The sequence below is a fragment of the Carassius auratus genome, unplaced genomic scaffold (genome assembly GCF_003368295.1).
Source record: "Carassius auratus strain Wakin unplaced genomic scaffold, ASM336829v1 scaf_tig00017499, whole genome shotgun sequence".
Classification (NCBI taxonomy): Eukaryota; Metazoa; Chordata; class Actinopteri; order Cypriniformes; family Cyprinidae; genus Carassius; species Carassius auratus.
In genome coordinates, this window is record NW_020524791.1 from 920 (window position 1) to 73,008 (window position 72,089).

General features: G+C 38.9%; 3 protein-coding genes across 12 annotated transcripts; all 3 read left to right on the forward strand.

The window, feature by feature from the left end:
- The first annotated feature begins 5,266 nt into the window (after positions 1 to 5,266).
- Positions 5,267 to 44,449, forward strand: LOC113075702 (uncharacterized). 3 transcript variants are annotated; one of them, XM_026248383.1, is made up of 4 exons: positions 5,267 to 5,422; positions 5,526 to 5,867; positions 43,706 to 43,759; positions 43,953 to 44,449. In XM_026248383.1, exons 1-4 carry the CDS (start codon positions 5,362 to 5,364, stop codon positions 44,123 to 44,125), a joined length of 630 nt encoding a protein of 209 aa, XP_026104168.1. In that variant the 5' UTR covers positions 5,267 to 5,361; the 3' UTR covers positions 44,126 to 44,449. The 3 variants fall into 3 exon arrangements, 2 of the variants coding, with proteins under 2 accessions (XP_026104168.1, XP_026104169.1); XM_026248384.1 differs by lacking the exons at positions 5,267 to 5,422; positions 5,526 to 5,867 and adding exons at positions 42,755 to 42,927; positions 43,031 to 43,372; XR_003281020.1 differs by lacking the exons at positions 43,706 to 43,759; positions 43,953 to 44,449 and adding an exon at positions 6,223 to 7,453 and having other exon boundaries at positions 5,271 to 5,422.
- Positions 44,450 to 50,159: 5,710 nt separating this feature from the next.
- Positions 50,160 to 54,928, forward strand: LOC113075703 (uncharacterized). Of its 4 annotated transcripts, none has more exons than XM_026248386.1 (4): positions 50,160 to 50,605; positions 50,698 to 51,030; positions 51,449 to 51,517; positions 54,753 to 54,928. In XM_026248386.1, the coding sequence occupies exons 1-4, from the start codon at positions 50,545 to 50,547 to the stop codon at positions 54,917 to 54,919; spliced, it is 630 nt and encodes a 209-aa protein (XP_026104171.1). In that variant the 5' UTR covers positions 50,160 to 50,544; the 3' UTR covers positions 54,920 to 54,928. The 4 variants fall into 4 exon arrangements, with proteins under 4 accessions (XP_026104171.1, XP_026104172.1, XP_026104173.1 ...); XM_026248387.1 differs by having other exon boundaries at positions 50,163 to 50,605; positions 50,666 to 51,030; XM_026248388.1 differs by having other exon boundaries at positions 50,163 to 50,605; positions 50,672 to 51,030.
- Positions 54,929 to 69,753: 14,825 nt separating this feature from the next.
- Positions 69,754 to 72,037, forward strand: LOC113075713 (uncharacterized). 5 transcript variants are annotated; one of them, XM_026248405.1, is made up of 7 exons: positions 69,754 to 69,838; positions 70,132 to 70,283; positions 70,668 to 70,708; positions 70,942 to 71,229; positions 71,337 to 71,609; positions 71,727 to 71,771; positions 71,871 to 72,037. In XM_026248405.1, exons 4-7 carry the CDS (start codon positions 70,962 to 70,964, stop codon positions 71,969 to 71,971), a joined length of 687 nt encoding a protein of 228 aa, XP_026104190.1. In that variant the 5' UTR covers positions 69,754 to 69,838; positions 70,132 to 70,283; positions 70,668 to 70,708; positions 70,942 to 70,961; the 3' UTR covers positions 71,972 to 72,037. The 5 variants fall into 5 exon arrangements, with proteins under 5 accessions (XP_026104190.1, XP_026104189.1, XP_026104191.1 ...); XM_026248404.1 differs by having other exon boundaries at positions 69,766 to 69,838; positions 70,028 to 70,283; XM_026248406.1 differs by having other exon boundaries at positions 69,768 to 69,838; positions 70,039 to 70,283.
- The last annotated feature ends 52 nt before the right edge of the window (positions 72,038 to 72,089 follow it).

Sequence of the window (72,089 nt, forward strand, 5' to 3'; positions counted from 1 at the left end):
GGCAACCTGGACTTTGAGGGTGGAGGGAGACAGCCTTTGCTCCAACCCTTGCTGCAGAAAGGATAGCACGACCGCAATCGGGCATCTTCGGGGGTCTTCTCGGCGAGAAGAACACCACTCAACAAACAGGTTCCACTTCAAGGCATAGGCGTGTCTCGTAGACGGTGCTCTTGCCGAAGTGATGGTGTTAACTACCTCTGGGGTAGGTCACCTAGAACCTCCGCGGGTGCCAAATGGTGCTCCGTCTCTGAGTCAGTAAATCCTTCCTCAGAGGAACCGGCCAAGGAGGGGCTGTCGAGAGGAGCACTAGTTCGGGGAACCAGGTCAGAGTAGGCCAATATGGCGCTACTAGCAAGACTTGCTCCTCGTCCTCCCGGACTTTGCACAATGTCTGTGCGAGAAGGCTCACTGGGGAAACACATACTTGCGTAGGTCCCGCGGCCAGCTGTGTGCCAGTGCGTCCGTGCCGAGAGTTCCCTCGGTCAGGGAGTAGAAAACCTGGCAGGTCTCTGGAGCAGCAAACAGGTCTACCTGAGCGGCTCTGAACCGCCTCCAAATCAGCTGGACCGTCAGGGGATGGAGTCGCCATTCTCCCAGGAGCATTGCTCAAGACAGCTCGTCGGCTGTACGACTGAGCAGGCCTGGAATGTGAATGGCACGAAGTGACCTCAGAAACCTTGGCGGTTGATGTACGCAACAGTCACAGTGTTTGTTTAAATCGGACCAGCACAGGCTTGCCTCGTAAGAGACCTTTGAGATGGTTTCAAGGCAAGGTGTGGTTGCTAACAACTCTATGCAATTGATGTGCCACTGCAGCTGCGGGCCCGTCCAAACCCTGAGACTGCATGCTCGTTGTACGTGGCCCCCAGGCGGTGGTGGAGGCATGCGTGTAAACCACAGCATGCCTGGAGATCTGCTCTAGGGGCACCCTGCCCTTGGCGACAGGCCCAGGGTAACTTGGACCCGGTGAGTGCCGCGCTTTCACGCCCACCTCGGGACTCGGCCATAAAGCCAGTGCTGGAGCGGTCTCATATGTTAATAGGCCGAGCGGTGTAAGTGCCGCTGTGGCCACCATATGCCCCAGGAGCCTCTGAAAGAGTTTCCAGTGGGACCGCTGTCCTGCTCTTGAACGTATTCAAGCAGGCTAGCACCGAACTTGCACGTTCCTCTGTGAGGCGTGCTGTCTGTTCGACCGAATCCAACTCCATACCGAGAAAAGAGATCCTCTGCAATGGCGAGAGTTTGCTCTTTTCCCAGCTGACCTGAAGGCCCAACAGGCTCAGGTGCCGGAGCACACATCCCTTGTGCTCGCACAACTGATCTCGAGACTGTGCTAGTATCAGCCAATCATCTAAGTAGTTGAGAATGCGGCTTTATCGCGGCCTTCGCCAGTAAGACTGCGATCTCCTTCCACAAGACAGGGGCATCGGACGCTTTTCACTGTAGTGTAGCGGGACACCGCAGAGCTTGGGGGGAAGCCGGGCGATCTGAATTGCAAAGCCAAGGCTGATGGTTCGCAGAAGCCAGCGAGACGGGCTGGGTAGCGCTGACCAGGCGCCTAAAAACCGTACAAGCGGGACCAGCGGAACCCACAGCCGTACCCGCAGTGGGGCAGCGAAGTGGAACACAGGGACCCAACTTGGGCGGCTTGTGAGCAGGCCGGAGTGTGGTGGCGAGTGTGGGGTGCAGGGCTCACCTGGTTCCACGGGTTGGCAGAGGGGTGCGTGAGTAGGGCCTTTATTGACACTCTCGAACCACCCGCTGCTGCCATCTGGCGAAGGAGGAGGATGAGTGAGGTCCGGTGCTTGGCCGTCCGCAACTCTCCGTGCCCTCTTGGGACCCAGAGAGGGAGGAAACTACTCTCCCTGTCGAGATTTCCAGATTCTCCGCCTGGCCCTCCTCCAGGGGAGTGAGAGGTGCCTTCACCATCCCCCAGAAAGCAGCTACCTCTCTCTGGTTCCCCTGTCCCAGGGCCTCTTGCTCTTCTGCTCACCGCCAAGTTTGACGGGGGCCAGGACGGGAGGGGCAGCCTCCCTGCGCCCAGCTCAACAGCACCACTTGGAGGCTGCTGCAGATGCGACGCGTGAGCAGGGGCGGATGCAGGGGGCTGCCCTCGGCGACGAGCAGGCTGGGGCACTGCAGCCGGCGGGTGGGTGGAGATAGCAGCAACTGCCCGCCGGGGCAGGATGTGTCGGATCGCCTCAGTCTGCTTCTGGGCAGCCAAGAGTCGCTGGGCCAAGATCTCGACTGCGTCGCCGAAGAGGCCGGTCTGGGACACAGGGGCATTGAGAAACTGGACCTTGTCGGTGTCTCTCATGTCTGCCAGTCCCAGCCACAGATGGCGCTCCTGGACCACTAATGTGGACATCGCACGACCCAGCGAACTCGCGGTGACCTTCGTCGCTCGAAGCGCAAGGTCAGTGGCGGTTCGGAGCTCTTCCAGAAGCGCTGGATCGTGACCACCCTCGTGCAGGTCTTTCAGTGCCTTAGCCTGGTGCACCTGCAGTAACGCCATAGCGTGTAAGGCGAAAGCAGCTTCCCCGCAAGCCACATAGGCACTGCCGGTCAGACCAGACGAGTGCCTACAGACCCGGGTCTCCACGCCAGGAGGCGGTGGACTTAGGACACAATTGCATCGCTACCGCCCGTTCCACTCCAGCTCTCCCTCCGATGCTGAGATCGACATCTGGTCGGGGGGAGTCCCACTGGATACCGCTGGTAGCTCCTTGAAGAGGGCCCAGCGTGTTCCGTGGGTTGCTCCACTGGATCGGAGGTGCTAGAGGAGTGGTGGTCCCCAGCGGGTTGGTTGCCTGCGGGGTTTGCCACCACTGTGACCCTCAAACCACTCGCGCTACTGCCGGAAGTGGTTCTCGTCTATCAGCCACCAGAACGAGCCCCAGATCACGGCCGCGGCAACGGGACTCCGCCCCCCTGAAGGTAGCGGAGCCTGGTTTGCAGCTCCGAGATGGTCATATTCCCGCAGTGAGAACATGACTCATCCACGAAAGCCACCTCAGCGTGCTCGACGCCCAGACACGTGAGGCAGCGATCGTGACCATCACCCATTGCCAGGTAACGACCGCACCCAGAAACGCACGGGTGAAACAGCATCCTTATAAGGACGATCCGTCATCTTTACAAAGACGCACCCGTGAAGCTCTAGAGAAATTTGCTCTTTAGGAAATGCTCTTTTAGTGCTGAGGCGCATAGGGGAATTGACCGCTTGCAACACGACAGGGGTAGTGCAACCTGAAGTGTGCAATCCACTCGACACAGGAACGACCGCCGCTGAAGCGCCGTCTCGCCAACACACGAAGCTTCCGAGAGCGTGCTGAACTCGTAGTTCACAGCAGACACAGTTGAGCAGAGCGATACTAACGCTCGGCTCCAAAGCGAAAAGCTGGTATGCATTGCACCTGCTGCCCTCTTATACTCACGCAGTGATCAGCGGCAGCTGGATGCAATAATTGCATGCCAATGTGCATTGGCTCGTTTAGTTTACACTCAAAGTAGATTGCTCTATCGAAGCGATATCCCATATTCGTCGGTCACCGATGTGGCGTCGAGAGTGACCGACTGAAAGGGAACTTCAAACACAATGAAGTGTGAGTAGAGGGCTTTTATATTCCTCCTGTTGTGTGCCGATTGGCTAGATCTTATTGTAACGTGATGTGGCATTAAATCTTCCTAGTAGAACTTGCTGGTGCTTCCATTTGTGTTTTCTTAGCTCTTTGAATTACACATTCACTCTAAAGGTATTCTTGCATAAAAGCTGTTTGTGTTTTAGATGATCCAGTGCTGTGAAATGCACAAAAATGTATAAAAATATTGGTAACACTTTCTATGAAGCTCGTATTAATAATACATTTTAAGGGTATTCTTAAGGCATTATAATAAATGCATAATGCATAAAAAAAAAGTATCATTGTTATATAACACTAAAAGTTATACCAGCTCATGAATTTTCAAAAACAATTATAATACATCATAAAACTTACGTATTTGTGGTTATAAGTTTAAGAGTATGATTATTTATATCACACAATGAATATCATATTAAATAAAAATATTTTCAACATTAAATGTGCTGTTGAGAGTTCTGATCAAACAAACTTCACTAAAACTAAGAAATAATTTCTGGAAGAAAACCTGATCATAACCAAAGCTAAAGCTCTCCAAACACAGCTGTATGTGTGCGATGATGCCAGATCTGTCTGTTCTCACAGTTTCAGAAAACCAACAAATGTTTTCACATCAGTGTCACACAATGAACAATCATGATTTCTGACTGACTGCAGTAAGACTGAGCAACTAACTAAACAGCAAAACTTTCAAAAATGTGATTTCTTGGTGATTTTATATTTTATAATAATATAATGATTTTATAAATTCAAATTCTAAGCAAAAATAACCAAAAAAGTGGAAATGAATGACTAATAAGCCAATAAGTGCTCCTCTGCTGTCATCTACTGTTCAGCACAAGATATATTTTGGTTTAAAGCTCAATGAAAACTAAATTAATAATAATATTGAGTCAAGTTAATTTATTTACACAGCACTTTTTGTTAAACAGAACTATTTTTGTTTCCCCAAAGATCCTTTTAGTGATCAGTTCTTTAAAAAAACATTGTTTTCTATAGTGTGAAGAACATTTTAATCATCTATTAATGTGTCACCAGATCAACACTGGTTCCCAACTAAACCAGTTCGCTAAGCAGTTCATTTATGGTTTCACTTTTCAGATAAAAGCATGGTTTCAGTTAAATATGTTGCAGGCTCATTAATTGGTAATACATAATATTGAAGATAATAAATAATCAAATGATTTTGGGCTTGTACTGGAGTTGTTTTTGCAGCTGCGGATGCTTATTTTTCTCGCGAGACTTGGCAGCAGTGGTTTGCTTGAGCTGCGCTCAATTATTGGACTGTTTTTGTCATTTGCTATTTAATGTTTCTCTCGTGCACCAGAAATGGCAAAGATTATGAGCTGGACAAAGTGGTGCATCAGTGCAAATGCTCACAAAATTCGCACTGGCAGAATTTTTATATTTATTTTATTTTTTTTGTGCAAAATGTGACAAATGACATTTATGCAAGAACAGAGTTATGTTTGGAGTTCTGCTGATATTATATTTTTGCTTTATTGCCCACCCCTTACTTCTACATAATGTGTAATTATGACTTCACACACCAAACAGCAAAGCTTAATAACACATAGCTTTAAAGAAATAAAGCACTTTAAATTATGTCAAAGCTTCACAAGCTTTCCTAAAGACAGGAAGTGGAAACACGTTGTGGTTTAATGTCTCTGCACTGAAAGGAAATCTGCAGTTTGATCAGTGCTTTTACAGACGAGAGACAATGGAGAAGATCATGCTCTTTTGTGTTTTTTCATACTTGATTGTTCAGATCAGCTCCAGCGGTAAATATATTCTCATTTACAATTTCACATCATTGAGCTTATTATCATTAAATATAATCAATGTTTTAATAATTTCAAAGGATCAGTTTATGATGTTTTCCAGATGCTTCAGAACATAATGTGACTCTGTTAAGATTTCAGCTGAATGAAAGCATCACTCTGAACTGCAGCATGACAGACAAACATGTAATAGCCTGGTATCACCAGAATCCTGAATCTGGACAACTAACACTGCTGATATTTGCCTTCGCCATGGGCAGGATAAGAGAGCTAGTTTCAAACCGTCAAAACACACGTGTAATAGTTAAAGCAGACAGAAGTAGAAACACAGCCTCGCTAGATATTACTGGACTAATGGAGTCAGATTCAGGTCTTTATTTCTGTGGAACAAGATCAGTGAATTCAGACATGCAGTTTGAGAAACCCATCAGACTACAGATCGAGGGTTAGTACTGCTGACTTCTCCATTTCTCTCAAATTTTCATCATCACTAGTAACATACTACACTCAAAAATGTTCACTGCAATGCCATATAAGAACCATTTTTGTTTCCCCAAAGAGCCTTCTAGTGATCAGTTTTTTTTTTTTTTAAACATTGTTTTCTAAGTGTGAAGAACATTTTAATCATCTATATAACCATTTTCCACTTAAAAAAAACCCCAAAACAAAATAACTTTTGTGTTTTTACTTTTTCTTTAATGCAGTGTTAGTGCTCCAGATATGAATGATTCTTGAAATCTTGTGGGTTGTTGAGGAGTGATCATAAATCTGAAGCGATCATATATTTAATATATTTTCAGACAGAGAAGACAAAGTTCAGTCCGTCACAGATCCTCCAGAGGATGACATCACAGATGAGAGCGGAGATCATTCTTGTTTCTCAGTTTATTTCAGGAACTCTCTGTATTTTTTTTATTGGTTATGCAATTTGAATATGATGTGGATTCTTCATAGAACCATCAAATCAAATTAAAAACTTTTTAAAGAGTGTAACTGTTTATAGCATCGTGATTGTCACATTATTACAGAAAGTGCTTCACAGATGTAATTTCAGCATGATTTCATCACAGTTCAATCTCAGCACAATCGATCAGAATCTGTCTGACTTGATTCTGTTGTTTAATGAAAGCTGGTTTCTGAATGTTTTCTGTCTGTCTGTAGATGAAGTGACGCTGACGGAGCGTGTGCTGATGTTCAGTGGTGTTGGTTTGGCTGTGTTTCTGTGTTTTCTGGTTATAATCATTGCAGGAAGAAACGTTTACTGTCATGGTTGGCGGAAAGGATGGACCGCAGCCGAACATGCTGGTCTGAATGTTCAAAACTCACCTAAATGACATTTGTGAGCTTTATATTTTCACAATAATCAGCATTCATACTTTACACCAGACTCACCGATTTGATTCAGATGTGTTTCTGTCGGCCAGATCTCATAGACGTCTGTTTTATCTGTTCATGGCACAAACATTTCTGAACAAATAATCAGCAGTAAAACTAAGAAATCACGTCACGGTCATATTTTTGATGAAAAATTATAGAAATGATCATTCTTTGTAAATGTGATTCATTTATTATGATCACTGTATCACTTATTATTGTAAAACTGATACAACATCAATGCTGTTTTAAATCTCTAATTAAACTACAAAAATGGGTAGATAAATTAGAGAAACTCATTTGTGATTCTCCCATCCTTCAGAAGGAGCTCTCCTCTGAATTTTGAACTCTGTCCACTTCCTGTTTCCTGCCACATTACCACATTACCACAGTTCCTGTTACCATGTATTTAAGCCATGTGTTTCCACTACCATTTTGTGAAGTATTGCCATTTCCTCTGCTTTACTAAGAATTCTTCTATGAGATTTCTATTGTCTATTGTCATGACCATTGCTTTTGTTCTCCTGACTCCCGTTTCTGGATTACTGTTTTGGATTTATCTGCAATTGCATATTTTCTCCATACTCTGACTCATGCCAGTGACCTGACTTGGAGATATGATTGTTATTAGTACTTTGGGCACAGATAATTGAATAAAGACCCACATATAGAATCTATTAAGCCTCTTCCTTACAGAATACTTCACCAGGTTCCATCAGATCCAACCGAGGTCCTGTCAACCATTGTGTAACAAAATGATCTGCTCAAGGGTTTTCAAACTCTGTTAATGACACTATAAGCTGCCAATGAACACTTGACACAGTATGTTCATTCACTTGAGATTTGCTCTACCAGATAAATTTGATGGTTCTCCTGACAACTGTATATCTATTTTTCAAATCAACCTCAAGTTTTTAGTCAGGACCAGTGGTGTCAAAAGTATTGGCACACTGTAAAAAATTGTCCCGTTAAATAACAGTAATTTACTGGCAGCAGGGGTTCCAGTAAAGTACTGTTAATTTACAGCTTTCAACCATTAATTTACCACTCTTATTTTTTACAGTATTTTACCATAAATTCTACCATGGAAATTAACTCCACTCCCACTGCTTCAAACAGTTCGAGTTGAAAAGCTAGCATTCCTACGATGTTGGTACTATGAACTTATTTTGTTTGAGTCCACTGAGAAGGAATATTTCTTAATATAAAACTGCAAACACTTAATGTGTAATAGTAAAGTAACTAAATGCATGACTTTTACTCAAATCACTGCAGCTCACACGTATGTGCTGAAATACTTAACACAGAGATCACCACTGTATCAGGAGAATCCAAATTTATTGGCTTTATATAAAGCAGCAAAAGATCAGAATTTGTGGCTCATCATTGACTGAAGCACAGGCTCTACTCTCCAGCACAATGGTGAACAACAAAACTATTAAACTAACAGATCTCTCTTGTGCAAACACACATTAATACAGTTGAGTTCAATATTTACTCTCATTATCAGTGTATGACTTTGCATACATTTTTTTCTATGGATGTTCACAAAAAATTTAGTTAAATTAACTTTTTTTTCATTTGGTAAATCTGACATTTAGATTTTACAGTATATTACTGTTTTTCCTTGACTTAACAGCAACAAACTGTAGAAAAACACTTTTTTTTGCTGGCAACCATTAATTTACGGCCACAAACTGTAGAAAAACAGTTATTTACTGGCAGCAGGGGTTCCAGTAAATAACTGTTTTTCTACAGTTTGTTTCCTGTAAATTAATTACAGTTTATTACTGTTAAATTATGTTTCATGCTGTTTTTTCTTCAGCTTAAATCTTTAACCCTTTAAACTCCATAACAAAATCCTCAGTTTTAAATGAACACTTATAATGTGTGCACACTACAGAGTGTTTGAGTAACACTGAATCAGTGAAGTTAATGAGATAATTCTGTGATTAATTGATGATTGAGCATGAATGATGAACACCTGCTATTAACAAACAGAATAACTGAAAGAAAGAGAAACACAAGAACTACAAATGACTTCAGCCACAGCCTTAGATGAAATCCACTGAAATAAAAGAATTAATCAAATCTCTCAAGATCTGATTAAACAACTTCCTAAAACTGCTTAACCAGACTGACTTTATTTCTGTCAGATGTCTATCACCTTTATTTATATAGTGCTTTAAACAAAATACATTGCGCCAAAGCACTGAACAACATTCATTTGGAAAACAGTGTCTCAATAATGCAAAATGATAGTTAAAGGCAGTTCATCATTGAATTCAGTTATGTCATCTCTGTTCAGTTGAAATAGTGTCTGTTTTAATTTGCAATCAAGTCAATGATATCGCTGTAGATGAAGTGACCCCAACTAAGCAAGCCAGAGGCGACAGCGGCAAGGAACCGAAACTCCATCGGTGACAGAATGGAGAAAAAAACCTTGGGAGAAACCAGGCTCAGTTGGGGGGCCAGTTCTCCTCTGACCAGACGGAACCAGTAGTTCAATTCCAGGCTGCAGCAAAGTCAGATTGTGCAGAAGAATCATCTGTTTCCTGTGGTCTTGTCCTGGTGCTCCTCTGAGACAAGGTCTTTACAGGGGATCTGTATCTGGGGCTCTAGTTGTCCTGGTCTCCGCTGTCTTTCAGGGCAGTAGAGGTCCTTTCTAGGTGCTGATCCACCATCTGGTCTGGATACGTACTGGATCCGGGCGACTGCAGTGACCCTCTGATCTGGACACAGACTGGATCTGGTGGCCACGGTGACCTCGGAACAAGAGAGAAACAGACAAATATTAGCGTAGATGCCATTCTTCTAATGATGTAGAAAGTACGGTGTTATGTGAAGTGTTCCGGTTCCAGTTTACCTAATTAATGCAGCCTAAAAATCCTTTAACGGATTTGGATATTAAAAGCATATTAGTATGTTATGTGTATGCCAGGTTAAAGAGATGGGTCTTTAATCTAGATTTAAACTGCAAGAGTGTGTCTGCCTCCCGAACAATGTTAGGTAGGTTATTCCAGAGTTTAGGCGCCAAATAGGAAAAGGATCTGCCGCCCGCAGTTGATTTTGATATTCTAGGTATTATCAAATTGCCTGAGTTTTGAGAACGTAGCGGACGTAGAGGAGTATAATGTAAAAGGAGCTCATTCAAATACTGAGGTGCTAAACCATTCAGGGCTTTATAAGTAATAAGCAATATTTTAAAATCTATACGATGTTTGATAGGGAGCCAGTGCAGTGTGGACAGGACCGGGCTAATATGGTCATACTTCCTGGTTCTAGTAAGAACTCTTGCTGCTGCATTTTGGACTAGCTGTAGTTTGTTTACCAAGCGTGCAGAACAACCACCCAATAAAGCATTACAATAGTCTAACCTTGAAGTCATAAATGCATGGATTAACATTTCTGCATTTGACATTGAGAGCATAGGCCGTAATTTAGATATATTTTTGAGATGGAAAAATGCAGTTTTACAAATGCTAGAAACGTGGCTTTCTAAGGAAAGATTGCGATCAAGTAGCACACCTAGGTTCCTAACTGATGACGAAGAATTGACAGAGCAACCATCAAGTCTTAGACAGTGTTCTAGGTTATTACAAGCAGAGTTTTTAGGCCCTATGATTAACACCTCTGTTTTTTCTGAATTTAGCAGTAAGAAATTACTCGTCATCCAATTTTTTATATCGACTATGCATTCCATTAGTTTTTCAAATTGGTGTGTTTCACCGGGCCGCGAAGAAATATAGAGCTGCGTATCATCAGCATAACAGTGAAAGCTAACACCATGTTTCCTGATGATATCTCCCAAGGGTAACATATAAAGCGTGAAGAGTAGCGGCCCTAGAACTGAGCCTTGAGGTACTCCATACTGCACTTGTGATCGATATGATACATCTTCATTCACTGCTACGAACTGATGGCCATATAAGTACGATTTAAACCATGCTAATGCACTTCCACTGATGCCAACAAAGTGTTCAAGTCTATGCAAAAGAATGTTGTGGTCAATTGTGTCAAAAGCAGCACTAAGATCCAATAAAACTAATAGAGAGATACACCCACGATCAGATTATAAGAGCAGATCATTTGTAACTCTAAGGAGAGCAGTTTCAGTACTATGATACGGTCTAAATCCTGACTGGAAATCCTCACATATACCATTTTTCTCTAAGAAGGAATATAATTGTGAGGATACCACCTTTTCTAGTATCTTGGACAGAAAAGGGAGATTCGAGATTGGTCTATAATTAACTAGTTCTCTGGGGTCAAGTTGTGGCTTTTTTATGAGAGGCTTAATAACAGCCAGTTTGAAGGTTTTGGGGACATATCCTAATGACAATGAGGAATTAATAATAGTCAGAAGAGGACCTATGACTTCTGGAAGCATCTCTTTTAAGAGCTTAGATGGTATAGGGTCTAACATACATGTTGTAAGTTTAGATGATTTAACAAGTTTATACAATTCTTCCTCTCCTATAGTAGAGAATGAGTGGAACTGTTCCTCAGGGGGTCTATAGTGCACTGTCTGATGCGAAACTGTAGCTGACGGCTGAATGGTTGCAATTTTATCTCTAATAGTATCGATTTTAGAAGTAAAGTAGTTCATAAAGTCATTACTGCTGTGGTGTTGGGAAATGTCAACACTTGTTGAGGCTTTATTTTTCGTTAATTTAGCCACTGTATTGAATAAATACCTGGGGTTATGTTTGTTTTCTTCTAAAAGAGAAGAAAAGTAATCAGATCTAGCAGTTTTTAATGCTTTTCTGTAGGATATGCTACTTTCCCGCCAAGCAATACGAAATACCTCTAGTTTTGTTTTCCTCCAGCTGCGCTCCATTTTTCGGGCTGCTCTCTTTAGGGTGCGAGTATGCTCATTATACCATGGTGTCAAACTGTTTTCCTTAACCTTCCTTAAGCGTAAAGGAGCAACTGTATTTAAAGTGCTAGAAAAGAGAGAGTCCATAGTTTCTGTTACATCATCAAGTTGTTCTGAGGTTTTGGATATGCTAAGGAATTCGGATACATCAGGAAGATAACTTAAAAAGCAGTCTTTTGTGGTAGAAGTGATGGTTCTTCGATACTTGTAACAAGAAGTAGAATTTACAATTTTGGCTATATGAAGTTTACACAGAACTAAATAATGATCTGAGATATCCTCACTTGGTTGAATAATTTCAACACTATCAACATCAATTCCATGTGACAGTATTAAATCTAGAGTATGATTTCGACAATGAGTAGGTCCTGAAACGTGTTGTCTAACACCAATAGAGTTCAGAATGTCTATAAATGCTGATCCCAATACATCTTTTTCATTATCGACATGGATATTAAAATCACCAACTATTAAGACTTTATCTGCAGCCAGAACTAACTCGGATGTAAAATCACCAAACTCTTTAATAAAGTCTGTATGGTGCCCTGGTGGCCTGTATACAGTAGCCAGTACAAACATAACAGGGGATTTATCATTAACATTGGTTTCTCTGGATAATGTTATATGAAGCACCATTACTTCAAACGAGTTATACTTGAAGCCTGCCCTCTGAGAAATCCTGAAAACGTTGTTATAAATTGAAGCAACTCCTCCCCCTTTGCCTTTTAGACGCGGCTCGTGTTTATAACAATAATCTTGGGGGGTGGACTCATTTAAAATAATGTAATCATCAGGTTTTAGCCAGGTTTCTGTCAAGCAGAGCACATCTATATTATGATCAGTTATCATATTATTTACAAAAAGTGTTTTCGTAGAAATGGATCTGATATTCAATAAGCCAATCTTTATCATTTGTTTATCCATATTGCATTTGTTTTTTATTTGTTGAACCTCAATTAAATTGTTAACCTTAACTTGGTTTGGACGTTTTTTGTATTTTCTAGTTCGTGGAACAGACACAGTCTCTATAGTGTGATATCTAGGTGAAAGAGTCTCTATGTGCTGAGAATTAACTGACCTCTGTGACGGGAGGCAGCTAGCAGACGGTCGGTTTAGCCAGTCTGTCTGCTTCCTGACCTGGGCCCCAGTTAGTCAAGTATAAACACTAAGACTATTTGCCATATTTCTAGACAGAAGAGTGGCGCCACCCCAGGAGGGATGAAGACCATCTCTTTTAAACAGGTCAGGTCTGCCCCAAAAGCTCGTCCAATTGTCTATGAAACCTATGTTATTCTGTGGGCACCACTTAGACATCCAACCATTGAGTGATGACAATCTGCTATGCATCTCGTCACCACGGTAAGCAGGGAGAGGACCAGAGCATATTACAGTGTCTGACATCGTGCTTGCAAGTTCACACACCTCTTTCAAGTTATTTTTAGTGATCTCCGACTGGCGAAGTCGAACATCATTAGCGCCGACATGAATAACAATCTTACTGTATTTACGTTTAACATTAGCCAGCACTTTTAGATTTGCCAAGATGTCAGGCGCTCTGGCTCCCGGTAAACATTTGACTATGGTGGCTGGTGTCTCTATATTCACGTTCCGTACAATAGAATCACCAATAACTAGAGCACTTTCATCAGGTTTCTCAGTGGGTGCATCACTGAGTGGGGAGAACCTGTTTAATGTTTTGATCGGAACAGAAGAGCGGTGTTTTGACCCACGACTACGCTGCCTCACCGTCACCCAGTTGCCCTGCTGCAGGGGCTCTGCTGGAACCGGACAATGTACAGGAGTCCCTGAGCTAGACGCATCCAAAGCCATATCTAGAGCCCTAACATTCTTACTGTCCTCAATTAAAGTTTGGATGCGTGTCTCTAATTCTGAAATCTTCTCTGTCAGCCTAACTGTTTCCCTGCATTTATCACATGTGAATCCCTCATCAGCGACAGAGATAGATAAACTGTACATGTGGCAAGAGGTGCAAATAACAATTGTAGGAGAAGCCATTACTCACCGTGCTTGATGAAATATTCTTACTGCGGTTGTTTGATGAACTTGTGGAAAACTGCAGCGTGAGAGAGGAGAGGAGAGGAGAAAAGAAAACGCTAATGACAAGCTAACGAGTGCTAACGCTTTGCAGGTGTGCTGCAGTCACGGAAGAGTGAACGATCAAAGTTAATCTGATAAGATTGATCGGTAATATCAGAAATATGGTGTGAATTAAGTTATATTTTACAATTAAAAAAAAAAAAAAAAACAAACAAACAGACAGTGATAGTAAGAAAGATTATAGAGAAAAAATATAAAATAAAAACAGCTACATGGAGCTATGATTAGCTACAGAAGGCCAACAGGAAGTAGAGAAAACACTGTCCAACAGCGACATCTACAGAAGATCTTATTGAGAGTTAAATAGGTTTAGGTGTTTTTTTCACTACCATGATGGAGATCAGTGTTTACTTTAGTTGGGCTCTTGAACGTGACTTTTTGACAACTAAGGTTTTTTTTTTTTTTGTACATGCTCTAACAGTGCTTTTTTGGAACTTGTTATAGTGAAAACAAAACAAACAAAAAAATCAACAGAAGAAAAAAATCTGGTGTTGTTGTTTATAAATTGACAAGAACAAACAATCTATTATTTCTGATCCAATCCTGTGTCCTTTCTCTTATTGATACTACAGCAAAATAAGAAACGCTGCTGAGCCTTAAGTTATGAAAGACTATTAAGAAAATGTAACTCGTAAAAAAAAAAAAAAACCTTTGTAAAAATTTAGACAGAAACATCAAGAATCAGTGTATGAATCACAACAATGGTGACAATCCACAAAATAAATAAACAGATAAGTTCTGAACATCACAAAACATGCTACTAAAATTTAAGACAAAAGCAAAATTATAAGCACATAAGAATTCAAGAAAATAAGTGAACAATTCAGGGGCATAATTTATTCATGCCGCAATGCATGCTGGGAGTCATGGATGTATTTTATCCTGTGCTGGCACCCAGCATGCATTGCATCATGAACCTTTTGATTGTCACCATTGTTGAGATTCATATGCTGATTGTTGATGTCTCTCCTTAGGTGTTGCGGCTAGTGCTGCCCAAAATATTTAAACTCAAACTATCATTAAATCCATATTTTCTGTTTATCACATTATGGTTCAATCTTATAAAGTCGAAGAAACAAAGAAATTATGCAACTCTCTCACATATTTCAACACCTAGTTCATATTTTATCACTTTAAGTCAGTCTAGTAGATCATGCCTGATAGAAACAGCCATAATCACTTGACCATCAAAATGAATAGTGCTGTGACAGATGCATCATAAAAATACAAATACAGCAACAAAATTTAAAGTAAAAAAGTCAAGGGTCAGGAGCCTAACTAAAGCAAACACTGATCTCCACAATGGTGACGCTAAACGAAACAGTAACATTATCATCTAAATCTCTGTAATTCTCAGTAAGATCTTTTGATCTCTGATCTCTGATCTGATAGAAATAAAGTCAGTATGGTTAGTAATGAGTGAAGTTGGTAAAGCTTTTTGTTGATTGTTTAAATCTTCAGTTGATTTCATCTAAGGCTGTGGCTGAAGTCAGTTGTAGTTCTGTTGTGTTTGTCTTGTTTCTTTTTTTCTTCAGTGATTCTACTCATTAACAGCAGCTGTTGACCAGTGTCTGAATTCACTCATTAATTTTCATTCTCTCTGTCAGGTGGACTATATTAGGAAACTCATGTAGGGAATAGTGAATGAGGGTGTAGGGTGTGATTTGAAACACAGCCACTGATGTCGACTTTGAACGTTGTTAATTTACGATTTATAGCAGCAGGCTACCTTCTCGAAAATGATGAATATTACCCAGAATGCACTGTTTCAATGAAAAACAGTATGTTACTGTCAAAATTTGCCCGTTTTTTTACAGCGATTTTTAACAGTGCATTCATTACTCAAGTAGAAGTATAGATACTAGGGTTTAAAAAGACTTTTGTAGAAGTTGAAGTATCAACTCAAGCTTTTTACTCAAGTAAAAGTGTAAAAGTACTGGTTTAAAAAACTACTTAAAGTATAAAAGTAAAAGTAATGTAAGGAAAAAAAATGCCATTAAGAACAAAAGCTTGGGCCGTGCCACAAGGGCCTATTGTGCACTACCCCACCTCCTCAAAAAAAAATTTTTCTAAAGGCCATAATGACTATAATGTTATATTAAAATGTTCATGTTGAAAAATTTGGGAGGCACTAGGCTACCTGTTTCAGCCACATATATGCCCATTGAAAATGAACTCATTTTATTACAATGCAAATACATTAAAGAGCTAGAGATATGATGACTAGTTGCCAATAAGTATTGTTATGGTGCAAAAAGTCAAACTTCAGAGGCATGTCATCAATAACCTTTAATGGAATGTAAATGTACATCCAAGCTTAGCTGCAGGACTCTGTGAGGGCAATGGACAAGAACATTGGTGCAGGCTAAGAAACAATTACTCTTGTGTGGTTGACTATTTACAATAAACATTATAGTGCTGTCAAAATGAATGATTAATCTAAGTGATTATTCAAAAACTAAAAATGAAAAATAACTCATAATCCTGATACCTTCTTGATTGATAGCTTCTTGTATTCGGTACATACGTCTGCTATGTCCAGTGTTCGGAGGGTAACGAGTTACAAAGTTGATATAGAGCTTCACAGTCCCACCCACAGCCCGAGAGAGTTCTGGTGCCGGAAGTAAATTTCCCATTCATTTCTCCCATTCACTTTCGGAAAAATCCGTATCTAAAGAGTTTTAGAACATGTGTGAGGATAACCAGCTACGGCTGAACTCATAAGCATATAACATATCATTTCAAGTGAAAAAATTAAGACAAAATCCCAAAAAAGTCAAAGGTACAAGATTGTGTACATATTTTCATTTCGAGCGCAGGAACTACTCATCCCATAAACCACCGCACCCCATTGAATTCGACTGAAGCCACAACTGCGAACGAGGCAACGAGCCTTTTGAGCGACATCCAAATCTGATGACGGCCGCTCGCGCGAACTTTTTCCTCCAGTGAATTTTATTTTATATAGTGAATGTGCAGTAATAGCAGTTCTTTCAGTATTAATCGTGTAAATAAATAGTGTTTTATATATGTATTGTGTATTGATTTTTATTTTATCATCGTGTATTTTATATTGTGTGCGTGTGTGAAAGTGGTTAACGATAACGTCAGCCATGGTGCAGTGCTTTGTATCTGACTGCAATCACTGCTCAGTTGTCAACACATGTCGTTGCCATTACACAAATTTTCAGTAAATGCACAAAAAGGTATGTCTAGGCTAAATATTGTTTTGACAGTGGCATTATAAAATGCTTGATATGACTCATTTCATATGGAGGCTACAGTAGCCTAGCTAAAGTGGACGATAATGCTAACTAAAGTTACCAACCTCCCTGCAAAACTCTCAATGCCAGCCAAGGAGATCACGATTGCACTGATAAGTCTACCGTGCAAAAACGCAATACAGGTTTTTATTTTATTTTATTTTTTTATTAATGATCTTCAGTCTTCACGGACCTTCGAGGGGTTTAACCAGACGGTTATACGAGCTCCACCAATCAGATGCATCACTGTGGGATTGTGGGATTCTTCAGGATTGTGGGTAATGAAGTACTTAGCCAAGACATAGCGAATAAAAGGCATTTAGATCAAAACAAGGTTAGTGCCCCCATGATCTTTTTACGTTTATATGAGCATATACTGTTGCTTAGTACAGCCGTAGCTGGTTTTAAGTCTACCATGTATGGTTACGTTTTAATGGCTTATACCCCAAATGTCAATGCAGAAATTGCATTGAATTTTTAGTTCCGGCACCAGCTGTGGGTGGGACTGTGATGCTCTATAGCCTAGATATCACAACATTGTCATTTGCGTCATTAATCGCAAACGATAATTTATTAAAACGTCTCACTACCCAACTACCTACAGTAGCTTAATTTGTGGAGGACGAAGAGAAAGCACCCATTTGGCAAATGAGCCAGTAGTGAGAAATAAATAATAACTTTTAAGTAGGGTCCAGTGCCTTTTCGATACTTTTAAAATGGTACTGGCGCCTCAACGTGCCTGAACCGATACTTAAAAAAAAAAAAAAGAACTACAAAAAAAACTATGGATAACATTAAAGAACATTACAAATATTTAAAATAAATCCATAGCTTTCACCTTGGATGCTCTCATTTCCCAAGTTGTGCTTCCCTTAATCTAAGGCTAATAAATGTATTTCACAATCTGGGTCATTATTTAATACAAAAGTACACATAATGTTTCTACTGTATCTCTGTCACTCACTCTGATATTTAGTTAAAATGAGTGCTGTCTGTCACTGTCTTAAATCAGTTCTGTGAATGACTGTATGCTCATTCTTTATAAAGTAGCAACAATCTCGTTTTTAAAATACAGTACTGTGCAAAAGTCTTATGGAAAAGAAAGAATAGTGTTTTCACCCCAAAAAAGGGTTTTAAGCCAGTTATTTATATATTTTGCTGCAATGTGTCAGTAGGACAGTAGTTTGCCATTAATTTTAATAATAATCTAGTGCGATTTTGAATGCACAAGCAGTTTGACGATGGCAAAATGAATGTTTGGAATTGTAAACTGATATTTTATACTGACAGTGACACTCTACAGCAAAATATATAAATAACTGGCCGAACACCATTCTTTTAAGTGAAAATACTGCCTAAGACATTTGCACAGTAGTGTATGTACGTATGATTAAATGAGGTATATTTAAATAAGTGTAAGGAAATAGCTGTTTCGTGATTAGCGGTGACAAGCGAAAACTTTACACTAGATGAGAAACCGACTGATCGTGACCTTTTGTAAACTGTATTTATGACAAAGAACTTCACAGATACAGATATTCTAACAATCTATCGGTAAACACACACCTTGTGTCCTCTGTCTCTGTTTGAGCTCGCGCTGCTCCACCGTGGTCGGCGGATTGAAGAGCGCGCTGAAAGACGGGAGGAGACCGGACTGACGCCGGTTTCATTTGAAATTTAAGCGGACTGACTCTGAGGCGATCGGATACTACTGGTTCCAACCTACTTTTAAGAAATATATTTTTTGATAAACGAACCCAAAACTGTCTATGCAGTGTGATGTGACTTGTGTCATGTGCAGGTGTGATGGATCGCGTATGGACCAATAGGGTGTCGGAATGGTATATGTGTATACTTCTCATCCAACCACAATCAAATTCACTCCATCCTGATGGCGCGATTTATCTGGATAGGGTTTTTTTCTTTCTCTCTCTCTGAACGATAACAATCCGGTATGAAATAGCAGTAACGAAGCTATTTTTTTAAATGTAAGGAGTAGAAAGTACAGATACTTGCGTGAAAATGTAAGGAGTAGAAGTAAAAAGTCGGCTGAAAAATAATTACTCAAGTAAAGTATAGATACCCCAAATTTCTACTTAAGTACAGTAACGAAGTATTTGTACTTCGTTACTTGACACCTCTGGTCAGGACCATGTGAAATGTCCCTTTATAAGCACTTTGCTGACAGGGAAGGCACTTGAATGGCCTACAGCAGTTTCAGATCATGACACATGTTCGTCAGTCATACAATTATTTCACTCAACTGTTTTGCGATGTCTTTCAATATCCTGCTGGTGGCATGGATGCAGCAGCTCAGTTAACTCAGTTACGCCAAGGCAACAGAGCAGCTTCTGATTATGCTGTATAGTTTTGAACTCTTGCTGCACAAAGTAGGTTTAAAGATGTTGCTTTGAAGCACATTTTTCATTCTAGTCTGTCTGCTAAGTTACAAAAAGAATTAGTTTGCAGAGGTGACTCACTTGACATCTCACAGTTTGTTACCCTGCTATCAAGATTGATAATCTCTTGCAATTGCAGCCTAGTCCCAAAATTAACCTAGCTTATCATGTGCCCACTACTGCGGTTCAAGGCCATCACTGTTCCAACTGTCCTGTTAAACCTAATGCCAACTTATCTCCAAGTTATCAAGTAAGTCACTTGCTTAATCCTTTACAAATTGGTCCATGCTTATCACTTCACATTATGTTGTCTGTCACTAACCAAGACCACCAATTCTCAGCGCTAATAGATTCTAGAGATGCTGCTAATGTGATTCATCAAAATTTAGCGAAACAGTTGAACATCCAATCAAATTTGAACCCCCTATCATTGTTACCGCCGTAGCTGATGGTCCCATTGGAAAAGATTGTATCACCCATTCCTATACTCTCCTATAACTTAGATTTGGTCTTTCTCACACTGAAGAAATCACTTTCTATGTCATGTCATCACCACAAAACCCAGTTATCCTTTGATATCATTGGTTGTCTACTCACAATCCAAATTTTTCATGGAAGGAAAAGGAGTTGATCTGTTGGTCTCCTTATTGTCAATCCCACTGTCTGGAACTAACAAAGCTACCATCAGCACTACTTATCTCACCAAGAATATCTTTCCTTTGCCAGATAATGTCCCCCCTGAGTACAGTATGCCGACCTAGCTGAGGTATTTAGTAAAGAGAAGGCCACCAAACTGCCACCACATCGCCCCTCGGACTGTGTCATAGATCTTTTTCCTAACACCTCACCCCATGTTTATCCATTTTCAATTCCTGAAACCTAGGCCTTAGAAGAATATAAGAAGATGCGTTGTTGTATGGATTCATCAGATCATTCATCTCTCCTGCAGCTTCTGGGTTTTTGGTTATGCCATATGGGCTGTCCAATGCACCGACAGTTTTTCAGTCCTTTGTAAATGAAGTTTTCAAAGACCTCCTGAATATGTGATTGTCTACATCTGCTCCAGAGTAACCTTTTTGTTAAGGCTGAAAAGTGTGAATTTCATGTTAGTTCTACCAAATTCCTGGGTTACAATATTTGCCATACAGGAGTTCAGATGGATGATGCCAAGGTAAAAGCTGTCCTTGAGTGGCCCACACCCAAAACAAGTCAAAGAGTTACAATGGTTTTTAGGCTTTGCTAACTTTTACCACAGGTTCATCCCTGACTTCAGTGCCATATCAGCACCTATCACCACTCTTCTTAAAGGAAAGCCAAAGAAATTAGTGTGGACAGAGGCAGCTACATCTGCGTTCAATCGGCTCAATTCTTAAGAATCCTGATCCTAAGCTTACTTTTATTGTAGAGGTATATGCTGCTGACTGCAGAGTTGTAAAAACAGTAAGGCAGATGCACTGTCACGTATCCATGACTCAGCTGATTCACAGACAGGACCAGAAACTAGTTTAACATCCTCCATCATCATTGCACCCATCCGTTGGGATATTATGGAATAAATTTAACGTGCCCAACAAGAGGAGCCATCCCCCTCTGGAGTGCCTGACTGGCAAGGTCTATGTTCCATCCAATCTTCGCTCCAGAATCATTCAGTGGGTCCACACATCCAATTTAATTGAGGTTCAACAAACAGATGCAATAGGGATAAACAAATGATAAAGCTAGGCTTATTAAATATTAGGTCCCTTTCTACGAAAGCAATTTTTGTAAATAATATGATCAGCGATCATAATCTAGATGTGCTCTGTTTGACTGAAACCTGGCTAAAACCTGATGATTACATTATTTTAAATGAGTCTACCCCCCAAGATTACTTTTATTAACACGAGCCATATCTAAAAGGTAAAGGGGGAGGTGTTGCTTCAATTTATAACAATGTTTTCATTATTTCTCAGAGGGCAGGCTTCGAGTAGAACTCATTTGAAGTAATGGTGCTTCATGTAACATTATCCAGAGAAACAAATGTTAATGATAAATCCCCTGTGACGTTTGTACTGGCTACTGTTTACAGGCCACAAGGGCACCATACAGACTTTATTGAAGAGTTGGCTGATTTTACATCTGAGTTAGTTCTGGCTGCTGATAAAGTTTTAATAGTTGGTGATTTTAATATCCATGTTGATAATGAAAAAGATGCATTGGGATCAGTATTTATATACATTCTCAACTCTATTGGGGTTTGACAATAAGTCTCAGGACCAAGTCATTGTCAAACTCATACTCTAGATTTAATACTGTCGTAAGGAATTGGTGTTGATGGTGTTGAAGTTATGCAGCCAAGGGATGATATCTCAGATCATTATTTAGTTTTGTGCCAACTTCATATAGCTAAAACTGTTAATTCTATTTCTTGTTACAAGTATGGTAGAACCATCACTTCTACCACAAAAGGCTGCTTTGTAAGTAATCTTCCTGATGTATCCAAATTCCTCAGCATATCCTAAACCTCAGAACAACTTGATGATGTAACAGAAACTATGGAATCTCTCTTTTGTAGTATTTTAAATACAGTTGCTTCCTTATGCTAAAGGTAGGTTAAGGAAAACAGCCTGACACCATGGTATACAGAGCACACTCATACCCTAAAGAGAGCAGCCCGGAAAATTGAGCGCAGCTGGAGGAAAACAAAACTAGAGGTATTTCATGTTGCTTGGTGGGAAAGTAACATATCCTACAGAAAAGCATTAAAAACTGTTAGATTTGATTACTTTTCATCTCTGTTAGAAGAAAACAAAGATAACCCCAGGTATTTATTCAATACAGTGGCTAAATTAATGAAAATTAAAGCATCAACGAGTGTTGACATTACCCAACATCACAGCAGTAATGACATTATGAATTACTTCTAAAATTGATTCTATTAGAGAGACATTTGTAACCATTCAGTGGTCAGCTACAGTATCACATCAGAAAGTGCACTATAGATCCCCCCGAGGAACAGTTCCACTCATTCTCTACTATAGGAGAGGAAGAACTTTATAAATTAAATCATCTAAACCAACAACATGTATGTTAGACCCTATTCCATCTACAGTCCTAAAAGAGGTGCTTTTTTTATTATTAATTCCTCATTGTCATCAGGATATGTCCCCAAAACATTCATACTGGCTGTTATTAAGCCTCTCATCAAAAAAAAAAAAAAAAAAATGCAAAGAACTAGTTAATTATAGACTGATCTCATATATAGAAAAGGTAGTATCCCTACAACTATATTCTTTCTTAGATAAAAAATTGTATCTGTGAGGATTTCCAGTAAGGATTTAGACCGTATCGTAGTACTGAGACTGCTGTCCTTAGAGTTATAAATGACCTGATTTTATCATCTGATTTTTGTTGTTGTATCTCTCTATTAGTGCTATTGGATCTTAGTGCTGCGTTCGACACTATTGACCACAACGTTCTTTTGCATAGACTAGAACATTTTGTTGGCATTAATGGAAGTGAATTTGAATCGTTTAAATCATACTTATATGACCACCATCAATTCGTAGCAGTGAATGAAGAGGTATCATATCGATCACAAGTGCAGTATGGAGTACCTCAAGGCTCAGTACTAGGGCAGTTACTCTTTACACTTTACATGTTACTGGGAGATATCATCAGGAAACACAGTGTTAGCTTACCCTGTTATGCTGCTGATTCTCAGCGCTATATTTCTTCGCCGCCCCGATGAATGGAACGTAATGCATAGTTGATATAAAAAACTGGATGATGAGTAATTTCTTACTGCTAAATTCTAAAAAAAAAAAAAGTTAATTATAGGACCTAAAAACTCTGCATGTAATAACCTAGAATTGCTGTCTAAGACTTGATGGCTCCTTTTTCAATTCTTCATCATCAGTTAGGAACCTAGGTTTTCTGTTTGATAGCAATCTTTCCTTAGAATGCCACGTTACTAGTATTTTTAAAACTGCATTTTTCCATCTCAAAATATATCTAATTTACGGCCTATGCTCTCAATGTCAAATGCAGAAATTGTAATCCATGCATTTATGACCTCAGGTTTAGATTATTGTAATGCTTTATTGGGTGGTTGTTCTGCACACTTGGTAAACAAACTCCAGTTTTTCCAAAATGCATCAGCTAGAGTTTTTACTAGAAACAGGAAGTATGACCATATTAGATCTGTTCTGTCAACACTGCACTTGCTCCCACTTGAACCTAGTGGTTCAATACCCAGCTCCACCTGACCAAGTGTCGAGGTGTCCTTGAGCAAGACACCTAACCCCGACGCTCCCGACGAGCTGGATGGTGCCTTGAATGGCTGACACGGCAGTCGGTGTATAAATGAGTGTGTGAATGGGTGAATGTGAGGCAAATTGCAAAATGCAGTCCATATCCAAATCCATTAAAGGATTTTTAGGCTTCATTAATTAAGTAAACCGGAACCGGGGACACTTCCCATAACACCTGATGTACTTGCTGCATCATTAGAAGAATGGCATCTATGCTAATATTAGTCTCTTTTTCTCTTATTCCGAGGTCACCAGAGCCACCAGATCCAGTCTGTATCCAAGTCAGAGGGTCACTGCAGTCACCCGGATCCAGTACGTATCCAGACCAGATGGTGGATCGGCAACTAGAAAGGACCTCTACAGCCTTGAAAGACAGCAGAAACCAGGACAACTAGAGCCCCAGATACAGATCCCCTGTAAAGACCTTGTCTCAGACGACCACCCGGACAAGACCACAGGAAACAGATGATTCTTCTGCACAGTCTGACTTTGCTGAAGCCTGGAATTGAACTGCTGGTTTCCTCTGGTCAAAGGAGAACTGGCCCCCCAGCTGAGCTTGGTTTCTCCCAAGGTTTTTTCTCCATTCTGTCACCGATGGAGTTTAGCTAAGTTGGGGTCACTTCATTTACAACAATATTGTGACTTGATAGCAAATGATTGCACAGATACTTTTTAAACTGAACTGAAATTATGGCATCCCTGGATTCAATGATGAACTGCCTTTAACTGTCATTTTGCATTATTGACACACTGTTTTCCTAAGTAATGTTGTTCAATTGCTTTGAAGCAATCTTTTTTGTTTAAAGTGCTATATAAATAAAGGTGACTTGACTTGACAACCCTCGCTACTGGACTTCCTGGAATTAATCGTTCCACAGCTTTGATCAGAAATTCATTTTGGTGGCCAAAATTGACTGTTGATTTCAATAATTATGTGACTACATGTCAGATCTATGCTCAGTTGTGAACACCTCGAAAACTACCTGCAGGGTTGTTGGAACCACTACCCATTGCCCTAAGAACCTGGTCACACCTGTCTGTTAACTTTATCACTGATCTACCTAACTTACAAGGGTTCACCACTATCATGATCACCATTGTTCGCTTCTCTAAGTCTTGCAGTCTTATTCCATTAAAAGGTTTACCCTCTGCAATGGAAACCATTCAAGTTCTGTTCAACCAAGTGTTCAGAAATTTACGGAATACCTGATGATATTGTTACTGACCGAGGATCACAGTTTACAGCATGGGTTTGGAGAGCCTTTTGCAAACAGTTAAACATCAATATCAGTCTCACATCTGGCTATCACTCTCAAGCTAATGGACAAGGTGAGCATCTCAATCAAGAAATTGGCAGATATTTAAGATCATATTGTTGCCAGGAACAGGAGAAGTGGAGTATATTCCTTCCATGGGCAGAGTATGCTCAAAATTCCCTCACACACTTTTCTACTGGTTTGAGCCCCTTTCAATGTGTCCTAGGATACCAGCCTCCTTTATTCCCATGGTCTGGGGAGCTATCTGAGGTGTCTAATGTGGATGATTGGGTGATCTCAAAAGTTCAGGCCAAATGGTGTGGCTTTCTACTCTGGGTGACCTACATCTGAAAATCCCTTGTAAGAAATTAAGTCAAAGGTATGTTAGTCTGTATGATTGTATGATTTTATGTCAAGTTGATCCTGTCACGTATCATTTGGAATTGCCTACTAATTACTGCACCTCTCCCTCCTTTCCTGCGTCCCTCCTGAAACCAGCCCACATGGCAACAAGCTCTGAAGCTCCTGACATGAATCCTCCTCAACCACTTGAGATCGACTGAACTCCTGCCTGCCGGGTTCGTAAGATCATGGATTCACCTACTTCGTCCAGATCGTCCGGCACCCAGATCCAGGGGTCTTCCTAGGAGAGGAACACTTGGAGGTGTTCCTGGAGGGGGGGACTGTAGCATCTGATCATGCTTCCTTTCTTCAGAAGGAGCTCTCACCTAAATATTGAACTCAGTCCACTTCCTGTTCCTGCCACATCAGTTCCTCTCTTGTCATTTCCTGTTACCATGTTTTTAACCCATGTGTTTCCACTACCAGTTTTGCCAGTTCCTCTGCTTTACTAAGCGTTCTTCTATGAGATTTCTATTGTTTATTATTATGACCATTGCTTTTTTTCTCCTGACTACCGTTTCTGGATTACTGTTTTGGATTTGTCTGCAATTGGATTGTTTTCTCCACATTCTGACTCAAGTCAGTGATCTGACTTGGAGCTATGATTGTTATTAGCACTTGGAGCACAGATCATTGAATAAAGACCTGCTTATGGAATTATAGATCTTATAGGTCTACCTCTTCCTCACATCCTTTTAAACATTTCCTTGTTTGTACAGTCTGTACTTATTAAAGTCTGATGAGATATTATATGTTTTGATGTTAGAATTTTAACTGAAAGGAAGTGGAAACACGTTGTGGTTGAACGTCTCTGCACTGAAAGGAAATCTGCAGTGTGATCAGTGCTTTTACAGACGAAAGACAATGGAGAAGATCATGCTGTTTTGTGTTTTTTCTTACAAAATTATTCAGATCAGCTCTAGCGGTAAATTTATTGTACTTTATTTATTTATTGATTTCACATGATTGAACTTTTTATCCTTAAATATAATTAACGTTTTATCTTATTCATTCCAAAGGATCAGTGTTTATTATGTTTTGTAAATGTTTCAGAACATGATGTGACTCTGTTAAGATTCCGGCTGAATGGAAGAATCAGTCTGAACTGCAACATGACAGACAAACATGAAATGGCCTGGTATCACCAGAATTCTGAATCTGGACGACTAACACTGCTGCTGTCTGCCAAGAACTGGCCATCACTGAACATTCAGTACTCTCAAAACAATCGCCTGAGTGTTCATGGAGATAGGAAGAGCATCTCACTAAATATTATTGGACTAACGGAGTCAGATTCAGGTCTTTATTTCTGTGGAACAGGACTTACATTTTATTCAGTCATCCACTTCAACAAACCCATCAGACTAGTGATGGAGGGTTAGTACGGCTTTTCAATTCCTCTCTTACAGAATGTGCATCACAGATGTAATTTGAGTGTGATTTTGTCACAGCTCAGACCCAGCACGACTGATCTGGATCAGTGTCTGAATGATCTGTGTTTCTTTATTCTGTAGTTTGATTGATTTCTCTGTCTGTCTGTAGCCTCTACAGTGGAGGTGATGCTGACGGAGCGTGTGATGGTGTTCGGTGGTGTTGGTCTGGCTGTCTTTGAGTTTTTTCTGGTTACAGTCGTTGCAGGAGGAATAATTCACTGTTACGGTTGGCAGAAAGGATGGGCCACAGCTAAACGTGCTGGTCTGACTGATTAAAAAATAACTGAATGACACTTTGTGTGCTTTATTTTTCACAATAATCAGCATTGCTGTATGTTATCACTGATGGGGACTTCAGATCTCATTTAGACTTTATCTAGACTGTTGTGGTAAAACTCTCAAGGAACATTAAAGTGCCCCTTTTATGCTATTTGAAAAGTTTATAATTTGGTTTTGAGAGTTCTCAACAGCAGGTTCACATGCATGCAAGATCAAAAAAACATGCACTTTCATTGACTCTTGTGTGCATGATTCTCAAACGATTCATTTGAAAATTCATCTTTCTAAACCCCTCCTTTGTGTGAGGCTGCTCTGCTCTGATTGGTCAGATATGTGTCCCTGGAGCATAAAACCAGTCATAAGTAGCACATATATATTTGTAGCAATAGCCAACAATACACTGAAATGATTGATCGTGCAAATGTGGTAACTTGTGACATGTGAACAAATGACTCATTTCAGTAGTTCAGAGTTGACTCTTTCTTTTGACACACTTCCAGCTTTAAACTTTGCAAACTATTTACATTCAAATACAGCTACATTACATATTAAATAAAAGGTAATTTTAAAAAATCCATAATGGGGAACTTTAGTATATTTAAGATTAGTTCAAGAGAAAATATAAATGCAATGGGACATAAAACTTGTTTAAATAAAATGTCTTAAATTTTAAATGTTTTTATTGAGAGTTCTGATCAAATAAAGAGACAATGATTTATAATGTTGTGTAGACATGATGTAAATAAGAGATCCTTGCAGGAAAGGAAATTAACAAGGTCTTGTGGCAATAATGCCACACAAACTCAAGACAAATGGGAAAAATTGTGTCATTCAATGCTCTCAAACAAGAAGATCCAATTGGAGCTTTTATTGAAGGGTCCAAAAACAGCAATCCACATCAGGGCAAAAGCAGCAAAACAGAACCCACAAAAACAGACAACAGAAAACAATAATGATGCAACGAAGGGCTCAAAGAACATGGTGTATATAGAGGAACTAATAAGACCGATGACACACAGCTGGAAACAATGAGAACTAATAGACAGCGCAAAGGGAAATGGGAAATGAAGTCCAAACAAACAAACTATAATAGAAGTGCCTTCTTCTGGGCTGTTATAGTCACTCCAGCAGATGTCTGTGACAAATTAAACAATGTATTACAGCTGTCATGATAAAAATGAAATGTGCAAATGAATGAAAAGTCTTACAACCAATCACACGCATTTCTGTTGAATTTAGGAATGCATTGGCCAATCAGAGGATCCTAAATGAGTCAGCACTGAAAAGCCTGTAGCTGAGTTGAGTGTGTACGCTTGTGAATTCCCTCATCTTAAACAACCAGAGGTGGATGAAGTACACAAAGTACAAAAACTACTTGAGTAAAAGTACAGATATACTAATAATATTACTCCTGTACTTTATTTGGGTAAAAGTACAAAAGTACTTGATTTTTTAATATACTTAAATATTAAAAGTAAAACATAGGCCTACGTATTGATAAACATTTATTAATTTTGCAATTCTAGCCTCCTGCTAAAATACGTCATAACACTGATAACTATTACAAAAATGACTGATAATTCAAGTGTGCAAACATATGAAAATAACAACATATAAAATACAGAAATGTGGAAAACAATGTGTGTTGCTGAATATAAACATACAATATATTTATATGTCCCACTCTGTAGGCAGCGCAATCTTAACAACATGCACAGTTTGCCTATTTTTACTAATACACTACTTTCTTGGTCTCTCTATTGGTCTCTGAAATTGGCATTCTGCTATAAACAAAGCCGATTTCATTACTTCTATTATTAGTCATTCAAAGCTTAATCTCATGGCCCTAACAGAGACCTGGATCAAACCAGAGGACACTGCTACACCTGCAGCACTCTCCAATAATTTTTCATTTTCCCACTCCCCCATTTGATTGGAAGAGCTGTAGGTACTGTTCTGCTCATCTCTAATGATTGGAAATTTACCTTTGACTGAAATCCTTTACCATCTTTGGGTATCAACCCCCAGGACCACTACGTAACTTTTTGGATGAATTAGATGTGCTGCTCTCAACCTTTCGTGAGGATGGTACTCCCTTAGTTATGCTTTCAGATTTCAACATCCATCTAGATTAGATTAGATTCAACTTTATTGTCACTGCACATGTAAGGTACAAGGCAACGAAATGCAGTTAGCATCTAACCAGAAGTGCAATAAGCAGTAAGTACAGATAAACCTCTGTTTGCTGATTTCCACACTCTGCTTGCCTCTTTTGATCTCAACTACTGCTACTCACAAATCAGGCAACCAACTGGACCTTATTTATACACGACACTGCTCTACTGATCATGTACTGGTTACTTCACTGCACACCTCGGATCACTTTCTCCTCACTCTTAACCTCAACATGGTCCCTGACACACTTACCGCTCCACATGTCATCTTTCAACGTAACCTGCACTCACTCTCACCCTCCCGGTTATCTGCAATGATTTCATCTTCACTTGATTCCCCTAAACTGTTAGTATCTTTTGATGCTAACAGTGCTTCTGCTCCACTCTTACATCTTGTTTTGACACTGTTTGCCCTTTGTCTTCCAGGCCAGTCCTTACCACCCCTTCTGCCCCTTAGTTATCTGATGTTCTATGTGAATGTCACCGCCCGAACCAGGGGTGTGGTGACACTCCCTGTCAGCCGCCAGCCCTAAACTACCACACCTGCTTGAGGAGCTACCCCGTACCAGAGAAGAGGTGGACAACAAGAATTCAAAAGTCACCACGTTTATTGATCGGTTTAAAATAAATGTCTCTAAAAATGGTACAAGCTTCCTCCCTTAAGGTGGAGTGACTGTGTGTGGGCTTTAGTTCCCCCTCCTCCAATACAAACGACAGTAAAGGCAAAGGCTTAATGATAACTCCGTTCTTCGAGTCCACAGACTGGATGACATCAGCAGCTGACTCCATTCGGTGGCTCAATTCTTAATGTGACAGGGTCCTACAATGACAGCAGACTGACAACAGCGGATTACTCACTTCATTAACTCTGTGAAGCTTTTTACTAACCTCAGACAGAGAGAAGGAAGGAGCATATGCTTCACAATTTTAACAGGCTCTGTACTGGACTCAAACTGAGAAAAGGGAAGTAAGTATACTTCACAGCTTTAGCAGGTTCTTCACTGGGCTCAGACAGAGAGAAAAGGAAAGGAAAGGGAAAAAAAGTGAAAAGAGAGGTAAATATACGTCACCACTTTAGCGGGTTCTTCATTCACAGCTTTAGCCAATTCTTCACTGGGCTCAGACAGGAATAATGGAGGCAAGTATACTTCACAGCTTTAGCAGGTTCTTCACTGGGCTCAGACAGAGAGAAGGGAGGTAAATATACTTCACCGTTTTAGTGGGTTCTTCGTTCACATCATAGAGAGAAGGGAGGGAAGTATAATTCACAGCTTTAGCAGGTTCTTCACTGGGCTCAGACAGAGAGAAGAGAGGTAAATATACTTCACCGTTTTAGTGGGTTCTTCGTTCACATCATAGAGAGAAGGGAGGGAAGTATAATTCACAGCTTTAGCAGGTTCTTCACTGGGCTCAGACAGAGAGAAGAGAGGTAAATATACTTCACCGTTTTAGTGGGTTCTTCGTTCACATCATAGAGAGAAGGGAGGGAAGTATAATTCACAGCTTTGTCGAGGGATTATAGGTTGGTTGCCCGTACACTCTGCAATGTCCCACACTCTTGTATACACTACAACACACTAAATTCACACGTAATGATTGAAACTCAACACAGCATGCACAGACCTCAGATCCTTAAGGCAGAGTGCGGGCCCTTACGACAGCCTCAACCAATGAACTCTCCATGTACTGATACAAAACAGGGCTCTCACTACTGTGTCATTTCCAAACATCCATCTTCAGCAAATAGACAGAGGATAGTGAACTCCAGCAGTTTGTCAATGCAGTACTCCTTCATAGAATAATTTATGACATAGAGTAATCAGACACTTCTCTTAAGATGACTCCAGTCTCTCTACCTCCAGTTCCTTCCTTGCTGTGTCACTACTGGGTCTCCACTGATCCTTCCTCTTCTCTTCCTGTGTCTTCACCAATCCTTCCTCTCTCCTTCCTCCATCTTCACCGATCCTTCCTACCTTCCTCCTACATCTTCTCAAATTCTTCCTCTCTGCTCCCCTTCTCTTCTTCTTCTTCTTCTATTCCTTTCCGGCAGACTAGGCACTTCTAGTGCATTGCTGCCTCCCACTGGTGATAAAGATAATCTACATTAAAGCTCGCCCTAGCCTATATTTTCCAATATATGCCAGTGGCCTTTAGGAAGTGAAGTAATTCCAATGCTCTTTCTATTTGATTAGGACCATCACCCATCAGAGTTTTAACAGAGACTAAATCAACTCCCGGAATGTTTAGACCAATGAATAACAGTCTCCTTTCTTCAGCATATCTCGGACAGAACATGATGACATGCTTGACAGACTCCTGTACTCCACAGGCTTGACACTTGCCGTCCATGTGCTTTCCCACTAGAAACAGCCCACTTGCCAATCAACAATGACCCAATCTTAGTCGGGCCAACTTAATCTGATCCATCCGAGGCAGGATAATTTGATTTCCCAGGGTTGACTAATGGTTTTATGTCATAAAACTTTCTCCCGCTAATGTCTTTACTCCACTCGTGCTGCCATTGCTGTGTAAGTCTTTCATTAATGATGCTGCGGCACTCCAGTCAAATGGCACCTCCACATTTCCCCTAACTAAACTTGCCCTAGCAGCCTCATCAGCAGCCTCAGTCCCCTCAACCCCCACATGTGCTGGAACCCACAAGACACCCAAACTACGCCCGGTCTCTCTAATCTATAAACAATTGTTAAGATCTCCTCGACTAAATCTAACCTAGCCCCTCCTCTTTCTCCCCCTATCGCCATCAAGCCACATAGCGAGTCAGAACAAATGATGGCTTTCTCCACCCCACCTTCTTCCACCCACCTGAGAGCCCATATGATTGCTACAAGTTCAGCCGTAAAGATTGAAAGACCATCAGGCAATCTATGACACTGTCTAACATCGAAATAAGGAACATATAAACCAAAGGCCACTTTTTTACTCTCAGGGTCTCTAGATCCATCTGTATAAATATCTATGTAGCTATTCCACAAATTTCTAAGATGCTCCTGTACATAGTAAGCAACATTTCCTACACTTCCTTCCTTTATTATTTTTTTTTAAAGATATATCTACATCAGCCACAGGCAATAACCAATGAGGAATAGATGGCCAATGGACAGAAGGCACCATTTTTATTAAGCTTAAGCTCCTCTGCACGTCTTAACAGAATGTAAAACACTAAACCTATTAAGTCTACTCTCACCCTTCCTAAACTCCCAACACTCTCTTAACAAAGAAAATGAAGGAAGAGCTGACCCAGAGCTTTTAATTTTAACAAAATAATTTAATCATCATATTGAAGAGTTCATGTTTTGATCGGGTACACTGGCGCGTTTGGCTGCCGCGTTTGGCTGCCGCTCCTCTCACCGTTTTGTTTATTTTAGTAATGTTTTAATATTATTTTAAGCGCCTCTATGATTCAAATGGTGGTGCCATTTTACTTGTTTCGGACTGTTGTTTTTATTTTTGTGCTTCACCTGGAATATCTGCAATGGAATAATTTGCAACGAGCGATGGGGAATTCAACGTGTTGGTCTGTGTATGTGGATTCTACGACATCAAGATCACGGTGTGCTACGGGGATTCAACGCCTAGATCCAGCTGTGTTTGCGGATTTAATGACTATGGCCCTAAGGTACACTGCACGCGAACTGTTGAATTTAAAACAGAACCCATCTTGTTTAGCTAAAGACTCTTACGATCTTTGCCGTGACACTGGCTTGCTACGTCCTAAACGGTATATTCACCGGGTTTTGAGGCGAAGCTTTACAGCTTCATCTTCTCCCAGCATTTGTATTTCTACATGCCGACGTAAGACTAACAATCTGTTTTACAATGGTATTGATCAACGTAATTTAATACTAGTACCCCGTGTGGAGATTAAGTCATTGTTGACTCCATTTCATAGCTCAGCTTATGCTGCATTATTTAATGCCCGCTCTGTGAATAACAAGGCACTGTTCTTATCGGATTTTATTCTAGACAAAAAGTTGGACTTCCTGTTTTTAACTGAAACATGGCATAGAGAAAATGATGGACTTCTGTTCAATCAGATCACTCCTGTTGGTTTTGGAATCTTAGATCTTCCGAGGTTATCTGGCAGAGGTGGAGGCATTATTGTGATTTACAACCTGCAATTCAAGATAAGCCCTGTATCTGTTTCCCAGTTCTCATCATTTGAATGCCTAGTTCTGAGTATTTCTGCTCCTACATCTACCATCATTGCAACAGTCTATAAACCACCTAAGACAACACATGAAACTTTTACATCAGAATTTGCTGAGTTTCTGTCTATGTTGAGCTTGATGTTCCATAGAATTCTTATTGTGGGGGACTTTAATATACATGTGGACCGAAGTGATTCTGCGGTTGCCAAGGAATTTTTATCGCTTCTTGACTGTCTTGACTTCTCACAGTTGGTAACAGGCCCAACTCATTGTAAAGGCCATACCCTGGATCTTGTGATATCAAATGGTTCATTTGTATCACAGTTATCATCTGTTGACATTGGATTATCTGATCACTCAGCTGTTTTCTTTAATCTGGAGATGCATCTTTCAAGTGTGCCTACAAAACGAACTGCAACATTCCGAAGTGGTAGTCTATTGATCAAACAGTTTTTTCTAATTCTGTTGTATCCACTTTAAGTGACCAGCATTCAACATCTTTGGAGGAGAAAGTTTCACAGTTTAACAATGCTCTTGTTACTAATCTTGACTCTTATGCTCCTCTAAGGTCACGTCAGATTACTTCAGCCCGCACTGCTCCTTGGTATAATGATAATTTGCGCACTAGGAAGGCTGCATGTCGTAAAATGGAGTGTAAATGGCGTCTTACTGGCTTTAATTGTCATTATTTGGCTTGGAAGGACCTTCTATGTGACTACAGAGCATTAATTGAGACTGAAAGATCCTCTTATTTTTCTCAGACTATTGAAAACAATCAAGGAAACCCCAGACATTTGTTTCAAACTATAAATAGACTGCTTAAAGTTGATGCTGCCACCACCTTGCCTGTTTCTCAACAGCTATGTGATTCTTTTCTTAAATGTTTTAACTCTAAAATTGATAGTGTTCGCAAACAAATTTCTGTTGCATCTGCTCCCACTGTCTCACTTCTCTGTTCATCTGGGTTTACTGGTTTTCCTCTCACTAATTTTCCACATCTTGATTCTGAGGGTCTCATAAGGGAGGTAACAAGCATGAAATCTAACACTTGCTTGCTTGATCCCATTCCCTCAAGCTTATTTAAATCTTGCTTTGATGTTTTGAGCCCTATTGTACTTAGTATTATGAATGATTCATTGCAGATGGGAGAGGTTCCAGCAGCATTAAAGATTGCTGCTGTAACCCCAGTACCAAAAAAAGAAAATACTACTTTGAAGGATTTTAATAATTTTCGGCCTATCTCCAACCTTCCGTTCATGGCAAAAATACTTGAGCGTGTTGTTGCCTTTCATCTACGTAACCATCTCACAATTAATAACCTGTTTGATCCTCTTCAGTCAGGTTTTCGTAAATTCCACAGTACTGAAACGGCTTTGGTCAAAGTTACCAATGATTTGTTGATGGCTTCTGACTCTGGTGTAATTTCCATTCTCATCCTTCTTGATTTAAGAGCAGCTTTTGATACTGTTGATCATAGTCTATTACTCGCCCGCCTTGAACAAGATTTTGGTGTGTCGGGGACAGCTTTGACGTGGTTTAAATCCTATTTTACTGACCGCTCTCAGTTCGTTTCCATGGGCGGTTTCAGGTCTGAGATTAGCTCTGTTTTCACTGGGGTTCCTCAGGGCTCAGTCTTGGGCCCTCTGCTTTTTAATATTTATCTGGCACCACTTGGACAGTTGTTGCGATCGCTTGGCCTCCATTATCACTTTTATGCTGATGATACGCAGATTTATATACACTCAAAGTCTGGTGAACATCTTAATGTTGATTTTCTGTCCGGCTGTGTTTCTGAGATAAAGGAATGGATGAATACAATTTTTTTGTGTCTGAATAGTGGTGAAACTGAAGTTATGCTTATTGGTTCCCGTCATCAAATTTCAAAAGCTGGTTCCTTATCCTCTTAAGCACAAATGCTATTTTGGGGATTTCCGTTTTTCCATTTTCCTTCCTAATTTTGAATGCTTCCCTATTCACATGCAAAAGTGTAAGATCACAAAGTTTGGTATCATTTTAAAGGAAACCCTTTGAAATTACATAAAACACTGTTGAAATTGATAAAAATGACAATATATGCTGTCTGTGTTATAATAAATAGTAATAGTATAAATAATAGGGAAAAATATTTTATTTGTGTAAACTGAAGTTTGAAATAGTATAGCTCAGGCAATGAAGGGCCTAGCAACTTCAGACCAATTTCTTGTTTTTCTAGCACATGTCAGCTAATAGAGGAAAAAAGAAATTTCTTTCTATCTTAATCTATGCAAAAGTTAGGAAGGAAGGAATAATACCATTTTTGTATAAAATTTTAGTCTAAATAAGTATGAAGTCATCTTTTGCACACTTGCAGTATGGAATAATGTGATATCTGTATATTATTTTACAGAAAACACTCAGAAGTTACATAAAAAGCTGCTGTTTGTGACAAAAAGTATTATTTATGTTGTTTCACATATGATGAACCATCTCAATACAATGTGCTTTTTTTTTGTGTGTGTGTTTTCTGAACAGTCTTTGAAAGAGAATAAGTCAAATTGCACAATAGCAACATGCATAAAATTATAAAAAATATCTGGTCTATCACAATCTAAAATAGAATCCACAATCTCCAGCTTCATATCATTTCATTTATGTCTATTCTGCATCGTGTAAAGATTGGGAGACCTCGCCTGTCTCAAGCATGTATAATATTTGATATTTTATAAGCGTGTCTGTTTGTTATGATTCAAAACCAGCGCTAAATCTCTTCCCCGAAGCTTGTACGCGAACTTCGGAGCGTCAACAAACTAATTTATGTTCATCCACCCAGTACTGTACTGTTTACTGTACCTTCACTGAGATGCGGTCAAATACTGTACAATAATGAAAATAAACAGATTAGCTTATTGCTAGCGGAGCTTCCAGGCTTCAAAATAAGGAATCAAATGTATAAAAGCAAGTAGCACGCGTATACGCTTACCAGATGCGCGTCCTGACCTCTCCACGGCGACGGTGGTCATCCATAACTTGTATTATGAATATTATGCATTGTTAATCCGGAGATTCTTCCGCTTGTAGTATTCCCTCGCGTGCTCTTTGTTTAGAAGCAGCCAAAAACACAATTTCCCTTCGGCCAGCGCTTCAGTGACGTCACCCCGGCGGAAACAGGACGGGGCAGTCAGTGTCCACTCCCAGCCCCCGCTTTTGTGGATTTCACACCTCTGACTGGATGAGACGGCTTTTGAGTGACAGCTATTAGGACTAATAGCGCTTCACAAAAGAGATCAGATGTCTATAGCAGAAGAAAGGCTTTAGGCGCATCAATATGAGTTAGAGATCTGGTCAGCACTCAGATCTGGTCAGTCCTCTTTTGCGCACTTGTACAGAACGCTTTATATTTCAGCAATGGAAGCACGCAGAAACGTAAAAATGGTCTTGTTTGAAAGAAGAGATTCTAATCTAAAAGATTATATCGAGGATATAGGTATGTGTGGCTGTTTGCGGCTGACTAAGATGGATAAATAATAATTTGCAATGAGGTGAGAAATGTTACATCGCGATTCTGTTGAAGATCATTCGATCTGTGATTGTCACACAATAAAATGATCTACATCATCAGATTCCTGAGAATGAGAGCTTTCTTGTGATATATGACTTGACTGTTTTGTGAAAAATATTTTAAATACACATTCTTATGAAAAATTATTCGCAATCGTTAGACGGAAATTTATAGGGGGGGAAATATATTTCTTAGCTTAATTTGACTACTTTATGTATCATAAAACCCCAATTAATGGTATTCTTTGTAAAGAAAACACTCAAATGAACCCATATATGGGCTGAAACCATATAAGGAAGGCGTTGCAAATGAAACAGGAACAATTTGCATGCTATTTTTGGACCCGGTACCGGGTCTGCAGAGTCTAAGAGGTTTTATCTTTGACTATTCATGGCTCTGTCGTGGCTACTCAAGCTAAAGTGAGGAATCTTGGAGTTATTTTTGATACCAGGCTTTCATTTGATTCTTTTGTCCAGAGTACAGTTAAATCATCCTTTTTTCACCTCAGAAATATAGCTAGATTACGTCCTATGCTAAATTTCTCAGTAGCTGAAAAGCTGATGAATTCCTTTGTCATCTCTAGGATAGATTACTGTAACGGCCTTCTAGCCGGAGTCTCTAAATCCACACTCAACAAACTACAATATGTACAAAACTCGGCCGCCAGGATATTGACTGGGTCCAGGGTAAGCAATCACATCACTCCAGTTTTGGAGTCCTTACACTGGCTCCCAGTCCGATTCAGAGTGGATTTTAAAATTATGATGCTGACATATAAAGCATTGCATGGCTTGGCCCCTTATTATTTATCTGCGTTGTTAACTTCCTATACCCCAACTCGGAGACTGCGTTCTTCACAATCCAACTTGTTGGTTGTTCTTCAAACACGCTTACGATCTATGGGTGACAGGGCCTTTTCTTCATATGCTCCTGTCCTTTGGAATTCTCTGCCTCCTGATCTTAGGGAAGCACAGGGATACAACATTTTTAAAGGTAGACTTAAGACTTATTTTTTTAAATTAGCATTTGATTGTTGATGTTACTTTTATTGTTTGAGCTTTGTATTGCTTGTTTTTGTACAGCGCTTTGAGAAGTTGCCTTTAAAGGCGCTTTATAAAATAAAGTTTATTATTAAGTTTATTAATGCCAATTTTGCACGTGGAAACCTCAGCGGAACTTCACCTGCTTCCACCAGCAGCGACAGAATCGGCGTTGTCCGGAATGCCCCAGTACATATCCTCAAAGATTCCCTAGATTGTACCACATCTAACTTACTAAGTGTGGATCCAGCTGCTGATCCATATGCAAGACATCCATAATCAAAAACTGATCTTATCATAGCTTTATAAATAATCAGCATAAGATTCCTGTCTGCACCCCAAGAGCATCTCATCAAACACCTCAAAATATTAATAACTTTTTACTTTTTACATTTACTCACCATTCTACTTACATGTTCTTTATACGTTAGATTTTCATCTACCCAGACCCCAAGAAACTTGAAGACCCCAACTCTTTCAAGAGTTTCCCCATACAACTCAAGACCTAGACTTTCTATATTCCTCTTCCTGCCAAAAACCATATACTTTATTTTTGTCAATGATAGCCTAAAGCCCCACTTATCACTCCAAGCCTGCACCTTATTCAAAGCACAATGCATTTGTTTAAATAAATACCCAGTATTACGGTCTCTTTTCCACAATGCTCCATCATCTGCATATTATTAACCATTATATTGAACAGGACTGGACTAATTACACTACCCTGCGGAGTCCCATTATCTACAAACACAGATTCAGAAAAACTCCCACCTACTCTTACCTGAATACACCGTAATATCAGAAAGTCCCTAATCCAATTAATCATTCTACTCCGAATCCCTGCATCATACAGCTTAATAAGAGAAATTTCATTTGTGAACCTATCCTTTTAAACGTCCTTGTTTGTACAGTCTGTTCTTATTAAAGTCTGATAATATTGTTTAAATTTTATATTTTTGACTATATAGCCCACTGATTAATGCTTAAAAAACATTTTAAAAACGTCATATTTCACTAAATACATAAGAATACGCTCCTGTTCTGTCATCATTGCTTTGTACCAATGTTAGTTTTTGCTTAGTCTTATGTTGCTTTATTATCTTGAGTTTGATTAACTTAAACCATTTAATAATAATAATAATAATTCCTTACATTTATATAGCGCTTTTCTAGACACTCAAAGCGCTTACATAGGGGTATCTCCTCATCCACAACCAGTGTGCAGCATCCACCTGGATGATGCGACGGCAGCCATAGTGCACCAGAACACCCACCACACAGCAGCTTACTGGTGGAGAGGAGACAGAGTGATGAAGCCAATCAGCAGATATGGGGACTGTTAGGAGGCCATTATGGTCAGAGGCCAATGGGCGAATTTAGCCAGGATGCCGAGGTCACACCTCTACTCTTTTCGAAAGACATCCTGGGATTTTTAATGACCACAGAGAGTCAGGACCTCGGTTTAACATCTCATCCGAAGGTAGGTGCTTGTTGACAGTATAGTGTCCCCATCACTACACTAGGGCGCTAGGACCCACACAGACCACAGGGTGAGCACCCCCTGCTGGCCTCACTAGCACCTCTTCCAGCAGCAACCTAGTTTTCTCAGGAGGTCTCCCATCCAGTTACTGACCAGGCTCAGCCCTGCTTAGCTTCAGTGGGCAACCGGTCTTGGGATCCAGGGTGATATGGCTGCCGGCCGCAAGTAGCTATATAGCTGTTTATACTAAAATGTATTACCTGAATTCAAACTGACTGAGTGGTATAAAAATGTACATGTCACAAGCTTCTGATCAGATTTACTCTTTTGACATGTGCACACTGCATGAATATACAGAGTTTCTGCTGCTGTTTCAAAAAAGCACACGTTATATTTATCTACTTTGACGATACATTTGACATATTTAACATCAAAACAAATAAAACTGGTTACCTGAGATCGTCGATTCAGCAAATCCATCTCGGCTCGTCTTGGGGTGCTTTCACATCTCTAGTTCGGTTCATTTGGTCCGATCCAAGGGCAAACAATTATACATTGTAGCATTTTTCAGCTTTTTTGGTTCCTTTTCACACCACACTGATTGCTTTGATCCGAACCAGTTGAAACGAACCAAAATGCAGTCACATGACAACATCCACATCACTCAATGGCCATGACGTATTTCCTAAATGTAATTTTATTAATAAGATTCGAGAAGAGCGCATCAGATACTTAGCCTAACCAACACAGGTGGACCATAATCAAGTAATCAATCCCATAGTATAAATATCGCTGACTTACCTCTATCCATTGACGGTTTATCAGCATCCCTCCACCACCCCATCTCCTCACTTCGAGTTCACTTTATAAATAGACGGGAAAGGGGGGGTACTCTAGGTTTGGGCCATTCCCGAGCTCGGAGCCCTTCCCCGGACAGCACGCCAAATACGCATACCATACCTCAGCTAATTATATGTAAGTGTGAACTAGTGAAACTGCTTTTCGATTGGTCAGAATTTACGTGAGGGACTATTCCAACATAAGAGAGAAAGCCAGCAAACATCACGGAGACAACAAAACTATGGAGAGAAGACTGCACAAGCTGGTTTTGTCCCTGGCCATAATCTAGTAAATTGTTTGTATACACCACAATATGCAAACAAAACATTTAAATAATGAAGCGCGGATGCGGCTTGAAAACAACGTTCTAATGCACTGCAAATGGCGAGCGGGCATCGCTCGTAACTTCAAGCGGAGGCGTGCATTAATTCTTCCTAACTCTGACATGCTCATGGTCATCAGACCAAATTTCAATGAGGCTCCGCACCTCCTCACTACTTCAAGTTTGTCCACGAGCTCATCCTCATCCTCATCATTCCTCATCCCATAATGCACAGTGCAGCTGACTACAGCAGCTGGTTAAGTCCAAAAATGATCAGTACTTTTAGCAGTTGGGTCTGTTCGAGGTCGGATCATGTTCTGACCACAAACGGACCGCTCCAGAGTTCGTTTGAAAGCGTACTGAGACCACCTCTTCAAGCAGGTCTTGGTATGCTTGTTTGGTCCGCCTTTGGTACGCACCCGAGTGCGATTGCTGCTTTCACACCTGCCCAAACGAACCGCACCAAAGGGGGAAACGAACTCTGGTAACATTCAACCGAACTAAATGAGGCAGGTGTGAAAGCACCTTTGATTGAACTTCAGTGAATTTATTCCATGTGTTCCATGTGCGGTTCAATATCAACCAATAAGATTCCATGTACGATGTCACGTTTCCATTGGTCAGTCGTTGAAGCCTATTTCTGATTGGTTGTTTCTGTTTTAACAGCGTTTATGCCAAGAGCAAAGAGAAATAAATCGAAGAGAAGAGTACTTGGCCATGGGACACAGTCTAAGCACATACACGCTTACTTTTAAGCGAAGAGGAGAGATTTGCAATTGCACTGAACACGTTTTAAGTGCAGGCATACTCTCTGAGCGAGTCCAGAGAAAATTATTACAAGAGCAACGTGTATCTGAGAGCGCGCACCCAGTTCCCGCTTGTGAGCAGAGAGATTTGTGCTCCGCACATTATATTAATGTAATTTCACAGTACAATAATGCGCTCTCGACATTTGACAGGGAAATAACGCCATATGTGTACGGTATACTGTCCATGTCCAGAAAGGTAAGAAAAACATAATCAAAGTAGTCCATGTGACTTCAGAGGGTCAGTTAGAATTTTTTGAAGCATCGAAAATACATTTTGGTTCAAAAATAGCAAAAACTACGACTTTATTCAGCATTGACTTCTCTTCCGTGTCTGTTGGGAGAGAGTTCAAAACAAAGCAGTTTGTGATATCTGGTTCAGGAATGAATCATTCGATGTAACTGGATCTTCTTCACTGAATCGAACTGAATCGTTTTAAACGGTTCACATCTCAAATGCGCATTAATCCACAAATGACTTAAGCTGTTAACTTTTTTAATGTGGCTGACACTCTCTCTGAGTTAAAACAAACCAATATCCCGGAGTAATTCATGTACTCAAACAGTACACTGACTGAACTGCTGTGAAGAGAGAACTGAAGATGAACACCGAGCCGAGACAGATAACGAACAACAGACTGACTCGAGTCAAGAACCGGTCGCATCAGTTTTAATAATATCCAGTCAACCATTATGAAACAAAAATATATTTCAGTATATTGTAAAATATCATGTAATATATTAGGCATATATTCTTATATATGGGATTTAATATTTATTTTTTCCAATATATTGCAATATATTGAAAGCAGCAATCATTTGTATATTTTGCAATATATTATATAATAAATGTATCATCAATTTATTATTAAATGTATCCAAATATATAATATATTAGAAAATAAAAAGGTTACAATATATCACTATATATTTTAAGAAATATATTGGTAAATATATTTTCCTTTCGTAAGGGAAGTTAATTTATATACATAGCACTTTAAGCAATACTGAAAAATACTGTGTCAATAAAACAAAAAGACATTAGTGCTGATTTATTTCTCCGTGGATCTCTGTGTATTAATGTGTCACCAGAACAACACTGGTTCCCAACTAAACCAGTTCGCTAAGCACTTCATTTATGTTTTCACTTTTCGGATAAAAGTGTGGTTTCAGTTAAATATGTTGCATGCTCATTAATTGGTAAAACATAATATTGAAGATAATAAATAACCAAAATGAACTGGGGTTGTTTTTGCAGCTGTGGTTGGCAGCAGACGTTTGCTTGAGCTGCACATCAGAAGTGGAAACACGTTGTGGTTTAATGTCTCTGCACTGAAAGGAAATCTGCAGTTTGATCAATGCTTTTACAGACGAAAGACAATGGAGAAGATCATGCTCTTTTGTGTTTTTTCATTCTTGATTGTTCAGATCAGCTCCAGCGGTAAACATATTCTACTTTACAATTTCACATCATTGAGCTTATTATCATTAAATATAATTAATGTTTTAATAATTTCAAATAATCAGTTTATGATGTTTTCCAGATGCTTCAGAACATAATGTGACTCTGTTGAGATTTCAGCTGAATGAAACCATCACTCTGAACTGCAACATGACATACAATGATGAAATAGCCTGGTATCACCAGAATCCTGAATCTGGACAACTAACACTGCTGATATTTGCCTTAGCCATGGACAAGAAAAAAGAGCTAAATGCAAAGCATGAAAACACTCGCGTTACAGTTAAAGAAGACAGAAGAACAAAAATAGTCTCGCTAGTTATGACTGGACTAATGGAGTCAGATTCAGGTCTTTATTTCTGTGGAAGAAGATCATGGTATTCAGACATGCACTTTGAGAAACCTTTCAGACTACAGATCGAGGGTTAGTACTGCTGACTTCTCCATTTCTCTCAAATTTTCATCATCACTAGTAACCGACTACACTCTAAAGTGATATTTTTTTCCACTGCAATGCCATACAAGAATCATTTCTGTTTCCCCAAAGAACCTTCTAGTGATCAGTTCTTAAAAAAAAACATTGTTTTCTAAGTGTGAAGAACATTTTAATCATCTAATTTTTAAATCCACTTTAAAAAAACACATTGTTTTTTTTATGCAGTGTTTGTGCTCCAGACATGAATGATTCTTGAAATCTTGTGTGTTGTTGAGGAGTGATCATAAATCTGAAGTGATCATATATTTCATATATTTTCAGACCGAGAAGACAAAGTTCAGTCCGTCACAGATCCTCCAGAGGAAGAGATCACAGGTGAGAACTTTTTTTAAGAGTGTAACTGTTCATAGCATCGTGACTGTCACATTATTACAGAAAGTGCTTCACAGATGTAATTTCAGCATGATTTCATCACAGTTCAATCTCAGCACAATCGATCAGAATCTGTCTGACTTGATTCTGTTGTTTAATGAAAGCTGGTTTCTGAATGTTTTCTGTCTGTCTGTAGATGAAGTGACGCTGACGGAGCGTGTGCTGATGTTCAGTGGTGTTGGTTTGGCTGTGTTTCTGTGTTTTCTGGTTATAATCATTGTAGGAAGAAACATTTACTGTCACGGTTGGCGGAAAGGATGGACCGCAGCCGAACATGCTGGTCTGAATGTTCAAAACTCACCTAAATGACATTTGTGAGATTTATTTTTGACTCTATCACAATAATCAGCATTTTATACTTTACACCAGACTCACCGATGTGATTCAGATGTGTTTCTGTCAGCCAGATCTCATAGACGTCTGTTTTATCTGTTCATGGCACAAACTTGTTCAAACAAAATGAAATATTTCTGAACAAATAGCAGTAAAACTAAGAAATCATGTCACAGTCGTATTTTTGATGAAAAATTATAGAAATGATAATTGTTTGTAAATGTGATGTAGACCTAAACATACTGTCTGTAACTGTAATTAAACAGAAACAGTTGTGAATGAATAAGTTTGTGTGTACCACTTTATTTCTCTGTGACTAAATTGCAATCCTGAAACAAATTCATTTATTATGATCACTGTATCACTTATTATTGTGAAACTGATATAACATCAATGCTTTGTTTTATATCTCTAATTAAACTACATGCTTTTATCATGTTCATTTTGTGATTTCACTAGTTCCAGTAATTTACTTCTGATCAGTTTTCTGATAAATCTTATCTTTGCTGGTGAAATGCTGTGGTTTGATTTCAAATATCTTCAGCTCTGTTCTGAGGATGAATGAAAGTCTTGGGGAGCGTAACAACATGAGGGTAAGTAAATTAGTGAATACATTTACACTCAGCTTACACTGACTATATAAAAATAATGACAAATTACAATAAAATATTAAATAAAATAGAGTAGAATAAAAAAGGTTGAGTAATTAATGAGAGAAATGTCATTTGTGAATCTATCCTTTGTAGCATCTGATCATGCTCCCATCCTTCAGAAGGAGCTCTCAGCTGAATATTGAACTCTGTCCACTTCCTGTTTCCTGACACATTACCACATTACCACAGTTCCTGTTACCATGTATTTAAGCCATGTGTTTCCACTCCAATTTTGCGAAGTATTGCCATTTCCTCTGCTTTACTAAGCGTTCTTCTATGAGATTTATATTGTTTATTGTTATGGCCATTGCTTTTGTTCTCCTGACTCCCGTTTCTGGATTACTGTTTTGGATTTATCTGCAATTGGATATTTTCTCCATACTCTGACTCATGTCAGTGACCTGACTTGGAGATATGATTGTTATTAGTACTTGGAGCACAGATAATTCAATAAAGACCCACATATAGAATCTATTAGGCCTACCTCTTCCTTACAGAATACTTCACCAGGTTCCAGCAGATCCAACGGAGGTCTCTCAACTCCTGTCAACCATTGTGTAACAAAATTATCTGCTCAAGGGTTTTCAAACTCAGTTAATGACACTATAAGGTGCCAATGAACACTTGACACAGTATGTTCATTCACTTCCTGCCCCATAACCTGACTCTGTGAGATTTGCTCTACCAGATAAATTTGATGGTTCTCCTGACAACTGTATATCTATTTTTCAAATCAACCTCAAGTTTTTAGTCAGGACCATGTGAAATGTCCCTTTATAAGGACTTTGCTGACAGGAAAGGCACTTAAATGGCCTACAGCAGTTTTGGATCATGACACGTTCATCGGTCATACAATTATTTCACTCAACTGATTTGCAATGTCTTTCAATATCCTGCTGGTGGCATGGATGCAGCAGCTCAGTTAACTCAGTCACGCCAAGGCAACAGAGCGTGAAGATCCAAGGAGCATGACTTCTGTTTTTGAGCCGTTTAGAAATTATTGGACATCCAAATCTTTATCTCAGCAATACAGTTAGAAAGATTCCCAACGTTCACTTGCTGACCCGGTCTAGTATGGATTTAAATCTGTGTATCATCAGCATAAAAGTGATAGTTAAGGTTAATAGATTGTAATAATTGACCAAGTGGAAAGATGTACATACTAAAGAGTAGAGGACCCAAGACTGACCCTTGTGGAACACCCGTATGAACAGAACCAACCTTGGACCTATAACCACCCATAAAAACAAATTGACTACGGTCAGTGAAATAGGACTTGAACCAGTCAAGAACAGTCTCTGACAAGCCAAATACATGTTCGAGGCGATTAAGTAGTAGGGCATGGTCAATAGTATCGAAGGCTGAACTGAGATCCAAGAGAATGAGAATGGACGTGGAGCCGGAGTCGGAGGCAATTAGTAAGTCATTAGCGACTTTCACCAACGCAGTCTCAGGCCCTGTCCACACGGAGACGCGTTTCTGTGAATACGCACAAATTTTTTATCGGATAGGCATTTCGTCCACACGGATCCGGCGTTTTCATAAGGTGAAACCGCTATTTTTTGAAACCGGGTCCCAGAGTGGATAAATTTGAAAACGCCGTCTATGCGTTTTCGTCTGGACGGCTAATCCGTATATTTTCTGAAACGATGACGTCATCAGCCCACATCTTCCCCCTAGTCAGTCACCTCTACATCACATAACAGCAACAAAAACATGAACAAACACTGAACGATTGTCTTTTTATTAACTAACATTAACACTGATTAATAAATGTATTGTTCCATGTTCGTTTGTGTACCACGCACAAGGTTTATGAGCATAGTCCAAGTCTTCTTCTCTGTTTTTAGTGTATCTCTGTGGCAGAATTACAGCGCCACATACTGGTCTGGCATGTATACTACATCATTATGTGGTTTCGTGTGGACGCGGATATTTCTTGAGACGAGGAAAAAAAAGATCAGATTGGGGTAAGCTCCGTCTCCGTGTGGACGGGGCCTCAGTGCTGTGTAATTTTCGAAATCCTGATTGATGTGGCTCAAATAGTTTATTTTCAATTAAGTGTTTGTTTAATTGAGCTGCAACCACACCCCCCAAGATTTTAGACAGAAATGATAGATTTGAGATTGGACGATAATTTGACAGATTTTTCACATCAGAATTTTGCTTTTTTAAAACGGGAGTAACCGCAGCAGTTTTAAGTGCTGCTGGCACCTCCCCAGTTGACAAAGAGTCATTTATTATAGCAAGAACTGAGGGACATAAAGGACCAAAACAGGATTTAAACAGGCTACCAGGCATGGGATCAAGTATGCAAGTGGTAGCTTTCATACCAGAAACCTGGTTGCAGAGCATCTCAGGTTGTAATAAAGTAAATTTGGATAAAGGAATGCCAGAGAACCTAGGAGTATTAACTGCTAGATCTGCAGACTGCAAAGAATGGATATTTGTGCGAATATTGTACATTTTTTCACTGAAAGATTTGAGAAACTCATTACACAGCCCGTCAGATAAAGTCAGAGAACTGACCCCATCTGCTTTAAGCAGACTGTTAATTGTATGAAAGAGCTTGCTGGGATTGCTTTGATTATTATCAATAATGTTTGAGAAATAGGCAGATCTTGCAGTTTCAATGGCTACTCTGTAGTTTGACAAGCAATCTTTCCATGCCTGGTGGAACACATTTAAACCAGAGTGAGGACATTTTCGCTCTAATTTCCGACACACAGCCTTCTGTCTACGCAAGTCACCATTATACCAGGGGGCTGACTGTGCAAATGAAACATTACGTATTTTTATGGGTGCAAAGATGTCCAAGTTGGCTATGAGGACATTATTGAATGCTGAGATTTTATCCTCAAGAGGAGCAGAAGACATGCCAACTAAAGAAGAGACAATCGAGTTTGCAAAGGTAACATGATCAATTGATTGCCATTTACGGAAAGAAATAATTTGTGAAGTCTCTCTACTAGAATGAAATGTCTCAATATTAAAAAAGATAGCTAGATGATCAGAAAGTCCAGCATCCACAAAAGAGAGATTAGAAAGAGATGAGTCATTTGCAATAATTAAATCTAACGTGTGTCCTTTACAGTGAGTGGGGACATTTACAAACTGAGAAAAATTAAAACAGTCCAAGAGTGATAGAAAATCTTTGGCCAAGAGACAGGCTTTCTGATCTACATGCAAGTTAAAATCACCCAGAATCAAAATTCTCTTAAATCTGACGGACAATATAGAAAGAAGATCAGCAAACTCAGACAGAAAGTCCTTATTCAGTTTAGGAGGTCGGTAGATAGTGACCATGGCAGAATGGAGAGCAGAGTGAGTATCAGACACATTTAAAACAAGACATTCAAAAGTTTTAAAAGGAGGAACGGACACAGGGTGAATCTTGTATTGCAGTTTGTAAAGAACTATAAAACCACCACCTCTACCTGTAGTTCGTGAAACGTCAATGAGTCCAAAGCCCGCTGGAGTCAGCTGATTAAAAAGAAAACCATCGTCCTGTTTGTGCCATGTTTCCGTGATGAAAAACAAGTCCAGCTTCTTGTCGATAATAAAATCCGCCAGTAATAGAGCTTTGTTGTTCACAGGGCTTGTAGACGCCGCATCACAGAACTGCCGCTCATACGGCAGAGCAGAAAAGTTAGTAAGATCAGCCCCGGAGGATGACAGTCTTGTAGTCCTTCGTCAGCAGTTCAAAACTGGGATGGAGGATGACGAGGAAGAGATGTAGCTTCGTCCTGTGCTCCGATGAATATACCGCTTGGGCCGCAGTAATCCAGCCCTGCCACAGCGGTCATAGGTGTCCCCCGACAGGTAGTAATTCCGCTTCAGGGATAAGAGCTGGCGAGAGGTGTACTGTAAGGCCAGGTTCATTAAAGCCTCGTCTGCACCAGCTCCCAATAAGCCTATCTGTGAGTCCACAGAGCCGATAGAAAGCAACCAGGCCGACACCAAGAAAAACAATTTCCCGGCAAACATGAAGAAAGCACGCTGCATCACAACGGAAAGATTAATACTTTTTTGCTTAATACTTTTTTACTACCCATCATGTTGTCTGTCACTTTCACTGTCATCTCATCACCACAAACATTTTTCATGGAAGGGAAAGGAGTTGGTCTCCTTATTGTCAAAAATCTAGATCAAATATAAAATATAAGATACAGCTATAAAATAAGGGAATGTAAAAAAAAAATATAAAGTTAAATAAAGCAGCGCAAGGCACACGGCAGATAGAGTGCAAACCAGTGAAAGTGCATTAGTGTATAAGTTATAAAGTATGCAGATTATAAGAACCTTTTGTCCAATGGAAAGATTCTGTGGATATTAAAGATTCTTCACAGGACTATCAAATCCAATTAAAAACATTTTTTTTAAGAGTGTAACTGTTTATGTTACTGAGCCTAACAGCTTGTCACATTATTACAGAAAGTGCTTCACAGATGTAATTTCAGCATGATTTCATCACAGTTCAGTCTCAGCACAATCGATCAGAATCTGTCTGACTTGATTCTGTTGTTTAATGAAAGCTGGTTTCTGAATGTTTTCTGTCTGTCTGTAGATGAAGTGACACTGTTTTCTGCCTATAATCATTGCAGGAAGACACAGTTACTGTCACACCAGCTGTGGCTCACCAGTGTGATTCAGATGTGGTTCTGTTGGCCAGATCTCAGACTTCTGTTGTGGCGAAGCTCTAGAGTTCATGAGAACGTACAAATGTCATCTGTTTCATGGAAAACTTGTTCAAATAGGGTCTTCAGTGTTAAATGTGTTGTCAAATAATCAGCAGTAAAACTAAGAAATCATGTCACGGTCGTATTTTTGATGGACGAATTATAGAAATTCTTTCTAATTGTGATGTAGACCAACAGTAAAACATACAGTATGTGACTATAAATGAACAGAAACAAGTGTGAATGAATAAGTGTGTGTGCTGTCTTTCTTTTGGGAAATACTTTGAAATAATTTGAAATCCTGAAACAAATGAATTCATTATGATCAACTCAGCTTACACTGACCAAAATGCTATACAAAAATAATTATAAATTACTGCCTTTAAAAGTCATTTTGCATTAATTTTTACATTGAATTTTAATGCCATTTATTTTATCTAAACATTAAAGTAATCACTTTGGTAATGTAAATGCAATTTGACATTATACATAAAAAAGCCAATACTGAAAAAGACCACTATCATGAAAGTATAATCCATGCAACAAGTAGTAGTAGCCCTTTAATATGAATCTATAGATTATAAGTGAGATGTATCTTCATTTGCCTGAAGTCATATGACAGCTTTGTGTGAGGAACAGAAAGTCAGCACGGACAACACCCTTCCTCTCTGCCATCGCTTTCACACTCGCAGTCACATTTGTAAAAATTGTACCACCAGAAGAGAGGAGTATGTAACTTTATTATTTTGAGTTTGATTAACTTAAACCATTTAAGTACCAATATAGCTTTTAGACTTATGTGTATTACCTGAATTCAAACAGACTGAGTGAAATAAACCTATAATTGACTAAACGACAATTAAAAAATTGTCCTACAATGTTTAGGAGTTTACAGTACTCATATTTATTGGTTTTAAAAATTAAGGCCATTGGTTCGAAGAGTTTGAGATAGCTTGATGATTTTCACAGTGTTAAGAAAGGAAGTGGAAACACGTTGTGGTTTAATGTTTCTGCACTGAAAGGAAATCTGCAGTTTGATCAATGTTTTTACAGACGAAAGACAATGGAGAAGATCATGCTCTTTTGTGTTTTTTCATACTTGATTGTTCAGATCAGCTCCAGCGGTAAATATATTCTACTTTACAATTTCACTTCATTGCTTTTTTTAATTCTTAAATATTAAGGGTCAGTTTATGATGTTTTCCAGATGTTTCAGAACATAATGTGACTCTGTTAAGATTCCGGCAGAATGAAAGCATCACTCTGAACTGCAGCATAAAAGAACAATTCACCTACAGATTTGAAATGGCCTGGTATCACCAGAATCCTGAATCTGGACGACTAACACTGCTGCTGTCTGCCAAGAACTGGCCATCACTGAACATTCAATACTCTCAAAACAATCGCATGAGAGTTCATGGAGATGTGGAGAGCATCACAGCATCACTAGATATTATTGGACTAACGGAGTCAGATTCAGGTCTTTATTTCTGTGGAACAACGAATTTAATCATGTTCTTCAACAAACCCATCAGACTAGTGATGGAGGGTTAGTACAGCTCTTCAATTTCTCTTAAATCTTCATAATGTTTTTAAATGCTGAAAATTATTTGACTGTTTCTCAATTTATTTCAATCATATACGTTACTAATTAACTTTCCATAAAAGTGTTTTTTTAACTGCAATGTCGCAGAAGAACCATTTTTGTTTCCCCAAAAACCTTCTAGTGATCAGTTCATAAAGAAGTATTGTTTTATATACTGTGAAGAACATTTGAATAATCTATAGAACCGTTTTTCTTTATAAAGAATTTTTTTGTGTGATTGAAAGATTCTGTGAAATTGCTTCTTTTTATGCAGTGTTTGTGCTCCAGATATGAATGATTATTCAAATCATGTGTGTTATTGAGGAGTTTGCTGTTATAATAATATTGAATCTGAAGTGTTCATATATTTTCAATATTTCAGACAAGTTGACAGACAGAGAAGAAAAGGTTCAGTCCATCACAGATCCTCCAGAGGATGATGAGATCACAGGTGAGAGCAGAGATCATTCTTACTCATATTTTATTTAATTTCAGGAAATTATTTATATTTTTTTTTACATTATTTTTATTTCAGGTGTCAAGTGCATTAGTTTATTATTTTATAGGATAAACATATTTTGATACTCTAAAGATCCCTTTGTCCAATGGAAATATTACATGGATGTTCTTCATGAATCTATAAAAATGACATTTATTCTGTTTAAATAAAGGTAACGTCTCGGTTACGTATGGTAACCCTCGTTCCCTGAAGGAGGGAATGGAGACACCTCGTCGGTGACCGCCGAAAATGTTATATCGCTTCAACAGACCAATCTACTTCGAGTTTAAACTAAATGAGTCAATGCACATTGGCATGCAATTATTGCACCCAGCTGCCGCTGATCACAGCGTGAGTATAAGAAGGCAGCAGGTGCAATGCATACCAGGTTTTCACTGAGGAGCTGAGCCGGAGACCCAGCAGATCAGCAGTGGTACAACAACGATTGCAACAGGAGTCAGCAGCCATATCTGATATGGCAGCCATATCACACTGGAGCCCAAGACCGATTGCCCACTGAAGCTAAGCAGGGCTGAGCCTGGTCAGTACCTGAATGGGAGACCTCTGAGAAAACTAGGTTGCTGCTGGAAGAGGTGCTAGTGAGGCCAGCAGGGGGTGCTCACCCTGTGGTCTGTGTGGGTCCTAGCGCCCCAGTGTAGTGATGGGGACACTATACTGTCAACAAGCACCGTCCTTCGGATGAGATGTTAAACCGAGGTCCTGACTCTCTGTGGTCATTAAAAATCCCAGGATGTTTTTCGGAAAGAGTAGAGGTGTGACCTCGGCATCCTGGCTAAATTTGCCCATTGGCCTCTGACCATCATGGCCTCCTAACAATCCCCATGTCCTCTGACTGGCTTCATCACTCTGTCTCCTCTCCACCAGTAAGCTGATGTGTGGTGGGCGTTCTGGCGCAATATGGCTGCCGTCGCATCATCCAGGTGGATGCTGCACACTGGTGGTGGATGAGGAGATACCCCCTGTCTATGTAAAGCACTTTGAGTGTCTAGAAAAGAGCTATATAAGTGTAAAGAATTATTATTATTATTATTATAACAGGACGTGGTGTCTCCATTCCCTCCTTCAGGGAACGAGGGTTACCATACGTGTGGCTGATGAAAATGGGATCCCTATCAAAGCGCCATGGGTGCTGCCCCTTCCAGTGTCCTGTGCGAGCCGCCTGCACCCCTATTAGGTGTTGGCCAGGGTAATTCCAGGTAAGGTAAGTAATTCCACTCAGCATCGTCAAAGCACTACTTCACTGGTTGAGACTGGATAACACTGGGAAAATGTACCCGTTCCGCTTGGAACAGGGACGCTGCGGAAGCCCCATACTTCCCGAAGGAGGTCTCGGGAGCAAATACATATATAGCATCAGTTTAGGTGTATATGGAAAAATTTGAGGTGGTTAAAACCCTATTGGGAAGGCAGAAGCCTGCCGGGGAAACACAGGCTCTAAGGCTATACCGTGGACTACACACATACGAGTACTGCTTAGGTCTCAATATGGAACCCAGCCTTCCAAGGTCCTCAAGGGTTCTGCCGTGTCCAGCTGCCTAGGGTGATGGAGGATCTCAACAGGGTCTACAGTGCGTACACTCAAGCCGACACTAACAAGGGCCTCTCAGTGCCACTACCCATTTGAAGTGAGAACACAGGAGGATACCGGCTCTACACAAAGACTATAGAACCTAGCGAACGTGTAAGGGGTCGCCCAGCTCGCCGCTCTACAAATTTCTGTCAGCGAGGCGCCATGAGCCAGCGCCCAGGAGGATGCAACACTTCTAGTTGAGTGAGCTCGCAACCTGAATGGGCAGGGCACACCCTGTGCCTGGAAAGCCAGGGTTATGGCATCCATAATCCAGAGGGCCATCCTCTGCTTAGAGATGGCACTCCCCTTCTGCCGGCCTCCGTAACAGACAAAGAGCTGGTCTGAGGTCTTGAAGCTTTGTGCCCGATCTACATAGCATCTCAATGATCGGATGGGACAGAGGCAGCGCTTGCAGGTTCACCACTTGGTCTTTGAAGGGTGTAGTGTGAACCTTGGGCACGTAGCCAGGCCAGGGCCTCAGAATTACATGGGAGTCAGCTGGCCCAAACTCTAAGCACGAATTGTCAACCGAAAATGCATGCAGGTCCCCTACCCTCTTGATGGAGGCCAGTGCAAGCAGGAGCAGAGTTTCCAATGAAAGAAACTTTACCTCAACTGAATGCAAAGGCTCGAATAGGCCTTGCTGTAGTGATTTAAGCACTAGAGTCAGGTCCCAAGAGGGTATGACAATGACAATGAGGTCATGCTTACCTAAAGACTCCTCATTCGCGGGGTCATGATACACAGCAATAGCGGCAACCTGGACTTTGAGGGTTGAGGGAGACAGCCTTCACTCTTGCCCTTGCTGCAGATAGGAAAGCATGACCGCAATCGGCCATCTACGGGCGTCCTCTTGGCGAATCGCTTTTCTTGGGTATAATGAAGTAAGGGCTATAAAACCCCATCCTCATATCGTCTGGAGGGACCGGCTCTATCGCGTCCTTCTTCTCTTTCCGCAGAACAGGGACATCGGACGCTTTCACTGTAGTGAAGTGGGTACCGCTTAACTTGGGGGGACGTTGGGCGAACTGAATCGCATAACCGAGGCTGATGGTCCGCAGAAGCCAGAGAGACGGACTGGTTAGTGCTGACCAGGTGCTTAGAAACCATACAAGTGGTACCAGTGGAACCACAGCTGTACCAGCAGTGGGGCAGCGAGGTGAAAAACAGGGACCAAACCTGACATGGTTGAGCAGAACAATTCTAACGCTCGACTCCCAAGCGAAAAGCTGGTATGCATTGCACCTGCTGCCTTCTTATACTCACGCTGTGAATAGCGGCAGCTGGATGCAATAATCGCATGCCGATGTGCATTGGCTTGTTTAGTTTACACTCGAAGTAGATTGGTCTATCGAAGTGATATCCCATTTTTGTCGGTCAACGATGTGGCGTCGAGAGTGACCGACTGAAAGGAAACCGTTCATATTTACTGAGCAACATAATTACTTGTCACATTATTACAGAATGTGCATCACAGATGTAATTTGAGTGTGATTTTATCACAGCTCAGACCCAGCACGACTGATCTGTATCAGTGTCTGAATGATCTGTGTTTCTTTATTCTGTAGTTTGATTGGTTTCTCTGTTTGTCTGTAGCCTCTACAGTGGAGGTGATGCTGACGGAGCGTGTGATGGTGTTCGGTGGTGTTGGTCTGGCTGTCTTTATGTTTTTTCTGGCTACAGTCGTTGCAGGAGGAATCATTCACTGTTACGGTTGGCAGAAAGGATGGGCCGCAGCTAAACGTGCTGTTCTGACTGATTAAAAAAATAACTGAATGACACTGAATTTGTGTGCTTTATTTTTCACAATAATCAGCATTGCTGTATGTTATCATTGATGGTGGCTTCAGATCTCATTTAGACTTATGTTGTGGTAAAACTCTCGAGGAACATTAAAGTGCCCCTTTTAAGCTATTTGAAAAGTTCATAATTTGGTTTTGAGAGTTCTCAACAGCAGGTTCACATGCATGCAAGATCAAAAAACAACACTTTCATTGACTCTTGTGTGCATGATTCTCAAACGATTAGTTCGAAAATTCATCTTTCTAAACCCCTCCTTTGTGTGAGGCTGCTCTGCTCTGATTGGTCAGACATGTGTCCCTGGAGCATAAAACCAGTTGCACAGATATATTTGTAGCAATAGAAAAAAATACATTGTATGGGCCGAAATGATTAATCATGCAAATGTGGTAACTTGTGACATGTGAACAAATGACTAATTTCAGTGGTTCAGAGTTGACTCTTCCTTTTGATGCACTTTCAGCTTTGCAAACTATTTACATTCAAATACAGCTACATAATATAATAATTTAAAAAAAATAACCTTTTCAAAAATTTTACCTGAGTTCAAGAGAAAATATAAATAAAGCTTGCTTAAATAAAATGTCTTCAGTGTTAAATGTGTTTGTAGAGCGTTCTGATCAAATAAAGAGACAACAAACCAAAAATCCCACGTTTTGTGCATTTTCTGACAGAAACATTGATTATTAGCTTCTTTTTTTTTTTTTTTTCAGAAAAACAAAAAAATGGTTGCACATCATTTTACAATGAACATTCGTGATTTCCTGAAAAATTTCTTGAAAATCTGTTTGTGTGTGGTGTGCAGTCTTTGTCACATCATGGCACACAACACACTATAGGAGCAAAACGGTTAAAACTAGGATTTTTTGGTCGATCACATTTTGAAAATCTTATAAGATGTAAAAATCTTTAGGTGTGTACCCAGCATGAGAGAACATGGTGTAAAAAGAGTAACTAATAAGACTAATGACACACAGCTGGAAACAATGAGAACTAATAGACAGCACAAAGGGTGATGGGAAATGAAGTCCAAACAAACAAACTATAACCCAGAAGAAGTGCCCTCTGGTGGCTGTTATGGGCACTCCAGCAGATGGCTGTGACAAATTAAACAATGTATTACGGCTGTCATGATAAAAATGAAATGTGCAAATGAATAAAATCTACTCACACTGCATCAGATTGCTTTTTACATGCTTTTTTTTTTCTGCAGCACTGAGTCTTACAACCAATCACATGCATTTCTGTTGAATTTAGGAATGCACTGGCCAATCAGAAGTTCCTAGATGAGTCAGCACTGAAAAGGCTGTAGCTGTGTTGAGTGTGCACGTTTGTGAATTTCCTCATCTTAAACAACCAGAGGTGGATGAACTATACAAATTAAAAACAAAAACTACTTGAGTAAAAGTACAGATACTCTAATAAATATTATCTACTGAAAAACGAGGTGTGCTCTGATTGGCCAGCTATCCAGTGCATTGTGATTGGCTGAATTCCTCAAGTGTGTGATGGAAATGTTACGCCCCTCACCATCCTGTGATGCGTGTCCTGGCACGACCAGACAAAACCAGTAAAAAACAATTACAAATGAGGCATTAGTTGCATCCAGTGGTGACATAATTACTGATTATAATGACTTATACTGTATTTTTACGCGTTGTGTTGTGTTGCAGCTGAATGTTTCTATGTGTGACACAAACACTGGCTGTCTCAAGACTCTCAACTGTGTGGTTACAAAGTATATTAAAATTACATTGAACACAGATCAGACAATTATAATCAAGAACTGGAAGTGTCCATTTTTATAACGTGTGAATTTATAATTTTGTCTGAAGATAGCATGATAAAAACTGCAGCTTAATGCTGCCATCAAAGCAATGTCTTCTTCAGAGACATCTCTTCTTATTTCAACACGATATAAATGAATAGAAACACTCTGCACGTTTTACAACAGTGCGACTTAATAGTAAAAGAGTTCAGGTAATAGTCTGACCAGCTTGCAGTCCAGACCTGTCTCGTATTGAAAATGTAGTTTTCCCCATACTGCTTTACGTCAACTTAAGGTCATTTATCAGCAATTAGTGTTTTCAGTTCCAAAGGTGATGTTTATCACTTGGAACAATGAAAAAGCTGTATCTGTAATTCACTGCTGCAACAAAGACCGCATGGTGCTTTAAAAGCAACAGGTGAACACATGATGAACGGTCACTTAAAGAGCAGCTTGTTCAGTGACAGTGAGAGAGCACCTGAGCAGCAGATGTTCACTTCACTGTGTGCAGGAGCGAGAGCAGCAGGTGTGAACAGGCCCAGATTAAGAACACAGGTCCTGGGGCTATAAAAAACCCCCCAAAAAAACCAAGGCTGTTCTGTGTTCAGGCCGCACTGTCTACAGTGGTGCACACTTTAATAATAACATGTATGCCGAGAAAAAGCAAGTGTCTAATCCATTCAAAAAAAAAAAAAACAAACAAAAAAAAAAAGATATCCAACGCTATCTCACGACCAATTCGTACATATTTTACAAGGTGGCTATTTCGTACGAATTTGTATGACTCCATTTCGTACAATTTTATACGATTACGATGATAAAAAAGTCAATACTGAAAAAGACGGCCATCATGAAAGTATAGTCCAAGCAACAAGTGAGATGTATCTTCATTTGCCTGAAGTCACATGACAGCTTTGTTTGAGGAACAGAAAGTCAACACTGACAACAATCTTCTTTGTAAAAATGTTAGCACCAGAAGAGATGAGTAAGTGTACATACAAATGCTTAATTGAGCTTAACACACCACATATTTGTGTTTATTAAAAAAAATCATTGACATTCATTGAGAAATAGGAGGGATTTTTCACTCCCAAAGGTGTTGCTGACAGGAAAGATGCAAATGTCTTTGTGTTCTCCTCAAACCCTCACAACCTTCATAAACAACTGAAAACCGTGTATAACAGGGACTTGTATTGTTTATTTGCATCTTATGGTTGATCACTTGTATTCCTCAGATGTGGATAAAAGGATGAAAGCCTCTGGCAAAAGAATTAATGTAAATTTTAGTGTAAGTGTAAATGTAAATGTATATGAAAATGTATATGGAAATGTAAATGTAAATGTTGTGTTTTTTTCTGGCTGCCGTCGTTGCAGGTGGAATCACTCACCATCACGGTTTGAAGAAAGGATGGACCGCAGCCAAACGCTCATCTCTGATTCACCACAAATCTCTTAAATAACTCCTGTTTCTGATTTACTTTACAGTTTAGCTCAATATATTCCTGCTCTTTGCTTTGCTGTATTTACCACAAATTAAAACACAAAACTGTGGCTAAGATGCTTTTCCTGTTGACCAGATTTCATTCCACTTCAGAGAAACTGAGATGTTGTGGCAATATTGTCTTTTTCAGCGCTAGTGAAAATACATGAATTACTGTGATGGTTATGACTGCAGTTTGAGTGGTTCATTTGTGCTTATCAGTAATATTTAGTTAAATATAAAAACACTGCACTGACTTTAATGCCTTTATTCATAAAAAAATATATATATAAGGCTTAAAGTTCAAATAATATGTTTTACACAACTCTTAGAGAGTGAGCTCAAAAAAAAAAAAAAAAAAAGAACAGCAAACATATGCTTGAATATCATTAGGCTGTATATTATAAAGCAAATATAAGATGTGTTATGTTCAGGGTAGTTTGGTAACATTTATTTCCTTAAAGAGCACCGATTATGTCCCATTTTATTGGTCTTGGGTGTTTCGAAAATTTTATGCTAAAAAACCAAGAGATCATTTATTATACCAGCTGAAAACTGTCATTTTGGGGGCGTGTCTAAAAAAAGCTATCCCTTTAAATGCAAATGTGTGTGTGTTTTACCAGTTAAACGTTTGATGCCTGCACAAAAGACAAGCATGAGTTTTACCATGTAAGTTCTCATTTTTAATTACAGATCCATTCATTTAATTAAATTACCAATAGGTTTTTATTTTTATTATTTTTTTAAATAGCTTTAAAAACAGCTTATGATGAACGTATCCGTTAATGTGACTATGATGATGACGAGAGATGATTTTGATATGGTTATGATTTATCTGTGGGTTATCTATTAGATTATGACACTGATTTCACAGATGAAAGGACTGGTTGGAGGCAAAATCTGTTGTTTGTGGGTTTGGGATTGAATGAGCATTTGAGTATGGGATCAAATTCCCACCAAAAGAATTGCAGTCAGGGATATAAAAAAAACAAGCAAAAAAAACAAGAAAAAAAAAAAAACAAGCGTGGAACCAAAATGTAAAAATGCAAGTAAAAATATATTGCACAAAATTAAAAAATGAAAGCAAAGTTTTCAGAATAGCAAACAATGGTGAAGGATTGAAAAATAGTAAGCGTAAATCGAAAATTGAAAAACGTATTTAAAACAATACACATTTAAAATCATATTGCACAAACCTGAAATAATAATGCAAAAGTTTGCAACTTGCACACACAATTATGTTTTCCTTGGTTATATTTCTCTGTTTTTGTCCTCTTTTTTTGTATGCTTAAGCTGTTTTTCACCTGGATCTTGTTTCCACGTTCTGCTCTTGCTTTTCCAAATGTTGTGGTCAGTAGTGGATCAAGGATGTTTTATTAGGATGGTCAGGGAGGGTCAGTCACCAGTCTAAGGGTGCCACAGAAATCTTCATGATTAAAATGAATATAAAAATGAATTTGACTATAACGTACTGGACTGTTTTAGCACCTAAAACACAACTGAGTACAATAACTTTCTACTTAATGGTAACTGAGATTATTCCTCACCTCCAGGTATTTTAATAAAAGGGCTCACTAAAGCTTTATTGCTCAGTCAGCTTGGTTCTGGACTCTTAAATGCCCCAAAAGTCTTTATTGCCCCACTGATGACTGCAAATGAAGCTTGATAAAAGATAATTTTGAGAAGGAGTGCTCTCCTGATGCATTTGTTACTGGCAAGATATATTATTATTATATGAGTTACTGGTGAGATATATTCTCAAAGCTGTGTCCACAGTTTGCAGGACCCTTGATCTTATTTCTTGCAGCAATTCTCTGGTTGATGTTGTCTTCTCTTTTTTTGCCAAATGCTTTAAAATGTACAATCTTGTCTGCTAAATCTTCCTGTAAGTCTGTATTGTACTTCTGTATTGATTTAACACGAGAAGAACAAAGAGAGAATCTGAATGCGAAAAGTTTAGCTATCTCTTTATATGATTCACTTCTTCAACCAAGCTCTGCTGTAAGGTGGTCAATTATCACATAAAAAAAATAAATAAATAACTGCAATAACTTTTGTCCACCAGCTGAAATTCCTGATGAGAATGTGTCTGGTTCATCTGCATGCTTTGAAAAATCTGAAATATCTGTTGTGGAATCTACGCTTATAGAAAAGTACTTAGCTAATTTTATTTTACTGACAATCTCTGATAAATCCTTTTCTCCTATCAATTTTACACTTTCCTTACATATTGCACTAGACAGGTAGGATGGATTTCCTCTCCCAACATTTCCAAAGCGAGCTGTATGTTCCTGCAGAAACGGATCGAACTGAGCAATGAGTTCAAGTCTGGAGCGGTGTTCATTGTTATCAGTTATCCTCCTCAGCTGTCTGCCCCTCGTTATCTGAACTATTGGAGTTCTAGTCTGATCTGTTCCGTTATTAAAATCTATATGTTTGAATAACACTCCTTATCTCCTCGCTCCTTCGTCTCCGTGCTCCTCACAGGAGTGAACTGAGACAATAGTAAAACATTACATACTCCGACAACAGGATCGATTAATCGCAGAACAAATATTACACAAAAATCATTTATTAAGCCAAAGATTCAGATTATAGATTTATTTGTAGTCCACATGTTGAAAATTAACATTGAAAGTTTGGAGTCGTCTGTATTGTGGTCAGTTATGGAGGTATTTTATCGCTGTATAAAACTGTGATGTGTGTTTGTATGTCACACACAAGCTCTTCTGTATTTAATTGCTTGTGAGTTCAGAAAGTCTGGGCTGAGTTTGGTGGATGTAGCTTTTAAAGTCTAGGAGGAAAAACATTTTAAACTTTGGTCTCAGAAGAAGAAGAAGAAAAAGTTTAAATCAGATTTCATTAATTTGGCTTTTTCAAGCCAACTTAAAAAGCAAAAGTTGATATTTAAATGTTGTTGTATTGGGTAAAGTGAAAAAACACTTTAAATGCTGCATCAGCAGCATATTCAATATTCAAACACAAATAAATAATGTATTGTCAAATTGAATTAAGAAGGGTAAGACATTTTATAAACCTACTATTAACTGTTGTCAGTGTCAATTAAGAACAGCAAAGACATTTGTACAAATATTTACTGTCACAGTAGACTTAAAACTGCATAAACTGTACAAAAAAGTAAACTGTTAGAACAAACAGTGCATTCTGAAGAGAAACAATAAATAATAAACACTGTTAAGTAATCCAAACATGGCACAATGTGAAATATATAGTAAAGTCTGTAGGCAAACTTTAAGTTGGCATGAAAAAGTGAAGTCGTTTAAACTAATTTGAAGTAGATTTAAAGTTCTGAAGGCAGTACAATCTATCAGAAAATCTAGATAGATAAATAGCTAAATATATAAGGAATAGTAAACTAGCATGTTTGCTAGCATGGTTTGCATGTGACTAGTATGTCGCTAACATGATTAACAAGTGACTAGCATGTCATTAGCATGTTTCTAGCATGTTGCTAGCATGATTAACAAGTTACTAGCATGTTGCTAGCATGATTAGCAAGAAAATAACTTGTCAAGTTCATGTTTATAGCATGAGTTTTACATGACAAAACTCAATTAGGCTGATTTCAGTTTTAGATTTAATCAAGTTTAAATTTAGGCCTAACTAAAACAAGAAACGGATGAATTAAACTTGACACGATTCAGATAAAATTTAAACTGAAAAGAAGAGACAGATAAATATGTTTATAGCATGTTTTCTATGTCCCGCTGTGATCTGATTCAGGCTTTCAGTATCATAACATTTTAGAAATGTCATTTTTCGTGGAGATTCAACCCGGTGCGTGTCAGAAATGCACAAGCAGACCGAAGGACAAATCTTCAAAACTAATTTAAATGTCATAAAATATTCATTGTCACTATTATCATATTAAAATATGTGGTTGTTAAATGCTCATGCTGCTGTGTGCAGTGCTCAAGAGATGTGATGAGGGGTTACATCATTTATTCTTTTTTTGACTTTTTTATCATTGCATGTTAAAAACAATTCACTTTGTAATGCATATGCAAGATGTGAAACTGCAATCTTCTTTGCAGTCTATAGCATCTTATAATTATTTGTACAATTTAACTTAACCTGCTTTGTACAGTTATTATTTAATGCATACGCGATTTATTAAAAATAATTTTAAAATGTCTAATAGCCTTCAGTTGACATAACTGTACCTACCTCGAATTTAGACTTGAGAAGATTTATTTTAATTAGGGCCGGGACTCGATTAAAAAAATTAATCTAATTAATTAGAGGCTTTGTAATTAATTAATCGAAATTAATCGCATTTTAATCGCATATAAATATTTGACCTGAGAACAGTGAGCAGTAATTTTTTTTCACATGGATTTATAGTATACCATTGAATAATGACTGAATACATAAGCTTAAGCAACAAAATATTGTTTATTTTTGTTCAACCAAGTCTAGCAGACCAGTGCAATTTTTGCCATGAAGTGTAGCAATAGCATATTTAGAAACAATTTAGAAATAATACATTTCAGAAATTCAGGTAGCTTATAGGTGCTGGAACCTTCTGTAAAGTGTTTTTTTTTTTTTTAAGTAAAACACAATTCTGTCAATTACATTCAGAACATTGGAAACACTGACTATAAGAAAACATCTCTCTGTTGCTTCAGAGGCCATAACATACTAAGTCCAACTCTCAATAACCTTGGCCAAAACAATAAAGAGTTCAACATAAACTGCCAGTTGCACCAACAAAATAATACATAGTTCAACATAAAGTGTAAAGTCCACGCTAGCTGCTATATGTTTTGCGTTGAGGTGATACTTGAGGCTCGATGTGCTGCAGTGATATGCGAACGCTAGTTGGTGCTTCAGTATGATCGGTCCGCCGAAACTCATCCAGTGAGAAACGTTCCGCGGTGCAAAAATAAGTTATTAAAAATGCGGGGAATTTTTTTTCTGTAATTAATTAATCTCAATTAACGTGTTAAAGTCCCGGCCCTAATTTTAATGCAGATCCCAGCGTTAACCTCAAATAATCGTGCTCTATTACTATTCATATTAATGTTTCTGGGAGGCACCCGTGCGATCACTTGAATTTTTTCCTGATAATGAAGTAAAGAAAAACTTTGGTACCTCATGAGAAAAATTTTACTTTTAAAAGAACCAATTTCTAAACAAAGGCAAATACTCCCTGGTTATATCATTTGAATGAAGGTTGCATTTCTCTCTAAAAGTGCTCCCAGTAGGCTACTAGTCATCTCCCAGCAAACATTTGGATGTTAAATGACCGTTGAAAAGATGTCCCTCCGTCACGTCCCGTCAACATTGAAAAATATATCCAAAATGAAAATTGAACCGATGTCTTTGACGTCTTCTGGCCGTGAGTTACACATATTTTCTGCACGTCCCTGGATGTGTCATCTTCTGGATGTCTATTTTGTGTTAATTTAAGTATATAAGCATGCATATAAAATAATCACACACCCATTCTGTAATGCTATTAAAGGCAATCACTTCTGTCTTTAGGTATACATTTTTTATTTTATGAAAAATGAAGCAATAAGCATAATGAAGCATTAGAAAAAGGTAACCAACATGTATTACATGTTATTTTACTGTAGAATAATCCTACATAAGTAAAAGATGTTTTGCATTATGTATTAGATGAGTGAAAAAACATTATTTTGTCCCGTCCCTCTTCAGTACCACTGTGGTGTCCTTGAGAAAGACCCTTAACCAGGTGTAACTCTGTGAAAGTTAACAGGACACTTCTGATAAAGACAGGTGGTCTTTAAGAGAACGTCCCCTGAGTAGATAAAGGGCAACAATAGAAATGATATAATTAATAGACAAGGAACAAGATAATTTGTGAATGTCATAAGGCCAAAATCAGCTTAAATCATAGTATAAAGGGGTAGCTTTGAATGGCTTCTTTTAAAGTTGGCCACCGGCCAGGAAGGTTTGTTGAAGTGTTTCTGAGACACAGTTCTTCTGGATTGAGTCTGTCTCAGTTTGTTCTGTTTCTTCATGTCACTTCAGACAGACTGATTTCTACATTTCAGCTGTGTGCATTTCTTTCATTTCCTTCATGTCAAACATGTAAAACTCAACCACATTAATACAATTCTACAAAATGTACTTAACCAACAGTGGATTTTTAATAATTCGTTTACAACAAGACAAGACAGCCTCCTCGAGTCCTCCTTGTAGTCGTTTAAACTCATAACTGCATTAACGCTCTCTCACGAGATAATCTGTTTTATCTTGCAAAAATCGTGAGATATGTTACAACATCTTGACAGCAGAGTTTTGAAAACTCAGATTTGAAATGGTGACCGGATATATATATCTGTTTCATAAGTATATGCTTAAATTTAATTCAAAATAAAATAAAATAGTTAATGCAGGAAAAAATGGGTCGAATAACAAAACTAAATTGCAGTGGCTTCACAATCACTAACCACACAGGGCACTTTGTGAATACAATTAGTCATTACAGTTTTTCTCAGTCGCTTTGGTGCATTTCTCGCATCACTATTTACATCTGCACAACAGTTAGTTCAACCTCCACAACATTTAGTCATTTGTTCACATCGTAGTAGCAGTTTCTCATTCCTTGAACAAATTGCAATTGCTTTTGGACATGCATCAATTGCTTTCATACAACTCTATGCTGTTTTATAACATTATCATTTGTTTATGTCATGTCAGTCAGAATTAACTATACTTGTGAATGCTGAGTAGACATTCTATATAAAACTAAGAGTCCTCATTTCATTGCTTGAGTCATTTCATACAAAAATGCTGAACTTGTCATAATCTGTCAAGCAAATTTTACAATTTTTTTCAACACTCTTTACAGGGATATAATCCTTGAGAAAGCGAGGGGTCTAGCTGGAGACCATCTGAGCAAGCATGTTGTTGTTTTGGATAATGGACCACTCAAATGTGGTCAGACAGTGGTTTGCAGCACATGATAGGATGCTGTTGGCATATCTCCCTCTCTACTCCCTGCTCACTTTTACTCTACTGTATTTTTCAAATGGTTGTGCAAATAGTATATAGTGCTGTCTTGAGCATTTTCATTGACATCAATACTTTGCTTTTGCAGGTTATCAACTAGGTTTTGCAGTTTGTACTGATTGTTTTGAGAACTGAATTAACCGTTGTGCAAATGTAAATATAGTGCAGTGAGAAATGCACCAAAGTGACTGAGAAAAGCTGTAAACTAAATACAAATGTTCATGATGTAAATACAAATTATTTGTGTTTCATAAAGATTTACTGATTTTTTTACAATTGTTCTTGGTTAACTATAGATGTTTAAAGGACGTCAGTGGAATTTACTAACAAACTCCATGAAGTCTTGGGTCAGTTTCTTATTATTGTAATATATTTGTAAATTTTTATTGCCAAAATGACTGCATCGTTGCCGCGTACAATTAAAACAAAGCAGCACAGCCTATAAAATAATAAAAAAAAAGTTTTTGTCTCTCTGGCAGATGCATCCCTTTTGGCCTGTTTCTCTGTCTCTTGCAGAGGTGTAGGGTCTCTCTTGAGAAAACAAAACAAAACTATATTATATTGTACTGTATGTAATACTCTGTATGCTTTTGCAAAAATTGCAAAGCCAAACCAAATGAGGCATTTGTCCTAAAACAGATAATTTACATAAACCTGTTCAGTAAGTTTGAAATGTATATGTGTGCAATGTGATCTGGGAAAACCCAACACATGGTGAAATTGTAGCTTTTTAGGTTCTGATACCATATGAAAACTGATTGCAAGCCCTTTCCAAAACTCATTTGGTCCATAGCTTGAACGTAACAAAAGATATCTTAAGTTGGCTGATAGCTATGATTTTCCGGAATGGAATTTTGAGTCTGGTTTCACTTTCACTTCTACTTAAAGATCGTTGTCTGTCAGGAGCACTATACTGCATCATTACACAAACAGACTAACCTTACCCTGAATGTTAATGTTTATTTTCAGCTGGTCGTGACAGGCAGCTCCAGAATCAAATCACTAAGAGTGCTTCTTAAATTAGTGAGGGTGCTCTTACTGTATATGTATATGTGTGTATACATATAATCACTAACATTATAAAAGCTGTCACTCATCTTCATCATGATCTCACATGATCTTCAGAAATCATTCAAATATAATGATTTACTGCTCTAGAAACCTTTTTAAATTATTATGATTATTATTGTTATTATTATCATCATCAATATTTAAAACCATTTATTTTTCAGGATTATTTGATGAATAGAAAGATGAGTATTTAGCTGAAATAAAAAGCTTTTGTAACATTATACACTATACCATTCAAAAGCTTAGAGTCAGTTTACATTTTATTTGGAAAATAAATTACAGAAATTAACAGTTTTATTTAGCAAATGTTACAAAAGATTTATATTTCAGATAAATGCTGTTCTTCTGAACTTTCTATTCATCAAATAATCCTGAAAACTAAAACTAAAAATTTAAATATACTGTTTTCAACATAATAAAAATAATATATATATATAAGTGAATTTAGGAATGCTTACTGTAACTGAACTGAAACCACCATAAATTTGCATTTCTCAAAGACATTTTCTCCCAACATTGAGAAACAGGAGAGATTTATAGTTTCTTCAAGTCCCTTACAATCTTCAAGAAGCAACTGAAAACTCATATTTTCCATAATTGCATTTAAAAATAAAAATATATTCCTTCACTTTGTTCTGTTCTCTTACTATCCTTTTCTCTTCCTGTCCTATAGCTTTAACTACTTTGAATGATGATCAAAACCTTCTCATCTCATGTTTATTTGCATCTTATGGTAAATCACTTTCTGTGTTCCTTAAATGTGGATAAAAGGATAAAAGCCTCTGACAAATTAATAAAGTAAATGTAAAAATTTTATGTTTTTGGCTACAGTAGTTGCAAGTGAAATCATTCACTATCATGGTTGGAAGAAAGGATGAGCCGCAGCCAAACGCCAACTTCTATTTCTGCTTTTTCTTACAGTTTGCTCTTTGCTTTGCTGTATTTACCACAAATTAAAACACACCACTACCGGCCAGTGGCCCTCACATCTGTCTTGATGAAAACCTTTGAGCCGTTGGTGTTGGACTTTGTTAGAGATCAAATCCCTATGTCTGTGGACCCACTACAATTTGCATATAGGAAAAACAGAAGTGTTGAGGATGCCATTTCCTTTGCTTTGAACTCTGTCTATAAACATCTTGATGCTCATAAATCATATGCTAGAATGCTATTTATAGACTATAGCTCAGCTTTTAACTCAATGGTCCCAACAAAGCTCTTTCACAAATTGAAATGTCTTGGACTCGATGATGCCATTTGTAAATGGATTTTAAATTTCCTCACTTGTCGACCACAAAGGGTCAAAATTAATGGCTGTGTTTCAGATGAGTTGTATGTTAGCACTGGTTCACCAAAGGGGTGTATCTTGAGCCCCCTATTGTTCACATAGTATACTCATGACCTTGTAGCATCCTATGATAATAATGTGATAATCAAATATGCTGATGATACAACTATCATTGGGCTGATTAGTTAAAACGATGAATCTCAGTATCGCGAGGAGGTGGAGAATGTTGTTCAACGGAGTAAAAAAAAACAACTTGCTTTTGAACACTTCAAAAACGTGTGAACTTGTTATTGATTTTGATTTGATTTTGTCACAATAGGAATCAGTTTCCTATTACTATCTATGATTCTGATGTGCAGATTATTGAGAAATGTAAATTTTTGGGTGTGACTCTTTCTCATGACTTGAACTTGAGCTCTAATACGACTAAGAAAGCGAGACAGCGCTTCTTCTTTTTACGTAGGCTTCGAGAGTTTACTCGAAATACTAAGATTCTTTTGAGTTTTTACTATTGTGTAATTGAGAGTGTTCTAACTAGTTGTATTACTTTGTGGTTTGGTAATCTCACCTTGAAAGAGAAGAAGGCTTTGAACAAAGTGGTTCGCTCAGCCAGCAGGATCATTGGCTGCACTTTGCCGCTCCTGGAGGTTACATATAAAGCTAGACTCTTGAATCGAGCTTTAAAACTTGTTAATGATGCCTCAGGCCATCCTGCAGGGACCTTCTTTGAGATGCTTCCCTCAGGGAGAAGGTATCACTCGGTCAAATGTTCTACTGATCGCTATTTAAACAGTTTCTTTCCCCAAGCTGTAATCATTTTAAACAAAGTACTTTAAATTAGGCACTTTAAATTTATGTGTGGTTTTTATTGTACAGCATTTTACTTTTGACCTTTTATGTGGCATCTGCTTGTCTGTTTTATGTTATATCTGACATTGTACTTTGAGCTTCTTGCACATCTTTTCCAATGTGGTTTTATACTGCAAATGGCTCATAAAGTGAACTGTGAACTGAACTGAACAAAACTGTGGCTCAGAAAAATGAAAAATCTTATTTGAAAGCCACTGTGGAACACTTTCTATTAATTTACACTTTGTTAACAACAGACATTTAATTTGTGCAGGGGCAATTTTGTTTAATTTAGTGGAATTTTTGTCCCAAGACCCTGTGACTTTAAACAAGTTCTGCCTACGGATGTTTCCCTTCACTCAAAAACACATAAAATAACATTTAATATCAGTATTTACTCTATCCAGCCATTGGCAAAGCATGCTGGGAATTAACAATCACCACTCAAATAAAACTGCCAAATTTAGCTAATTCTCTTAAAATATGATTATTTTTTTTATCTACAGTGAAGTGAAGATGTTTATGATGAACGTATCCATTAATGTAATTATGATGATGCATTAATAAAAGCAAGTGCAGAACGTGGAAACAAGACCCAAGTGAAAAACAGCATAAGCATACAAAAAAGAAGAATATGATATGAAAAAAAAAATATATATATATATATATACCCTAATTCCTCAAATGAAAACCGGTAGTCAAATAAACGCTGGGCCTCTTATAGCGGCCAGGGGCTTGGTCAACACGGACAAATAAAGGCCGGTCTTAAATAAAGGCCAGGGAAAATTTGTGCAGCAGAGTCAGATAACAAACGTACATGCCCACTGCCTGAGCGTTTCTCGTTCTCGAGTCAAGAACCGGTTGCATTGGTTTTTGGATCACCAGTACACTGAACCGAGAAGCGTTTCTGTCAGACGCATTCGATTTCATGATACTGCACATGTGTGATTCAGCGTGAAGCAGACTGACACAGAGCGTGTCTGAACCGAACTGATTCTCTTGGTGATTTATTCTGAACTAATTCTGTGCTAGCGTTATGATCTCTGTCCACTGGAACGCTATCGCTTTTAATTTAAAACAGGTTATTTAAAACATTTACTTATCAAACAAATGGAATTAGAAATAAAGGCCTGCCTCTAATAAAAGCCTGCTTCAAATTAAAGCCTGTTACCTTCTGCATGTCAGAGTTTTGCACTGACACTGTTTGTCTTGTGTTTTTTTTTCTTGTGTATGTCTTGTTTCAGCACATGGCCTTTTTTAGCCTTGTTAATCTAATTGTGCTCACCTGTTCCTCATGTGTTTTCCTCCCTACTTCTAATGCCCCTTACCCTTTTGTGTTTGCTGGTTCGTGGCCCTCTGTCACCGTCTTGGTCTCTCTGTCTGTGGATGTGGCTGAATATGTGTCCGTGTATCCCTGCCTGGTTGGTCTTGTGCCCTTGTTTAGTCTGTCCTTGTAGTTCCATGTTCTTGTTTTGCTCCTTGTTTTAGTATTTTGTATGTTCTTGCCTTTTGCTTTTTTTGTGATTCTTGGTTTTGTTTGATATTCTTTAAGTTGGTTAAATTTGTTACTTTTTTATTAGGTCACTGGTTCATATTATCCTTTTGTCTAGGGTTTTTGCAGAGCTTTGTCCTGTCTAGTCTTGTGATAGAGTTTCTGACCTGTCTCTGTGTGTCCTGCCCTGGTTCTTCCTGCCTGGCACTTGGTCTGCTTCAGAGTCAGTGGTCAACAAGTGTCTGAGCTCTGCTCTGTGTGGTATTCTCCATCAGCCTGGTCTTCCCGTCCCCTCTGTTGCCAAAGTATTCTGCCAGTTGTTTTCTGAAGCGGTCCCAGTGGCCTTCTCTAGCTGTTCCTGTGTTCCTGTTGTGGTATCTCTTGTGCACTTCACTACCCTCTTGTATCAGTCTGTTTTGTCAATAAACCCTTGGTATCTCACACTGCAATAGGGTCCTCCTTAATAGACATGTATATTTTTTTAAATGTGTTTAAAGTTTTGATTCATGCTTATTATTATTATTTTTTTTATATATATATCCATGACTGCAATACATATAACGGGAATTTTATCCCATAACAAAGGACTTCAAATCTGACATTTTATCATGCAACCGTTAAATATTCATGTAAAACGAAAGTGAACACTTTTTTTTTATTATTATTATTTATTTATTATAATTATCTGAGCATTTATCCCTTACATGAATCTCTGTGTAAAACTTCCAAATAACCAGCTCTTCTGTTCTCATCATCAGGTTCAAACTTCTGCTGCTCTTCTGGGTTTTCAGTTACAGTGGTGAGTATACAATACAGTAATTTTTGTTTCTAAATGGTATCAGATTTATATTTTCAGTTCCGGGAGAGTGATTCTAATCTAGCTGATCGTGTTAGGAATCTTTCATTGACGTTCTCCGGGGAGGCTGTTTAAAATTAATAAGCTCTTTTTAGCACCTTATTGGGCTTAAATTGTCAAATACACACAGGTCTGATAATTTTATTGAATAATGATTAAACTTTCTGTATTTGCAGAAACCGTCCCTTTACATGTGATGGGGAAAAAGGGAGGCAGTGTCATCCTGCCCTGTGAATTAAAGACCAGAGATATTTTTCATATTCGTTTAAACAGACAGTCAAAAAACATCCTTGTGTATCAAAAGAAATACTGCAGTAAAGGAGTATGTAAAAAAGGAGCCTGTGACGTCGTCATCAATGATCTGAGCTTCAGTGATGCTGGGAAATACATTTTGGATATATATTACATTAATGCTGAGTCAATGCTGGGGCCACAAATCAGGACGTACCAACTTCATATTTATGGTAAAGTCAAATCTGATCAAACATCAGCATGTGCTTCAGCTTTCCAATGACTTTAAAAAATGAATACAATACTATTATAACAATGATGTCATTCTTTTTCTCCTCAGATGATATTTTTGTGAAAATAGGTGAAAGGCTAAAGTTGGATGTTCTGTTGCCAGATGCTCATCAAGTTACGCATCAGAACAAAAGCAGCTCAGAATGGAAGCAGGTCTGGCAGAGAGTCGGCGATGAAAGAGTTAATATAACACACGGTCGACTGAGCGTCACTAATGGGACTCTGAGCATTAAAGAGTTTACGGCTGATGACGCAGGAACATACCGAGTTCTGGGCTCTGAAGGAGAAATCCTGATCACAGTGACGGTCACAGATGAGAACAGTTCAGTGGATGCTTAGAAATATTATTATTAAAGTGGACCGCTGAGGTTCATTAATCATGATTTGATCAGGAAACTGATGCTAAACAGTGTAATTAACCTCTAAATATCCTCTACAGAATCAAGGGGAAAACTGATCGACACGCATGATGACAAAAAACGTAGTAAGTGAAATAGCTGGCACTGAGAGATTCCGAAATCTTTAAATGGTAAGCATAAAAAGGAAAATAAATATATAAAAATGTTCTTTCTTCCTGCTGTAGATCACTGGGGTGTGTTGGGGCCGGCGGGACTGTTTGTGTCCGCTGTGTTTGCTCTGCTGTTTCTGATTCTGATTGCTGCCGTCATCAAAAAGATGCAGTGACTCCTGAAACATCTGGACAGAGGTATCTGCTCATCTGTCTTCAGAGCAAAACGATCTGCAGAGGATTCTGACAACATATATCTACAATATATATTTAATTTACCATAAACACTGTATT

Bases quoted from the DNA above. Each gene is read 5' to 3' on its own strand.
- LOC113075702 (XM_026248383.1), top strand. From the start codon at position 5,362: ATGGAGAAGATCATGCTCTTTTGTGTTTTTTCATACTTGATTGTTCAG. The intron at 5,423-5,525 runs GTAAATATATTC...GATGTTTTCCAG, and splicing joins TGTTCAGATCAGCTCCAGCG to ATGCTTCAGAACATAATGTG. The intron at 5,868-43,705 runs GTTAGTACTGCT...ATATATTTTCAG, and splicing joins CATCAGACTACAGATCGAGG to ACCGAGAAGACAAAGTTCAG.
- LOC113075703 (XM_026248385.1), top strand. From the start codon at position 50,545: ATGGAGAAGATCATGCTCTTTTGTGTTTTTTCATACTTGATTGTTCAG. The intron at 50,606-50,688 runs GTAAATATATTC...GATGTTTTCCAG, and splicing joins TGTTCAGATCAGCTCCAGCG to ATGTTTCAGAACATAATGTG. The intron at 51,031-51,448 runs GTTAGTACAGCT...TCAATATTTCAG, and splicing joins CATCAGACTAGTGATGGAGG to ACAAGTTGACAGACAGAGAA.
- LOC113075713 (XM_026248402.1), top strand. From the start codon at position 69,804: ATGTGGCTGAATATGTGTCCGTGTATCCCTGCCTG. The intron at 69,839-70,667 runs GTTGGTCTTGTG...TCTCATCATCAG, and splicing joins TGTCCGTGTATCCCTGCCTG to GTTCAAACTTCTGCTGCTCT. The intron at 71,230-71,336 runs GTAAAGTCAAAT...TTTTCTCCTCAG, and splicing joins GTACCAACTTCATATTTATG to ATGATATTTTTGTGAAAATA.